General features: G+C 42.5%; 2 protein-coding genes and 1 non-coding gene across 3 annotated transcripts; 2 read left to right on the top strand and 1 right to left on the bottom strand.

The window, feature by feature from the left end:
* Positions 1 to 18983: 18983 nt before the first annotated feature.
* On the top strand, positions 18984 to 25913 carry LOC145403053 (uncharacterized). The gene is made up of 10 exons (XM_080274898.1): positions 18984 to 19040; positions 20597 to 20737; positions 21251 to 21393; positions 21683 to 21856; positions 22108 to 22220; positions 22475 to 22656; positions 22963 to 23076; positions 23379 to 23501; positions 23957 to 24212; positions 25828 to 25913. The coding sequence occupies exons 2-9, from the start codon at positions 20633 to 20635 to the stop codon at positions 24170 to 24172; spliced, it is 1170 nt and encodes a 389-aa protein (XP_080131024.1). The 5' UTR covers positions 18984 to 19040; positions 20597 to 20632; the 3' UTR covers positions 24173 to 24212; positions 25828 to 25913.
* Positions 25914 to 33133: 7220 nt separating this feature from the next.
* On the bottom strand, positions 33134 to 35752 carry LOC145403267 (ubiquitin-like protein NEDD8). The gene is made up of 4 exons (XM_080275083.1): positions 35472 to 35752; positions 35070 to 35175; positions 34226 to 34437; positions 33134 to 33686 (listed from the first exon to the last, which is right to left on the bottom strand). The coding sequence occupies exons 1-4, from the start codon at positions 35517 to 35519 to the stop codon at positions 33609 to 33611; spliced, it is 444 nt and encodes a 147-aa protein (XP_080131209.1). The 5' UTR covers positions 35520 to 35752; the 3' UTR covers positions 33134 to 33608.
* A 35045-nt stretch (positions 35753 to 70797) lies between these two features.
* On the top strand, positions 70798 to 70990 carry LOC145403482 (U2 spliceosomal RNA). Its single transcript, XR_013898003.1, has one exon. It is a non-coding gene; the product is annotated as a U2 spliceosomal RNA (small nuclear RNA).
* The last annotated feature ends 1099 nt before the right edge of the window (positions 70991 to 72089 follow it).

The raw sequence follows: 72089 nt of genomic DNA, 5'->3' as shown, positions 1-72089 counted from the left end.
TGGTGTTGGATGCTGGAGAGAGAGAGAGAGAGAGAGAGAGAGAGAGAGAGAGAGTGAGAGAGAGAGAGAGAGAGAGAGAGAGAGAAACGAACCATCAGATCAACATCTTAAGATAAATGACACTTCAGTCTGTTTTCGTCTGACAGATATCCCTAGCCTCTGTCACCTCAGTTCATGGCCAGGTGTAGGTAGCAGGGGAGGTCGCTTTGATTAGTAACCAAGGAGACTCATCCCTATCTCATAATGACTAAAGCATATCAGATTTCACACAAGCACAGTTTAGGATGCAAATTTAATAGCCCATGTCCGTTAGATGAAGACAAGTCGACTGCAAAGTGATCAGAGCTGAGAGTGGTCACATCATGAGTAACAGAGACAAGACAGAGATCATTCTAATAATTTTCTGTGTCGCGCTGCTTTTCTGGGGCAGCGTGGGAATGTAGCACAGATGCCCAGATGATTGTGTGTATTGTGTTGGCATAGCGGTGTGTGGGCAGTGTGTGTGTATATATATGGGGGGGACAGGGTGTGTATATATGGGCAGAGGAGGTGGGCTAATACAGTGATGAGCGGATGGTGTGTGTGTGTGTGTGTGTGTGTGTGTGTGTGTGTGTGTGTGTGTGTGTCACAGATTGAGTCAGTCTTTCTCTCTCTCACACACACACACACACACACACACACACACACACACACACACACACACACACACACAGAATACCAAGACAAACAGATGGTGACAAAGATGAGACACAGAGAGAGACAAAGACAGTGAGAGGAGTCCACGTGTAAACAGACAAACAAGACCAGAGGAACAAAGGGAGTGAAGGGGACGGTGGGGATAAACTGGAATGAGAGAGAGAGAGAGAGAGAGAGAGAGAGAGAGAGAGAGAGAGAGAGAGAGAGATTTGGAGGTGGCGTTGGTTGGGTTGGGTTGGGTTGAGTCGGGTTGAATAGGTTAAGCTAGATTTGTTTAAACTAAAACTGAATGAAGTTGAGAATTTAACATATGAGGTTCAGTTTACGTTAGTTTATGCTGTTTATATTGTGTGTGTGTGTGTGTGTGTGTGTGTGTGTGTGTGTGTGTGTGTGTGTGTGTGTTTCTTAGGCTAAAATTAGGTTTGAAAGACAATGTGAGTGAATATATTATAGTGAGGTGTAGTGCTCAGATGATGGCCTAGTGCAGTCCAATTTGGGAGGGTCATTTTAACTAGTAACCAAGGAGATTCAGTCCTAATTAGGGTTTATCGAATTCCATGCAACCAGGGCTTAATATTGAAGTGGTTGGAGTGGCCCAGTTCCATCAGGTGAAGTTAGTGTAAAAAAGACAGGAGGGGAGGAACTGAGGGGTGAAGAAGGGGAGAAAGGGGAGGGATGAAGGAAGGGAGAGGAGGAGGAGGACAAGAGGTGGAGGGAGGAAAGAAGAGGGGAAAGGGGATGGAAGGGGGGGTTTGGAGGGGAGAAAGTGAGGGAAGGGGAGGTGAGGGCAGAGGGGAGAGGAAGGGGGAAAGGAGTGGAAGTGTAGACAACATATCTCCTCCTCTTGACTAATGGTAGTACACATGGTGACTCAGGTGTCTGGCTGGTACACACACACACACACACACACACACACACACACACACACACACACACACACACACACACACACACACACACACACACACACACACACACACACACACACACACACACACGTATATGTCTGTGTAAATAGAAAGGTACTGTGTGTAAAAAATGTAGAAGGATAGGTGTGTGTGTGTGTGTGTGTGTGTGTGTGTGTGTGTGTGTGTGTGTGTGTGTGTGTGTGTGTGTGTGTGTGTGTGTGTGTGTGTGTGTGTGTGTGTGTGTGTGTGTGGGTCAGGTTCCTCCTCTAATTACTCTCCACTATGACATATTTGGCTCATCCTCCCTCATAGACATGTGATCACACCATTCATGATCATGTATGTTGGATTGACCCTGTGTGTGTGTGTGTGTGTGTGTCTGTGTGTCTGTGTGTGTGTGAGAGAGAGAGAGAGAGAGAGGATTCAAAGCTTTGATATGAAGGTTTGATTCTAGTGTGGTGATTCTAGTGATGGAGGTGGTGATTCTAATATTTAAGTTATGGTAATGATCCTGAGTCAAGGTGGTGATTCTGAGGTTGGATTGCAAGATGAAGAGTCTAGGGTGGTGATTCTAGCGTTGTGATTGGTGATTCTAGCGTTGTGATTGGTGATTCTAGCGTTGTGATTGGTGATTCTAGCGTTGTGATTGGTGATTCTAGCGTTGTGATTGGTGATTCTAGCGTTGTGATTGGTGATTCTAGCGTTGTGATTGGTGATTCTAGCGTTGTGATTGGTGATTCTAGCGTTGTGATTGGTGATTCTAGGGTTTTGATTGGTGATTCTAGCGTTGTGATTGGTGATTCTAGGGTTTTGATTGGTGATTCTAGCGTTGTGATTGGTGATTCTAGGGTTTTGATTGGTGATTCTGGCCCAACCCAATCCAAACCAAACCAACCCAACCCAACCCACCTCACCCCAGCCCACCTCACCCCAGCCCAACCCAACCCAACCCACCCTAACCCAGCCCAACCCAACCCACCCCACCCCACCCCATCCCACCCCACCCCAACCCACCTCCACCACACTTAGAACTCTCCAATGTTTACACAGATGGCACAGACCCACCCAGTCATCCATCAGCCAGTACCATCATCCTTCACCCAGCAAACATGAGCCCAGATGGATGAACCGCAAAGATGGGGAGGGGAACCAGCTGAGTACGTGGGGAGATTAATGGATTTTATTTTTGGCGACACGGGTGGCTTCGTTGCACCTTTGCCTTACCGATTTATTTTGCTTATGACAGCTAAACATTCCTTTTAAATTATTCTCCCTTAACACTCGCTTGTATGCTATTTATATCGTTTTAATATTAACAGCTTACATCTGTAACATGAAACAGGGAGGTGTTATGTGCAAAATAAATCGCTAAGGCAGAGGTGTTAAGAAATCTCCAGTGCCACTCGGAAGATGGCTATGATGATCCTTGTGCTGGGAGGAGAGGAAGAGGGATACCAAGAACGAGGTGGTGGTGCGTAAAGTGGTTGAATTTAGATACAACCAGAGAGTGTGGGTATGAGAGAAGGATGGATGGGGGAAGATTAGGTATACGAGGACAGACAGACAGAAAAACGGATAGATAGACAGATAGGCAGATAGATACAGAAAGAGGTAGAGACAGAAGTGGGTAGGTAGGCAGGTAGGTATGTAGGTACAGGCAGACGAACACTGACAAACTGATCAACAAAAAGATACTCTACATACCTTGATAGATACATAGATACATAGATAGATATAGATATGTGGGCAGGTTAAACCACATAGTGAGACGAGAACAGACAGACAGATTATAAAGGGACTGCAGGAAGACGTAGAAACAGACAGCAAGCAGGCAGGCAGACAGGCAGGCAGACGGACACGCACATTTTTTCTGATGTCACCTGTCTCACCCCAAATGGTATGTGTTGACTGGGTAAGGCGGCTTTCTAATTCAATTATTCACCTCTTCCTAATATGCCATAAGTGCTGTGTTGACTAAGTGTGTGGGAACAGTGTGAAGTTGGGCTAGGTTGGGTTGGGTTGGGTTGGGTTGGGTTGGGATGGGGTTGGGTTGGGTTGGGTTGAGTTGGGTTGGGTTGGGTTGGGTTGGGTTGGGTTGGGTTAGGTTGGGTTGGGTTGGGTTAGGCTAGGATGGATGAAAGTGGTCTGGATTGAAATAATTACTGTATATTACTTGGATAAACTGGCTTAGTAACGTGGATTGGATTATACTGAGCTTGGTTGGAGAAGATTATGACTCTCTCTCTCTCTCTCTCCAGTAAAAACTCAGGCAGACTACCCTTAGGCTGTAGCAGGTGTGAAATCTGGAGCCTGAGGGGGGGTCAGGTGGAGACAAGAATGGAGGCGGAGGATGGAGAGATGGGGGAGGAGGGGAGGGTGTGGAGGCAGAGAGGTCGGAGGAGAGAGTATGGAGGTGGAGGTGAGGGTACGGAGGGAGAGATGAGGGTGTGGAGGAGGAATGGTGGTATGTGGAGGTGAAGAGGGAGAGGGGGTGAGGAGGCAAAGATGAAGAGGGGGCGTGGAGGTGGAGAGGGAGAGGAGGTGTGGAGGGAGAGGAGGTGTGGAGGGAGAGGAGGCAGAGATGAGCATAAGCAAGTATGGAAAGGGATGGAAGGAAAGAGTATACTGCAACAGGAAGAGGAGAGCTGAGGTGAACGTGGAGGAACAGATGAAGGTGTGGAGGGACGTTGAGAAGAAGAGTTGGAGAGAGAGAGAGAGAGAGAGAGAGAGAGAGAGAGAGAGAGAGAGAGAGACATTCTTCCACCTACTTCTTGCCTTCCTCTTCCATCCAGCCACCTCCTTCTCAAAAATCAATCTCCCCAACATATCAATCACACACCGTCTACCTCTCCCCATATCACCCTATTCATCAATCACCACACACTTCAATCACACACATGCTCAATCACAGCCACACAATCACAAGTAAAGGCACTCATACTCACTCATACTTAATCATACTCAGACTCACACTCAGTCACACTCACACGCTTAATCAAACTCAAACACACTCAGTGACACACACATATACCTATACTCAATCACGCTCACATACTAAATCACCTTCACACACACACACACACACACACACACACACACACACACACACACACACACACTAACAAGCACCCAATTTCTCTGTCTGTCTGTCTGTCTGTCTCTGTCTCTGTCTCTGTCTCTCTCTCTCTCTCTCTCTCTCTCAGGTGTTGACACAGAACTTTCCCCTCTGTACATACACCTGCCCACACTCTCACCTTCATCATTTCACCTCTCTCACACCCTCACCTCACAAGACTCACCTCTCATGCTTAACTCCCTTCACTTTAACCTAGCCCCAAAAATGCCATATCTCTTGAATGCTGAGATGTAACAACAGATTAACACTAGAATATGATGCTAGTCACGAAGAAGTGCCATGAAAAGGATGTAGAACCGCAGGCCAAAATGGAAAGAAAATCTGGGCCAAGTTAAGATGAAAGAACATTATAATTTTCTTTCCCACCTCTCACTACTACAGCTCCACCTTTCACCATCACTCACTCTCATCACTCATTCTCACTATCACATCACAATATTCCAGCCATTCGTTCTAATTCAGTCACTATCACCAATAATACACATTCCTTTCTTCCCTCTCACCTCACCGTCACACCCACACACCTCACCATCACACACACACACACACACACACACACACACACACACACACACACACACACACACACACACACACACTCTTTCTCACCTCTCACTCGGTGTCACAACCCCACCCTTCAATTCACACTTCGCCCATCACCACGCCCAGCCCTATCGTTGGTGGCACTGGAAGCTACGTAACACCTCTTCCTTAGCGATTTATGCATACTAAGCTTGATAGTCTCTTATTTAGTTTGTACATATTATATACAAGAGGATACTCAGGAGTCATGAGCAAATAAATCGCTAAGGAAGAGGAGTTACATCTCTTAAACCATATTAACTGAACCTGTCTATACTCCCTTCCTCTGAACCTATATCTAAACCCCCCCCCCGCCTCACCCCTACCCCACTAGACCTGCCTGAACCTGCCTCCACTCTTCTCTGACCCTGCCTCACCCTGTCCTCCGTCTATCTATCTATCTGTTTGTCTATCTATCTTTGCTATCTGTCTTACCCTGCCTCACCGCTCTCTTTGGCCTATCATAACCCTTCCATATCCTTTTCTTGCCCCACCCCTGCCACCCATCTAACCCTGCCCCATCCCTGCTCTGCCTCTCTCCCCCCCTTTGGCCCTTAGTAACCCTGCCTTACTTTTTCCACGCAATGCAGGGCACCACCACCACCAGCCCACCACCTGTGGTATGGTATGGTATGGTATGGTGATATGCAGTGAAGGCAGGGTAGGATAAGGTAATGTCTGGCAGTGCAGGGTATGGTATGGCAGGGTATGACAGGGCAGAGTATGGCGGGGTAGGGTATGACAGGGCAGGGCAGGGCAGGGCAGGGTATCAGTATGCAAGGCAGGCCACCACCACCACCACCACCTGCCCACCGCTTATGGCTGCCCACCGACACCCTGACGCCACGAGGGGAGAGGGAGGACTGGCCGGGGAAGGACAGGAGGGGGGGGGAGAAAAGTGGGATGGAGAGGGGGTTAGGGGGATGTAGGGGACGGTAAGGGATGGGAGAGGACATGGGAGTGGATGGGAGGGTAGGGGGAGAGAGGGGAGAGGAAAGCAGAGGAGAGGAGAGAACGAGGGCATGGGTGCAGGAAAGTAGGGAGAGGAAAAGGGGAGAGAAAAAGGAAAAGGGTAGAGGAAGGAAAAGGGGAGAGGAGAGGGAAGGGTAGGAAAGACTAGAAACTGAAAGTTGGATGAGAGGAGGGGTCTAGAAGAGGGTGGGAGTGGCAGTGAGAGTGGGGAGGACAGGGGAGAAAGATAATGATGGGAGAGAAGGAGAAAGGATAGAATGGGAGGGGAAAGGAAGAGCAAGAGGAGAAGAGAGAAAGCTGGTGATGAAGGGAGGGGAGAAGTTAAGAAACGAAGGAAGGAAAGAGGTTAAGTGAGGGAGAGAAGAGTTTGGGAGAAGGAGAGGAGAATGAGGTGCTGGGAGAACTGAACACCTTACCAACTCTAAATTATCCAACAGAAGGATCAGAGGTAAGCAACTACACCTGTCCACACCACTCAATGAACAGCCAATAATAATAATAATAATAATAATAATAATAATAATAATAATAATACCTTTACATATCGGGGGGTTTAGAACTTAATAAACCGGGAAAATAAAACTAGGTCTTTTTAACACACACTGAAATAAAGCATTATAAGGTTAAATATACATCCAGCTCTCCTGTACTTTATATATTTATATTGGAACATCAGAAGGTTGCACTGTGATACTCTCTTAAATTTCCCCTAAAAAAAAAAAAAAAAAAAAAAAAAAACTGGCTTGGTGACTCCGATCTTCCTACACTCTTTGATGGTGGCGAGGGGGGGGGGGTCAGCATGGGGGAAGGGGTTAGTGTGGGGGAGGGAGAAAGTGGGGAATGACCGGATGTGTGTGGGAGGGGGGTGAGGGAGGCTCTGTGTAAGGGGGTTAGTTGGGGAGAAAGAGAAGGGGGGGGGGGATGTGGTCAACGTGAGAGAGAGAGAGAGGAGGGGGGATAGGTGGTCAATGGCAGAGGTCAGACAACAGGTGTGTTCAGGAATGTGCAGAATCTCTTTACCAACGAGTGCAACACTTTCTAACAACTTATTATTATGCCTCTAAAAACTGCCAATACTTTCTAACAATACTTTATTAATACTGTTATTGTCATCGTTCATTATCATCACCATCGTTATCTCCATCATCATCATAAACATTACCCATCATCACCATCATAAGCACAACCATCATCACCATCATAAACACTATCATCACCATCTTAAACATTACCATCATCATTAATCATCATCAACACAACTAATATGCATTCAACAATTTACCTTTTCAGCAGAACGGATAACAGAGTAACAGTTGACAATGCAGGGATGGTATTAGAAGAGACAGTCTATACCTGGCAGAATACATAATCACGACATGAAATTCGCACAGGTGTATGCCGGGAACACATCATTCTCACTCACCACGCACCACCACAGAAAACTAAATGGAAGTCACCACACACCTCACCTCACACCAAACACTACACAGACGACCACCACCACCACCACACATACAGTAAACACCATACAGTGATCACCACCACACCAACCATCATCACACACCAGCACCCTACCCCACTCCACCCCACCAGGACACATCACCACACCTCATCACGACTCACCATCACCCCCACCCCACCACACACCCACAAACCACAAGTATGCACACCAGTGGCAACAAGTAATAAGAGAGAGAAAAAATCCGGATCTCGTTGCCAGAGAAGTACTTGCATCAGCTGCATCACAAACACTGAGTAGCAACACAACAGAAAAAGAAAAAGAAAGAAAAAGGAAAACAGTACACCATCTTGTCTCATCTCACGGCTAATACATATAACTCATCCCAATATTGTGTGTTCAGGGGACGGCTGTGTCTGCTGGTGTGGGAAGCATGGACGCACTGGCTGTTTCATGATACTACTATACCCCTTTCACCTTGAGCTGGCCCATATATTCTCTCTTTTGCAGCGTCTTTCACGTAGCTCAGTGTCAGAATTATACGTTTTGGTTTACATACCCTTCGTTGCACTTCTTCCTGCCTAGCACCATAGTGTCAATCTATTTTCAAAGTCGACAGCGAAGATGGAGCGATGGCAATTTTTGGGCCAAGTACGAATAAAGCAAGTCTAAACAATCAATGGATGTAAAAAAGCGACCACTAATAAAGCAAGAAAAGAGTTGTATGGGAAGAAGAAATTCAGATTTGAGAGATGGCGTGATATATGAACCATCCTATATTTTGCACAGCTAGAGAGGAATGTAACAGTGGATCATATACCCGATGCCAAGACAGCAAGGGAGTATCACCAGCATTAGACAGCATCACAGCCACAGAGTCACAGCCCCAACATCACACCACAGCAACAAGACTTCACATTAACAGCACATCGTTGTAATAGTAAAACAGCACACAGCAACACTAGCATCTCAGCAGGCACGTCCTAACAGCACAGCATACTAAACACACACACACACACACACACACACACACACACACACACACACACACACACACACACACACACACACATCACAGCAAGCAAATCCCACACAGCACAGCCCACCAAATACACCCCAAATTATCACAGCATCACAGCCATACCGCCATAACCGTGCAACACAGCAACAAGCCAAGCCAGCGCCTCACACAAAGCCACAGGACTGCCTCAAACCCGCCACTCCCTTGGGCAGGTGACTAGCGCAGGTCCTCTACCCACCACCTGCTGCCCCAAGGCTCCCCACGGCCCTCCCTGCCTGCCTGCCTCACCACGCCACACCTGCCTACACCACGATTGACCACACCTTACCACATCACATCATACCCACCACATATAATTTACCTACTTACTCGAATTATACCACACCCTACCTGCCTCTCTGCCTGCCTCACGACACCACACCTGCCTACACCACACCACACCACACCACACCACACAACACCATAAATGACATGTCGACACCCACACCAGAAAACCTGACCTGCCTACGAGAGAGGGAGAATATTTGGCACCACCACCACTTCCAGGGATGAATGAACGCTGGGGAGGGGAGGGGAGACGGGGAGAGGGGAGAGGGAAGCGGAGGTGGGGGGAGGAGGGGAGAATGGAGGGACAGGGAGCTGAGGGAGGGAATGAGACGGAGGGGAGGGGAGGGGAGGTAAAGGGAGGGTAGGGGAGAGGAGGAAAGGGGAAAGGGACGGGAGGCGGAGGGAGGGAGAGAAGAGAGGTTGAGGGAGGGAGGGGAGGCGGAGACAGGGAGAGGAGATTGCGGGAGGGGGGAAGAGGTGGGGGTAAGGGGGCAAGGGGAGGGAAAAAGAGAGAAAGGGGAGGGGAGGGGAGAAGGAAAAAGGAGGAGGGAGATGAGGAGCGGGTAAGAGGACAGAGATGCAGGTGGGGTAATGGGGAGGGAAGGGAAGGAGGGGGAGGGGAAGGAACGGTTGAAAGATGGAATGCCCCATGCGTTCACACACACACACACACACACACACACACACACGAGACAGCAATTACCGTGATATCGCGGTCCCTATAATCTAGCCTGGATCCGCCGCCTGTGAGGGGACGAGGGGGGGGTAGGTCATACGGGCGTGGTTGTAAGTTTTGACCAATAGGGTGAAAGGTTAGAGGTACTGTGTATGCATGTGTGTATGTATGGGTATGTATATATGTATGTATGTAAGACAGCACATATAGTCATCATCATCATCATCATCGTCGTCATCATCATCATCACGACCACCACCAATACGACTACTACTACTACCATCACCACCACCACCATAGATATAAGAGAGAGAGAGAGAGAGAGAGCAAAACTGGGCCACAGGTCTGCCACGAAATCCCTGTCTTTGTAAGGCTTGACAAATCCTAATTTTGGATCGGATTAATTAAAAAAAAAAATGGTTCGGATTAATAATAATAAAAAAAAAGGTTGGAATGTGTTTTGTGTGTGTGTGTGTGAAGGTGAGCGGGCAGGTGAATGGGCAGGCAGGTGGCACTAATTAGAAAGCCAGGTGAGGCAGGTGGAGGTGGTGCTAGGTAGGTCACGAGGCGGACGGAGGGGGAGGGTGGAGAAAAAGAGGGAGGGAGAGAAAAAGAAGAGGAGGCAAAGAGGAGGAGGAAGAAATGAGGGAGAGAGGGAACGGAGGAAAGAAAGGAGGGAGAGAAAACGATGGAGGGAGAGAAAGAGGGGGATGGGGAGGAGGAGAAATGTGGGAAGGAAAGAGGGCGTGTCAGGAAAGGACGGAGAGAGGGAAGACGAGGAAGGGAGGGAAAAAGAGAGGAAGGGAAGGAAGAGATGGAGAGAAAATGAGTGTGGAAGGGAAAGAGGGAAAGAGGAAAGGAGGGAAAAGAGGCAGGGTAGGCTGGGAGGGGGGTTGGAGAGGGAGGGAGACGGAGGATAGGCAGGATGTGAGGGGGAAAAGATGGGAGGGAAGTGTAGAAGCAAGAGAAGGAATGGGGGGGGGGCAGGAAGGGAGGGAGGTTTCTGAAGGATAGAGAGAGAGGAGATAAAGGGAAGAAGGTAGGGAGGCAGGGAGAGGTAGGCAGGCAGGGAGGTAGGTAGTAGGTAGGAAGGTAGATAGTAGGTAGGAAAATAGGTAGTAGGTAGGAAGATAGGGAGGGAAGGGGGATGGGGGAAGGGAGAAGACAAGGTGTATTAGGAGTGTTGTAGGTGTCAATAGGTAGGCCAAATGGAAGACAGGGGGGAGGAGGGGGGGAGAAGGCAAAGGGAGGGGGAAGAGAGAGGGAGGGGTGAAGTGGAGACAGAGACAGGAGGAAGGGAGGGGGAGGCCGGGAAAAAAAAATAGGAAAGGAAAGGGGGACGGAAGAGGAAGAAGAGGGAAGGAAGGGGTAAGGAAAAGGTACGAAAGGAGGGGAAAGGAGGAGAGGAGAGGGGAGGGGAGGGGAAGAAGAGGAAGAAAATGGGGGGAGGTGGCAACGCGGGTAGAGGGCAAAAGGGGGGAGGGGAGCAGGTGCACACAGAGTTACTGAGATCACACACACACACACACACACACACACACACACACACACACACACACACACACACACACACAAAAGATAATGGGAATGACTGGTGATACGATTGGATCACAAAAATGGGGAGAGTGAGGTGTGGGAAGGAAGAGGTGGAGAGAGGTTGGGGAGGAAGGCGAGGAAGTAGAAGAGGGGAGGAAAGAGGAGGAAGGGTGCAATAGAAGAGTTAGATGGGAAGAGAATGGAAGGGATCATAAGGAACAGAAAAGACGGGGTGGGGTGGTGATGAGAGGGGAGGGGAGGGGAGGGAAGGGGAGAGGAGGGGAGGAGTGGATAAGGTGGGGGGTGGGGAGGGGAGGGGTAAGTGACAGTGAATGAGCATCTAGACTTCTTGAGGGACAGGTTATGTTCTCTCTCTCTCTCTCTCTCTCTCCAGCTTTTCTTTCATCTCGTCGCCATTAACCATCTAACTCCTATTCTGATTTCTATACGTCGTTCATCTTCACGTGACGGAGAAATTCATCCTTATTTTACCTCTTTCTCCTCCCCCCCCTCCCAGAAAAAAGACCACTACGGATCCACACCCTCTCCACAGCACTTCTTCGTGACTAGCACTATATCCTGCTGTTAATCCCCTGCCATAGTTCAGTCATTAAGAGGGGATGATGGATAATTTACGCCTATTAAGCAAAACACTCCTACCATCAGACGAAGAGACGTGTGGAAGTGGCTAAGGTATACACACACACACACACACACACACACACACACACACACACACACACACACAGCTGAATGACCTAAAATCAGCAAGTGCCAACAATTTTATACCCTATCATAATAACAAAATACTTCATAGGACTGAGTAACAGCCCACAACCAGCTCTATTCCAGCTCGGCGGAACCACAGACGATTTCCTTCATCTGAGGGAGTCATAGGAGCCCCAGTGGAAAAAAAATCGCACTATCACCTTAAGACGTCTCTCCTAAGCCTTGTTCCCAACCCCCCTTTCTGGTGTTTCCCTAATGCCGAGTAAAATCGTCTGGCGGTGGCAAAGGTAATCTCAAAGACGTATTAAATGGCCTATTTACGAAAGGGTTAATGGATTTTCTAACCCTTTCACTAACAGACGCCTCTCAGTCAGAATAAATCCGTCTAATGGTGATAAAATACAGGGAATACATTAGGGTACTGAAGGAGGTAAAGATTGGAGGGACGCCTTCACGTGGTAGCACTGTAATCTTCGGCTCGACTGCCTGGGTATACAAACATCCCTCAACCACTCCCCTTTTCCCTACAAAGGAGGACAGTGGAGTACAGAAGAAGGGCAAACTTAATCCTGCAGTCCACCGGGGTCACATTTCAGAATAAACTAGAGCCACAACCACAAATAAGGTCGCCCCCAGGTAGGCAGGTAAATAAAACCGTGTGGTGGCAATGATAATGGTCTAAAAACGTCATTATGTTGTTAGGGTTAGTTAGAGATTGGCTTTACTGGAAGTTGCTTTTATTACTCCTTTACTTAGCACTCCCCAGCTAAATAAAATAAAAAAACATGGGAGCAGAATATGACGTGAGTACCTGACTTTATTCTTCCTTAGATAATAAACTAAGTTAACAGAGTGGCTGGCCAGAGATGGAGTGAGAGGAAGAGGTAAGCAGAAAACCTGATGGAAGGATGAAAAGCGAAAATGTAGTGCTGGATTGGCCTGCAGTAAGCTGACGGCAAACAGGTCAGAGTGGAGAAAGTTGGGGGAGATTCTTATTTGTCCTGCAGTGGGTTATTAAAAACTGATGATGATGGTCTCTATTCTCCTTTCACACTTTCCTGTAAAATGTCCACGCCAGTTTTTCTATACGGCGTGGTGTTCTTTCTGACTTTTTCCTGCCGGCTTCGGCTGGAGGGTTTGGAGGGCGGGGGAGAGCCTTCTTCTTTGCTGTCCTTATCTCATTCTAGTAGTTCAGTTACTCTTCTAGGAGCTGCCTAGCATGGGCCAACCGGCCTACTGCAGTTATCCTCTCTTCTTATGTTCTTATGATATTTTTTTTCGCTCTTTAATTTCCATTCAACTCTCCACCCACCACCTGATTCCCCCCCCCCCTCTCTCTCTGCATTCATCATTCCCTTCTTCCACTGCCCAGACCACTCCCCCCCCCCCTTAAATGGGTCAAAAGGCCAGACAAACATCAGAGCCAGTATATTAGCTATTTTTCTCTCCATCCCTCCCTCCACTTACCTACCTGTTTCTCTTAATCCATCCAACTCTCTCTCCATTCATCCACCCTCCTCCACTTCCCCCATCCACCTCCTCACAGCCCCCAAAATGCCACACAAACACCAGAACCAGTCTCTTACCTGTTCTGGTGTGACCTGTATTGTTATCTAGGTGCCACGACCACCTCCACACGTGAAGCTCATCACTAACTTTCTCTGCCTCACAAGCTAATCTAATCAAGACTAACAAACGACTTCCAGCATCTTAATTTCTGCTTATCCACCAAACTACTGATTAAAGAAAAGTGACATGGCTTTCCTGCAACGTAACCCGACCCAGCTTCAATCCTGACCTTACGTGGCCTTACATACAATTCTGGCAACCTACCTTAACCTAACCTCATCCTGATCTAGTCTCACATAACCAAATCTAACCCAGCTTAATTAATAAAACTACACTAATTTAACCTAATGCAACCTACTAAACATCTAACATCTCAACCTAATTCACTTCAACCAAATCTTACCAAACACAACCAAGCCCAAATCCATGAATCTCTCTCTCTCTCTCTCTCTCTCTCTCTCTCTCTCATCTCAAAGTCAACCCTAGCCGGAACCTGCCCATAATAGGCAAACAGGTGTGTAAAGAATAAGAGATGCTAACCACACCACCATCACCACCACCACCACCCACCTCACACCACACATGTCTAACACTCCATCTGTTGTGCTGTCCTTAGGCTATATATATTCTCGTAGGCTTAGAAGGACCCCTGGAAGCCCTACCTTTGTTGTTTTATATATTACACCTCATTTACGGTAAGTCACCTGGATGACGTGTGAGTTTAGATTAATTCTGTTGCTGGTTCTGATGTCTCCAAACGATGTAATTCAGTTTAGAAGAAAAAATAATATTAAAGGAGGCAGTGGAATTCGTTTATATTTCCTTTACTAACAGCCATATCTTCTAAGCTAAATGAAATAATCTAATGGTAGCAGGAACTATATATAAAACGTCATCATAGTGAGCAGGTTCCTCCCTTTAGCATACTGTAAGAATTTCTCTGAGTCAAAGTACTTCGGAGTGGACAAACTTCACACACACACACACACACACACACACACACACACACACACACACACACACACACACACACACACACACACACACACACACACACACACACACACAATAGCATCACCGTACTGAATTACCTCTGTACAGTCGCACCAAGAAGGGATTTCACAAAGTCCACTGATTTTCTAGACTTCAGGCTTTGTGACATCACTTAACAATGCGGCCGTGCGTGGTAAGCTACAGGTATGTACTTTATGGCCGGTCTAGTCACCTTAGTTAGCTCCTTCGCACCTGTTATTAGTTTAATTCAATGAGTGGATGGCTAATATTCTCTTGTATAACTTAGCAGGCTCCCTAACGCTACTTCCTTATGTTGGTGTGGGGAGCGGCGGGGAAAAGGGTGACAGGTGGAGAAAAGGGGGAGGAGATAGGGAGGAGTGGTGGGGAAAGGGGGCGAGATAGGGGGGAGAGGTGGTTAAAGGGGGAGGGGATGGGGGGAAATGCTACAGTGGGAAGATGAGGACGTGGGGGCAGGGGTGGGGGTTAACCTGCACCTGTCAGAGAAGTCCCCTCAGCATAAAAGTGGTCTCATGTCAGCTTGGGAGGAGGGGGGAAGAGGAGCACTACTGGAGGGAGAGGGGCATTGCTAAGGGGTGACGGTTGTGAGGGAAACGGCACTGCTAGGGGGGGAAAGAAGCACTACTGGGGGGATGTGTGGAGGAAGGGCACTGCCGCAGGGGTTGTGGAGATTGTGTGGAGAGCGAGGTACTGCTAGGGAGGGAAGGGATGTTGTGGGTGGGGTGGGGGTATGTGAGAGGAATATGGTATATAGGCCTACTATCATGCCACGAAAAATAATAACCACGAAAGTAAAACGTGATAAACAGTAACATCCAGTCCTAAACAGATCATACGTTTGATTGTGATTTCCCTCCCCGGTCAACAGCCTATTTCCTTCACACCTCTGGGCCAATACTAATATAGCCAGTATTCCATCCCACTTATAATCGTTCATTAGTTTCGTAAGGTATCATTGGGCATTGACACGGTTTCGAGACGACCGACTACTAATGTACAGTAGGCATCAAAAACTGTCGCCTCTCCTGCTTTTCTCTCCATACACTTTGAAAATCAGTCTATGCAGCAACCGACGCTGATGACTTCATATGGCCAGATACATATATATATATATATATATATATATATATATATATATATATATATATATATATATATATATAATATCGCCTGGCAAAGAAAAGAATGAGGCAGGTGGGCAGGGTGAGGCAAGCAGACAGATAGTTAAAACTTAAGCAGGGTAAGGCAAGTAGACAGGTAGTTATAGGTGAGGCAGGGTAAGGCAGGTAGGCAAGGTGAAGTAAGCAGGCACGTAGTTAAAGGTGAGGCAGGGTAAGGCAGGTAGGCAAGGTGAAGTAAGCAGGCACGTAGTTAAAGGTGAGGCAGGTAGGCAGGATGAGGCAAGCAGACAGGTAGAGGTGAGGCAGGTAGGCAGGGTGAGGCAAGCAGACAGGTAGTTAAAGGTGAGGCAGGTAGGCAGGCAGGTGTGATGGGCAGGACTCACCCAGACACCACACCCACACTGGCGCCATACCCTCCTACCCCCTGCCCATCCCCCTGTCTCCCTCGTCCCTTCCTTCTTCCCTACCCTCCCCCCTCCCATCCCTCGGCCACTCCCTTCTTCCTACTACCTTATCTCTCTCTCTCTCTCTCTCTCTGCCTCACCCCCCGTCACACAAGCAGCCTCCTCCTCTTCCTTCTTCCTCTCCTCCTCCCATTCATTCCTTAACATCCTTCTCTCCTATTCAACCTTTCTCCTTCCCTTCCTCCCCCTTATATCTCCCTGTAATTCTTTTCCTACTCTTTCTCTCTTCCTTTCTCTTAGTATATCCTCTTCCTTATATCCTCTTTCTCCCTTGTTTCCTTCTCTTAACGTTGCTACACAACACGTTTCGCGCGCACGCACACACACACACACACACACACACACACACACACACACACACACACACACACACACACACACACACACACACACACACACACACACACACACACACACACACACACACACACACACACACAAAACCACAGCTAACACGTGGTAACTCCTTTTAATTTTTTGCTTTTTTTTTTTTTTTTTTTAGCCCACCTGAGTAGCGGCAACCAGGTGACTTGCTTCTCCTACCCCCCCCAGGGCTGCCTCACCTACTCCCCCTTCCCTATCCTCTCCCTGCCCATCCCAGTCCTCACCGCAACTTTATTACACCACCCTCCCCTCCCCTTCCTCACTCTCACTATGTCAACCTAACTATCCATCTCCCTATCAATCTGTTTACGAGTACCTGCCCAGCTATAGTATCTGCTGCCACCCTCTCCTCGGCCCTTCCCATCCTATCTGTCTATCTACCTGTCTATCTGTCTGTCAATATATGTAATATGGTGGGTATATCGACCAATGCAGATCCAGAAAGTGTGAAACTTTTTATTTAAAAAAATCAGTGTGTGGAGCTCATACATTATTAGAACTTGAAATTTTGTTGATACACTACCAAATTATTATAATTGTAATGAATGTCAATTTTTGGCATATCTCAAGTAGTTTCTGAGATATAAGGTGTATTATCAAGTGCGTCTCCTTTCAAAAAGCACTAATTAGACGCCCCCTGTCCAGAGCACACACACTTTGTGTGTGTGTGTGTGTGTGTGTGTGTGTGTGTGTGTGTGTGTGTGTGTGTGTTAGTAAATGAGTAATTTGATTATTTAGCAGATAATATTGTAGCACTTATGCTTAGTTTATGCAATTCTGAGCTGTTTCTTTTCTATACTTGTAAATATGTCACAACTGAAAATATGGTACACACACACACACACACACACACACATATATATATATATATATATATATATATATATATATATATATTGTAAGAAAGTACGCACAACCATCCGGAAATATAATGAACTTTATTAAAATGCTAATTGTGGTGTTGCTCTTCAATTAACTACCATTTTGTTAGGGGTAAGAAGGATGTAGGATGGTATCCAACCCTTAGCTCTTGTCTATTTACACTAGTATTTAGTTTGTTGGAAGTTACATTAGGCTGAGTTAGGTTAGGTTAGTCTATTTTAACAATGATGGATAAACAGATTAGAAACTGAAGAATCTCCTCCTCAGTCATTAACCTAAGTAGCCTACATAAAAAAAAAAAAAAAATACTACAGATGTTTATAGAGAAGAAACTGGTTGGAACTGCACAGCATAAATTAAGTGACCAGCACTGAAGCGCTTTTAGTTCTAGGTCCATTGGCTGAGTGTTCTTCCTAAACATTACCAAATGAATTATGGTACACAGTGATCAAAATTAATCCTTGTCATAAACTTCTCAGCTGCTGTGAATGTGATCTTTCCTAGATTTACTCCAACATTAGCGTTTGTGATGTTTGGACATCAAGAAGATCGCTCAATGTCGTGTAAGCATAAAATGCGATTCAGTTCAGTGTCAAGCCTTCCCACTGTATACTGCTACTAGTTACTCCCTCTTTGCTTCTTTGATCGTTGGTTATGTAGCCTACAGTCAGTAACATATTCAGGTCAAGTGGTATTAGTTGTATGAATAATGAACACAAATACTTTATCTCAGCTTGCACTAATAAGAATTATAACTCGCCCGGTCGTCTGCTCGCCTGTTTGTTTATATTTTGGCCGTAGGGATACCTGCCTACAACAAACTTAGCTGTCATTTCCTCACATCAGAACAACTATTAAAAAGCAACCCGAATGGAATATTCTTAAAATAATTTGTTAATACTTCTGAAGCAAGTAGTACCTGTCTTCAACTAACTTGAACATAATTTCGGTAAGAGCCACAGTTTTCATTGCATGGTAAAATGGCTTATATTAAAGAGCAGCACCAACAGACTGCTTATGCAACTATTCTCTTATTTACATACTGTGGGGGAATTTAAAAAAAAAAAAGTACAGTAGCTTCTTCTTTCTACCCAGCGTAATCCAAAGGTCTTGACAAATTATTTGACTTAAAAGCATAAATTGTTACAGGAAACTAGTGTCTTGTGATTAAATGCGGTTGTAAATATTACTCCAGCATTATCTTTGAATATTTATCTCATCATATCTTTGATACTAAAAGTTTTGAAACGTTTACCCTAAAATATAATTTTCTATGATTCCTGTAACAAAGCACGATCATAATCAAAATGTTTATTTTCTTGCTAACAAGTATGTACGTACATATCTAATATCAATTTACCACTCAGTAAATGTTCATTGAGTTGTGGATCACTGGCTCATCAAATATACGATCCAACACCAAGAGCTTCAGTGAGTTTTCCATCGCCGCTCTCACCTACACAAACACATCCTCGCCATCTTTGTTGTCAAGGCGTCCTCGCTCCTCACGGGATTTTGCGAGATTTCAAGATACAGTAACGCCAAGGTGGGATTTTTGACCGTCACATGTGTTACATGTGCTGGTCATTATGTACTAATGGTGCCGGGTGGCTGACTAGCGGATGTGGCAAGGGTGAGGGCATTTTTATGAGGGTCAGATTCGTCTAATCAAAATCAATGGTCGAGTATCACAGCCGTGACATCATTAGCGGCTTGGGTGTATTAAGACAGGGACTTGTGTCTGAGATTTTGCAGTTTAAGTAACGCTTCTAATGAGCATGGGTTACATCATGAGTTTTTAACGTAAGATAATAAATAGAATGCTCTAAAATGCCTTAAGCATTAATCAAATGGAAATAAAGGCAGACATTTCTCAATAGATTTTCATAAATTACCATTATTTTGTTATGGTCCACATATTACTATAAATTTTGGTCTATCCATTACTCAGATTACCATAAATAATATACCTACTGCTTAACTTCACACTTTCATAATGTCCCTACTGCTGGCTATTATCAGATTATACAGCATTATTCACCATTGGGATCCAGCTATATTTTAGTTGTTAAATAATTATATTAGAGGGATTTTACTATGGCTGATATCAAATGATACCATACAGCAGTTAAAAACTTCTTACATTCAAAGAAAATAATTTTGTCAGGTTATGGAACTGTATGCTATGAGGCATAAGAGGCTTTGAGGCACCTCTTCCTTGTGATTTATTTTGCTTATTACATCTTAACATTATCTTGTATGTTTACTTATATTATTTTAATGTTATTGGGTAAAATAGGGACAAGAGGGACTCACTAGAGAGACTGCCAGAGATCAAGCAGCATGGACAGCTGCCATTCGGTGGCCAAGACTGATGCATGCAAGTATGTTGGAGCCTGTATAAAAGATACAACTTAAAGTCTATATGATTTGTAGTGATGAAATACAAGAGGATACTGGGGGGTAATGTGCAGAGTAAAAAAGGGGGTGTTACAAAATCTTCAGAATTACAGTCCTTATATTGTATACAGCTGTGGTTAGGTTAAGTCATGTGAGGTTTACTGGCTACCACAAACATTCATGAAGCTCAAAATTACACTAAATATGATGTCTTTTGGCCACAGGAGTTGCCTAGTGAAGGCAGTTTGATATTCTAACCCAAACAGATGTGGCACAAAGTTCATATGTAATAACCCTGAAAAAGACAAATGGCAAGATGAACAAAAGAAATAAAATAAAGCATCTTATAACAGATTAATAAACACACACACACACACACACATACACAAAGCATCTTATAAGACAGGTAACTAATAAAATGAACACACACAAACAAAAATAGGCAGATTTATAGCAAGAACATACCATACCTTCTTCCCCCAAAACATAATACCCCACCTTGAGTATTATTAATATTCCTGAGTCAGTGACCATCAGCCTGGAGTGCAAGTTATGGGACATACAGGATCTAGAACAGGTGCCAGAAAGCAGAAACTAACTACCTAACTAACTACCTAACTGAGCTTTACCTCCTTTATTGTTCACGGTCCTTATTCACAGATCTAATAAAACATTACTTTTACTACTGTCCATATTTCTCAGCCTGTGACCCTCAGACTGGAGCGTAAGTTAACCGTGATGGGCGAGGAGAGTGAGGAGGAGTGTGACTATGCCTCGGCCCTCCCTAGAGTCAAACAGGTCCGCCTAACTTCACAGGACCTGCTTCATCACCTGGTCACAGAGGTACCTGCAAAAATAATCCAAATACATGTATCATCATTATTATTATTTTCGTTATTTTCATCATCACTGTCATTATCACCATGTCAGTACCTGCCCAATCACCTTGTCACTATGGTAGTTACCTAGATAAGAAAAAAAAAAAATCATTCATTTATTCAAACATCATCTAATCCTGTGTTGCCCCATGAGGACCTTAGGGACCCAGGGCAAGGCAAGTTGGTCTTGACATTTAAGATGAGAGTGACTAGTCTCACTCATCCCAGAGCGGTGTTACATGAGCGTTAAACCCCAGCCACCCAACGGATAGAAACCTGCACAGCTCAGTCTGATAAATTCAAATACAGTATCATCATCATCATCATCATCTCAGTTTTAATTCCCTTCTTAGATCTCTATTATTTATGTAACATCGCCAGTATCACCAGTTGATACAGAATCAGCACTATCTTATCAGCTATGTTATGTATTCCAGTTCATAGTTATTACAGTATTATTATTATCATCAACTACCAGGTGTCCGAGATCCGCACATGCATGAACACAAGACTGACATCCCTGGAGACCAAGGTGTCGGTGTTGGTTCAGACCTGCAACAGAATATCATCAAAGCTAGACGCACTTGAGAGGCAGGCAGGGAAGCAGCCAGATCAGAATGTGTAAGGATCATTTGACTTGTGTTGTTATATGACTGGTTGTAATGCATGATTCCCATATTCTGTTCATAACTATGATTATGACCAGGTGCTGGAGAGGGACACCATGTAGCAGAAACCACCATTCCCAGTTATATAAATGCCCCAAAGTCCCTCCCTAACCCTTGAAAGAAAACTGGGTTGTTAGGAGAAATGTTGGTTCATCCTGGTGATTCCCAGAACCCAAAGGATTACATTTAAGATAGGTATCAAATCCTGGGTGCACAGTCCATCAAAGTATGATAATTTTCAGGCCAATGGAGATGGCGATAGAGATGCCGAGTGCACCTATCATTGTGCAGGACTCTGAGAGCAGCCACCACATGAACATCATCTCGCTCAACTCAGAGGAGGAGTTCCCCCATGGGTCCTGGTTGGGGGACCCCACACACCCTACACTGAGGGTCCGCTGCCCCATCACACCACAGTTAGTACAAGTACCACTTCCCTACAGTCAGTCTGTTTTCACCTGATAGAAATGAGCCGCTCCCACAGCTTGAATTTTGTACAAAGATGTGGCTGCATGAAATATGATAAATCTTAGTTATGAAGCAGAAATAAGTCTGCTTGCTCAACTTTGCTTACTAGACCCATCCTAATCCCATCCTTTGGTAGGAAGAAGGGGTCAGGATGATGGAAATGTTGATGATAAGTAATTTATCTTACTGTTGTCCTCAGGAACCTTCTACACATCAACTCAACCTGCATCACAGCTGAGAAGATGGCACTCACTCTCCTGGACTACCTCTTTACTAAGGAGGAGCTGGCCACATCAAATCTCTCAGGCAGAAGTTAGTACAGCATTGACAGTCCTCACTGGAAGTTTGTGATGTGGTCCAGTAAATTAGATTTTTTTTTTTTTTTTTTACATAAAACAGGAGCTGCATTACCAATATGTAACATCATGAGTTAGTAAGGCACACACAGGGAAATGACATTGGAACTATAACAGGCATTTTTTCTGTAATATACTATGGACCTAACAGCAAAAAAGTGCCCCCCAAAAAGGTAACTTATAATGACAACTTACCATATTGTAACTCAGGTCGGTGGAACAAACGTCAGCTGGACCCTTTGATGATCTTTGGTATCCGGTGCCACCTCCAGTACAAATTCAACATCACGTCCAAACTGTGGCACAAGATCTGCCAGAACATGGACTCCAAGTGTCGCTCGGCCTGGAAGAGGCGCATTAGAGGCATGGTCACACAGCCCAAGAACACCAGGGTGGGTGGGGGTGCTTTGTTTTGTTGGTGGGGGACAATATGACCCAAAAGCGATGTAGTGTTTACAATTAGGGTTTGTATATACAGTAAGTGGATAGCTGGAGATATAGGTAGATAAGCTGATAGACTGAGTGACTGATAGACAAATGGATAGATACAGTACTGCATGTATGCTTTGTGGTATACGGAAAATAACTAAACTCCATCCTTCCCTTACTAAAAGGGTTAACAGTTCATGCAACTCTCTCTCTCTCTCTCTCTCTCTCTCAGTATGACTACTAACTGCTAAACACATTTCTTTAAACAGGCACCTCAGATTGGTCACACTTCATCTGTGCGTAAGGACCCAGCAGTCACCGAGGACATCTCCTTTGACTTTGACTCACTTCAGAACTCAAACTTGGATCTCAGTGATGTCAAGGTTGGATATTACACAGCTAATATCCGTACAGCTGTTTATGATGCTGATCATTTAATAGTACATTGCTGAAGCAGATTCATACCCCAGCTTATGACAGTTAAGCCTCAATTACTTCAAAAATCAAGTAAGGCAGTTTTATTTTTTGTATGGAAAGGAGGTTAATAAATTCAAAAACAGAAGCAGGAAAGCAGGAAGGGTGATTGCAAAGCTAATTAAAATCATCTGGAGCATGTATGCATAAACTAAAAAAAAGAGGGGTAATAGTACTGAAAAAATCTATATCCTGTACGTTTTGCCACCAGGTAATCACCCAGTCCCCTACATGCGAGCTTCGTATCCTAAATGCCACATCGGAACAAATCTCACAGTTACAAGATACACAGGAGATCATACTGTCAGAGGAACAGATTCTCTCACAGCCATCGGTAGGTGATGCTTAACTCTCAAGAATATAGAGACAGTATATTGAGTCATCATTTATAAGCAGCCTCTTTTGACAATTTTTAATTAAAGTTTGTTGTAAATTGCAGGAATATATGCTTAATAAAGTTTCATCGCTACCCATAAAGTTGCATTGTTTATTTTCCAAATTTCATAGTACCAGTTGCAGTATATTGCCAAAACTGATCTTTTGAAACACATCCATGGCATATAATAAGAAATGCATGTAGTTATAGTAGAAGTATTATGGTACAGGCAGTCCTTAATACAGTATATGTCTTTTAGTGACAGGACTCCTACAATAACCAGCGTAGATTTGCAACTAATTCAGTTATATGTATAGTTGTCAACTCCTCCTCAGTGCTGGAGAGTAGGGCCATAAATCCTACAATAACCCTAAGAAACTAAGCCAGCCTTGCTTTACCTCATCTTTTGGCAGAGTGAGAAAAGCATCCTGATCAGCAATTCTTCCTCGGTTCCAATGAGTGCGGAGGTCCTGAGTGGTGAGGAGCTGGACCCCCTGACTTCCCAACCCTCTGCCCTCACTGCCATCGACCACACCGACCACCGCATCACCCTCAAGACCGAGCCCGAACTGGCCATCCTCGACCAGCATGGAATTCTGGCCACACGAGACTCTGAGACGGATGACTGAGGGGCCGCCTGGGACTCTGGGGCTGGATTCACAAACACATGTACGATCGGTGCTCTGTTGTAACTGTTAAAGTCCTCTCATTCGGCATCTTCGGGACCAAGCAGGTGCCGAAAGAGCAGAAACTGCCAGGTGACTGGGAAAACCTGCCAAAAAGTTTCTAGCAATCATGGTCGGCCACCCCAATGCAGTCACATTGTCTAGCAAGTATTATTTGTCAACCCTAAGCCCTGAATATTTAATAAGCAACTTACAGTACAGTATATTTAATGTATTTAATGGTACAATTCACATGAACTTTCCTAAACCTAGGTGTATTTACATACGTACACCGTAAAATAGCATGACAAAGTTTCCAAACTTCAAAAGGACCTGCTCACAAAGCCAGACACTCACGAATCATGAGGGCCAATGGTGCATGCATTGTTGGCAAGCAGAAATCTTCAAAAGTGCTAAGTTCGTCTTTAAAATGCACTAAGCCATAGGTGAACGGTTCAAATTTTTGTGTTTAATTGGACTTAAAAATGCACTGGATATAGGCAAAAATCTAATATTATTGGTGCTAAATTAAGAAAAGTGTCATCTCTAGCACCAGCAGTGCCATATGGGCAACTATGGGTGCATGGGTACCAGTGGCAAGCTGGCCACCCCATCGCTGGTGCAGATCGGCTCAGTATATGTGCCAGAAGAGCAGAGAACTTTTGTAATGGGACTATTTATGACAACCGCCGAAAGACCGGAAACCCGTAAGACCAGATGCGAAATGAGAGGACTTTTACTGCACTTGTTTTCCCAGGAAGGACGAGGAAACGAGAGTCCAAAGTCTTCCTATGTCTCTTATTCCTCCTACAAAAAACAACTATATATTGGTTATAACGTGAAATTATTGCTGGCATTTATATTTGCTTTTAGCAAAAGGAGCAAAGGCAGAGATAGTGTAAAATTTCCCATGTCTCTAGTTGTTCTTGCAAGGAATCTGTTATGACAGAGAATCAATTGTATATATGTTTAAGAATCCCACCCCAGGCCCAGATTTTCAGTCACAGATTTTATAAAGCCTCTTCCTCAGCAGTTTATTCTGTCCACCCATCATTCACTCATTCATTGTAGTGCAACCTTGAGGTGACTGTACACTGAGAGACATGCCAATCTGTTTCCTGTACTATATTCCAGGAAGCCATTTACTACATTGTGCAGTAGCCTTATAACACAATGATGCCCAGTGGTCTAAATAATTAAGGCATTCCACCTACATGGGGTCTGTAAGGGTTTTCATCCAAGGGGTGGTTACTTTTGACATATTGCCATTCAGGTGAGCAAGGCTTGTCACTCATGCCTTAATTGTCAGGACTGAGTAGCCAAACCCCTGGCCCATGTGCACCTGATGAGGAAAGAAGGAACTGGATGACAGATACAGTACATCACTGACAAAGGACCAGGTGCTGACAAGTTCAAATGCTTTACTGTGGAGTCCCATTTAGTTGTCAAAGCAAAATATGATATATAACTTGCATACCCATCAGATTTAACATTCTGGAAGGACACTGACCCTTCCATTACAGGAATATGATAAGCTTCTCTAACATCATTCTTATCTCCAGATTATTTTTCTTAGCTTCAGGGAGACTTTGTACTGATGGCTTTCATTAACTTTATAGTGGCACCACATGACAGCATCCCTCTCCAGCACCGCTCCTGCAGAGAAGGGGATGATGAAGGACTTAACAAAACTTTTCCTGTTTGGAAATCCTCTCCTACAGTGAATAAAAACCATGTGTGTGTGTAGCAAAACTAAAGTGGAGTAAAGCATCACCAGATTGTAGGGGTGAAGGCAATTTTTACTGAACATTTATATTAAGAATTCAGAATACAGTATGATTGATAATATTCAGAATTCAGATTACAAGATTAATATACCTGACTTATGGCCAAGCACTGACTGATTAGTTCAAAGGCTGAACCCTGTAGTTCTGTTTAGTCTACACATGGAAAAGAGTATCGATGTATATACAGTACCTTTTAATTATTGTTGTGGAAATACAGTATTTTTAGATATTGTAGTCAGGGACCTAAGTTTGCGTATTTCACCTCCTCTTTTCAAGTTCCACTGTTGGCTAATATTCCTAAGCTGAGAATGGCTTTGTATGTTTCTGTGTAATATTTCACCTCTTCTACCTGCCACTTTCCTCTGCTGCCCAATATTCTTAAGCCATTAAAGGGTCAGTATGTTTCTCTGTAATATTTCACTTTTTTCTGCTAGTTTTTATTCTCCAGTCTGAAAGTTTTGATATAATTCTCTGCCCATACATGATTCTTTTTTATGTAATGCATCAGGAAGGAATATGATGGACATGCCTCAAGTGTGAAGTAGATGCAGTCCAACAGTAAGACAGCTTTTGTCTCTGGTTGTATGACACCCTACTTTTAATAATGATGTTTTTTACCAAGTGTCCCTTTTCAGTTATATCGTTTTTTATGATAATTTACGTTTATAAATACAGTACTGTAAGTCAGCACAACCCTGTAACCTCATGAACCTTGCCATGTATTATTAAGGTTAATCTCTTACATTGTTAATAAACTGAGAATGAAATAAATTTAAAAAAGGGATTAATCCCCTGAGCAGACCTAGATAGATCATATAACCCTGTGAGGTTTACTGGGGAGCGCTACCTCTTCCAGCAAAGGAAGCTACCCAGGCGCGGTGCAAACTCTCAACCTTGCGATCTCGAGTCACACTATCACTGAGCCACCCCGCTCCCCACTGAGACTGAAAGTGTGTTAGAAAATTATCTAGTGGTAGTCAGAACATGGTAAACAAAAATATCCTCTTCCTTGCTTAGTTACCAAGATAAATACTATGCCCCTACCTACATAAACTAATACCATTCAGTCACCACACATGGATTCAAGCTTTTACCTCTTAAGGGAATAAATTGGTATCATCAAAACCACCATCACTATCTTCATCTAAGCCCAAATTCCCACCTAAGAGATGGGGTGAGGCAGTATCCAGAAACAAAGCAAGAAATACCAAATGTATGAGAACTTTCACAACAACAGATCATCACTATGGTGATCTTTTTTTCTCGTCTAAGGATGGGGTGAAGTAGGGTCCATAAATCAAGGAAGTGAATAACCATGAAAGAGAGAACCATCAACAACATGTCCAGCAAAATGAACAGGAGATCCATTCAGACTCCCTGAATCCTGATTACAGTACAATATATAGGTCTAACCACCTGTTTATATCTTTTATGTGATATTATCTGATTTACAGATACACTTCACAGACCAAATTAATCCATCATCCAATCCTGTGTTGCCCCATAAGGAGCGTAGGAGCGCGGGGCTAGGTAAGATGGTCCTGACATTTAAGATGAGAGCAATTAAAAAAAAAAAAAAAAAAAAACCAAACCCATCATGTGCTCCCTCATACCTGCATATAATTCAGTCAGTCAACTCAGTCTTGTGAGATCCCTAGCCTCATCAATGCCCATATCTTGCCCTCATACACTGTTTCACCATATCCAGCCAGCTTCTTGGCCTATTAATACAGAGGTCTCGGCTCCACAGCCACCCTGTATAGTATATCAGTATCTGATTCAGAAAATTGCTGACACATGTGTCTGTCTATCTACCTACAACGTAGTCAGACAGAGGGGAAAGCCATACATAAAACACCATAGCACCTTGTCCTGTGCCACCAAGCTGCCTTCCCTTCGACTCACACCACACTCAGTCAGATCTCTCTCCCTCTTCCTCCACCTTACTCATATACATGCTCCTAATCAATCTCCCTCATTCTCTCCACATGGCCAAACTATCTCAGGGCATTTCTAACACTTTTTAGCACACCCACATCAACCCCACAGTGCTCCCAAACTTCTTACTGTCAAATCTACCAATTATCAAATTGACAAGCACTGAGCACAGACAAAAAACTTACAATCAGTTCCCAGTTGTGACTAAATTTTTTTTCACTGGTATGACAAAGACAAGTGAGTGCAGAGTCTTACCATGTGCCTTCATCCTGAAAAAACAGACCTCAATGTTAAGAAAAATTCCCCAAGATAGTCTGGCCTTATGGAGAGAAAGGAGAGATTAACCGGGCAAATGTACGTGAGGTGTGGAGGGAGAGGGGGGAAGGGGAGACCAAGGATGAGATGAAGAGCTATATGAATGAGAATGGTGTAAGTTAAAGGAAGGGAACCCTGATGGCAGAGGAAGCAACGCTGTGGCGGTGACCCGTCTATGGCCACCCCCTCTGAGGTGAAGGTATCTATACTTTATGCATCATCATTTAAATTCAGTTTCTCATCATTTACATTTTAGGTAGGTGGCCAATTGCTGACCCCTCAGTGGAATTATGAGATCAAGGAAACCCAGCCATTCTTAAGAATTAGACCCTGTTTTAGCACATTAACAATCTAGATCACCAGGTATCAAAAAAATTATCTAAGGGCAACAAGTCTAACTGGTGGCAGGTGGTGGCAGCCATCATCCACTCACTTTATGTAATGCTGCCTGCATCTTCCTTCACCTTTATCATTGTTTTTCTGTGTCTGCCCTCCTCCCTTCCTATTTCTCCCATCTTTCCTGTCATTTTTAATTACCCTTCTTTCTGTTTCAGATGGCTTTACATTGAGTGATAAGCCAAATGGTTTCCTGTGAGTCAGGAAACCATTTACAATGCTGGGTGGTAACCATATAACCATCCCACACATTCCCTATGTTCCAGCAAGTAGGTTGGCAGAGGGTTAGTGCCCCTCCCCATAAAACCACTAAGTCAAAGACAACAGCCACCCCTTACAGGATTATGGCAAGTGGTTATGGATAGATAGATAGAATAAGGCTAATGCACTATGTCAGTCAACTGAGTGAAGGCCTGTCCTTGCTCTCCAAGCATCTTAGAACTGTCCCATAAATGGGAAAGTAACTAGGTGTGACAAGTTTTACAATGTATACATATCTGTAACAATACAGAAGCACATTGTTGCAACAGAAACAATTAGGAAATAACTATAGTTCATTCATTTCAATTAGGCAGAGATTTTTGTACTTATGCAGGTTATCTCCTCGGGCCAAAGGGCAGAATAAGAAAGTTACTACAGCTCCACGCCATTTCCACAGAACTTCATTATGACCAGCAGCATAGTCTAGATTTTTATCTACTATTATAACTCAATACTCAAGATGGAGAGATGGCAATTTTACATCTAGTCAAAGTGAACAGTGTATACAGTCATTAGTGACGTGATTTTGGCTAATTCTCATTGCCTTCAGATAATTCATTAGGAAAGTTTGCTCATACTGAAGGGATTAATGAAATAATGAAGACTATGTCTAACCCCTAAACTTAAACATATCACTCCTAAGCCTATGTAAATCATCTGCTACACATTCAAGAACTCTTCATCCCAACCCTAAGTGCCACCTATGAAATAGAATGAGGCAGGTTCCAGAAAAAATGAATGAGCATAAATGCAGAACTATCAACAGCCTGCCCAGTAAATGGACAACACAATCATTCATACATCATTCAAGTCTTCTAGACCCTAGCCTCACCAAACAAGTGAAACCAACTGCACCTTTTTAGTTTACTTTTTAACAGATGCACATAACATACACATCACACTGTCATTCCAACAACTTGAAAAAAAAGTAAAGTAGTTGTCTGTAGACCTCAAGGAGAGGGATGCCTTCAAGTGGTGATGCATATGATGTGACAGGTCCCCTGCCCAATTATAGAAGTGCCACTTAACTCCCTATCCCCCTGTCCCATGAGAGGAGGATGGTGGACTGCAGGAAAGGGATAACTTCAGGCTACAGTCCACCAGACTCACATCCAGATAAGCCTGGGGCTCCAACAACAGGAATAATAAAACAGTGTAGCTTCATATGGATTTTATTCCTTGACATCCATATCCATGGGTCTGGAGTACTAGTATTAATCAATAGCAAAAGCCACAGCCAGAGTAAACTTCAAAGATTGGGAAGAAGAGTCGAACTGTTTAAATGTAGTCAGCTGAAGTTAGTGAAGTCAGGGTGGCCATGCATGTAAGCTTTTACTTCATTTTCTCCAAATTTCCCTATTAAATAACATATACTCTACTGTGTATGCTTATTTTCAGGCTTCCATGACACCCTTGACTGAATAAAATCATGCTGTGTTTGACCATAGGAATTTTTACCTCATTTCATTCATCTTTCCTTACCAGGTAAAATACATTGCTCTATTAACATATAAATATTGGCAATATACTACTTAGAACTGTTACTCTACTAAAAAACCAAACTGTCATACTCTTCCTGGAGACACATAGCAAGACAGTCTGCCAGAAGAAAACATCAGTACACTGTAGAGGATGACCCTGCAGGGGTGGCTGCTTGCCTGAGGTTACCAGGTCTACTTAGCCAAAAAGACTGGGGTTACTCAACAGGTCTACTGCATTCCACTGAAACTCTATTGTTCATATGTTGATCGTATCATTGACATATGTACCCTCTATTTTTATGGTTGTTTCATGCAATGCAAGAAAATCCATATGTGACTGCAGCATGCTTAACCTGACAAAGACCCTTAACTCCTTTCACAGTGGTTGACTGGCCAAGTGTAGTCAAACTGGTGTGGCAATTTGATATGACAGAAAGGAGATTCATTTATTCATCACATCAGACCTAATGGTCACTACATTTCATGCTATCATGACACAGTATTCACGTTGTGAGAGTGGCCCTAGTCTGGTGGGTAAAAACAAACCCAATGTTATACATAACTGAAATCTTTGATGCTTCCATGACTGTGACAAACGCAAATGTAGAGAATCCACTACAAATGACTAATAAAAAACAAACATGGTGATACGGTAACAAAGGAGTGACAATTGAAATATGCTTCACTTAACAAGCATCTAAGATACAGGACCATATTTTAAGCAGCATTGAAGGCTTTGTAGCATATTTATCTTAGCAATTTTTTATGCACATCACACATTAACTTCTCTCATATGCTATTTATATTGGTTTCATATCTAATGATGAGCTGTGAGGAAGGATTGGACTTGAATGTATTAATGTTGTGATAAGAAGGGGTTGACTTAGATGGTTTGGGCATGTGGTGAGAATGGAGGAAGGCAATTGGGTGCGAAGGGTGAGAGGCGTAAACGTGGAGGGTACAGTCGTGAGAGGTAGACCGAAAAAGGCTTGGGATGAGTCAGAACGTGTGACCTCAGGGATGTAGGATTGAACAGACAGGCTGGCAGAGATTGTGCAACACGAGGTCACCATCGGGTGATCAAGACTGATGCATGCCTCCATGTTGGAGTCACTATAAACAAACGAATTGTCTGCATCAATAATATACATCAGAATATGAATATGCAATGTGTTGAACAAACTGCTAATGATAAAGCCTTACGATATCTCCGATGCCACTTAGATTATGACCCATTATCCAAGCTCCTAGTCTAATGATTTATTTCTCTACTTAATTCTTGTTGCTATCACATTACCTCACTCAACTTCTCTTAAGGTGAATGAGTACATGAAAGCCGTACAGTAGTATCTAACTCCTCCAGTTAGAAAAGTCTCTCCTAAGCTTAATGAATCTGAAGATTCATGTCATGTGTGCATAAAAGAAATATATAAACTGGCCTGGTGTGGGGACCAGGATAAAGCCTTATACTACTCTATAACTCAACATCATAATCTATCTTAACTGTAGCATCTCTCTCCCTCTATGTACCTGAGCTTCTTTGCCTTACCAGCTATGCCTTACCAGCTAAGTTTAACCACTGGCTCCTTCAAACAGCCTTCTCACTGTCTGATGTTGCCAAGAATGGCCACTGTGAATATGCTTGAATGATATGAATACAAGAAAATGCCAACAATCCACCCCTGAATCATCATCTGCCCTACCCTGTTTCCCACTGGACAGGTAGGATCAACACTTTTAAAACTGTTAATGAAACGGATTAAACGTTAAGGTAAACCCTAATTAACAAGGGCCCCCAGAGGGCACATACCTCTACCAAAACAAGAGCACTTACAGAGCACACACCTCTGCCAAAACAAGACCACATAACTCTGCCAAGATAGCACCATCCCTTCCTGTTGACAATGACCTTTTTCATAAAATTTTTAATCAGCAGTTCTGGTAATAGTCCTCAATATTATTTCAAATTCAGCACAGTTCCATCTGATGGTTAAACAATAATGACTATGACATTTAATAAATCAAAAGCATTCACCAGCTACAGCTTCCCACTTTGAACTCAGCAGAGACTTTTGTCATTTTGAATATAGGCTATTTCCCATAGTTCAATGGCAGAACAAACTGAAAACTACAGCTTCACATTCCTTCCACAACATTCTTCATGACTAGAACCATATTCTGGTGATAACCTCTTGTTACAACTTAATGGCAGAACAAGACAATACTGTACTAAGGCTCTACATCTTTCCATAACACATCTTTGTAATTAGCACCATATACCAGTGTTATCTCTTGCTACAGCTCTACATTCAAGGAGTGATGGCAAATTTAGGCCAACTGGTCAGAATATAGCAGGGAAAAACAAAATCCAAGATTCTATGAGAAAGGTACTTGAAGAAGCTGTGATATTTAACAGTCAGGCTTTCCAACCCATGACATGAGCAAACTCCTTTACACATACCTGTATACCACATTTACAATTACACATATGGTATACACTACACATCTATGCACTCATATATACATATTCCATACAAACACACACACACACCCATATCTATAAACACACAAACTTACATTACACATGAATAACTATATGATAACACCCCCACCCACACCTACACCCCCACCCACACACATAGAGTGTGCTTATAAAAACACAAACAACGTACAGTACGCCAGTAAACACACACAAACATACATAATGTGGCTACTCACACAAATCATACACTAAAGCAAAGCACAAAACACACACACACACACACACACACTGAAACTACACTACTGTACTTAAAACATACAACCCACTTCAAACACAAGCCCTCTTGGCTGGGTTGACAAGGGACAATGATCTAAAAGTACTCTTGCATTATGAAGGGGGTGGGAATACACTTTTTACACAACTAATCAGTTCATGATAGCACAATTAAACTGGGGCAGAGCGCTAAATCTTTCCTAAACCAGATGCCACAATGAAACAGAAAATTCTATTCTACCATTTGGATTCATACAAAAGCCATCATCATCATCATCATCATCACTGTAACTATACTGTATTTTTGGGTAAGCTACCTTTCCATTTCTGATGCCACACCACTGATCAGTGAGATAGGGATGATAAGATACCGGGCCTTGAAATTTATGCCTTCAACTCAATATTTTCCCTATCCTCATCATTCTTATATCTAGCATATACTAACTACAATACAATTAAGAGGCACCTTAGAATTCTGTACAGTTACTTGCAGCAAATCTTTCTATATCTTCAAAGTTCATACTATCCACCATCAACTGGCAGTTCTGAAAAGACAAAATTAATTATTTCATGTGAATTTGTGGGAATATAGGGAACAATTATACACTTGCTCCAAAACTCTCTTCAGAGTGAAGGTTTTGCAGTAAGTGTTTTTGCTGGTTTGTGTGTATTTCTGACTGGATTGTGTACCTCATATGTTGTTTAAAGTTCCTTCTTTTGCTGTAGTGAGTTGTGGTGTTGATGTGGATAGGTGTTTGTATATTATGCTAATAGCACCATGAAGGCAACTCTCCCCAACATCTACTAAAGGCAATAAAAATAATCCATCTATTCATCCATCCATCATCCAATCCTATGTTGCCTCATGAGGAACGTAGAAGCCCAGGACTAGGCAAGTTGGTCCAGACATTTAAGATGAGAGTGACCAGCCTCACTCATCCTTGAGTGGCATTATGTGAGCAATAAACCCCAACCACCCCTTGGATATAAACCTACACAGGCTCAATCCACTTGGAGCACCTTAAGTACCCAATAAACCAAGCAAAGTATAAACAGAACTTGGTAAAAATGCAATTCTTCTCACCTTTCTGAACTCATTGACAACTAGTGATGTCTGTTCCTGCGTAAGGTGCTTTCTGAGGAATATGTCCAGTTGAACAAAGAAGTCAACTTGGGGCGGAGGCATGGTTTTAGAGGATCCTGCTGTGCTGACCCCCAGCCCGGCCTCACCCTTCCTCTGCATCAGGTGGATCTTAGCACCATCAGGAATACCCGCGTCTTGCAATGTCATATCATCTGATAATTGTACATACAGTCATTTATCAATACAATATTAAAGTCTAGGATGTGTGCACTGAAGATGCTACTTTTAAGTGGAACAATCTTATATAAAAAATGCAAAAATACATGTGAATATCAAATGAGTATCTCTTATATCTAATAAGCTTATAGTACGGTACATTAATCAGAGATAATCTTAAGCTAAACTGCTTTGATTAACCTCTATGTACAAAGGTGTTCCTTTTTTCTGTATACTCTTACTACTGGGTACCACCATATTATTCTATTTACAATATGACTGACACCCTACTGTTTGAAATGCCTCTCCTTAGCAAGAGGAAAGTTTCCGAAGGTAGCAATAAGAAAATCATACTGAAGGGGTTGATGAAGGCTGTTCTAGTTATGGGCAAGGCACTGGAGAGGGATGCCATGTGGTGGCATCGATGCAACATTGCAGTTTCTCCGTTGCCTAGTTCTACAAACTTCCCTCAGCTCCCTTCCTACCCCCCCCCCCCAAGTTGAGGATGGTGCATGGCCGCAGAGGGACAACTTCAGCCTTCAGTCTACCTGGTTCAAGTCCAGGAGAACCTAAGGCCACTACATCAAAACACCCTCTACTGAAGCAATTAATGAGGCAACTAGCATACCTGAAAGTGTTTTGCCTTTGTATACGAGACGCTGGGCTGCTGTTGAGATGGACAACAGTTTCTCCACTGATCCCTTCAACTCATGAACCTTGGTTGTTTCTGATACCTGTCAACAATTGCAAAATGCTAAAAATACTTAACATTTCGATATACTAGCAACTGAATTATTTCACCCCTGATTCCTACCTAACAGATCAGATGAGGTTGGATCATGAAAAAACAATCATAAAGTGCATACACTATTGTAAGGGAACAAACAAACAGCCTAAAATTGTCAAACTATTTCTCACTTTACGAAACATGTCTACTAGAATGACAATTCAACAAAGTGACAGCAACAATACCATACACACCCTTTCCACACCCCTTAACTCAAATTACTTCAACAGTATCGTCACTCACATCTACTGAACACTCTCTGCCTTGTAATATTTTGACGGTAACCTTCATCCTGGACGTTTAATGTGGCTACACTCAACAGGGTATCGTCAGTTACACCAAGAAGACGACCAGGTAGAAGTATCACTCTCCTCTTGCTCGTCGAAAAGGCTATTTAGATTGGAAACTATGGAGGTAAATATATCCAAGGTTAATCTTCTTGAATGTGATGAAATGTGATGGTTTGCCAGTGTCTGAATGGGTCGAGAAAATGTGATAAAATTAGGTCCCTTTTACTCCACTTCTAGGGCGTCTGCATGTGTTGTGACAAGCTCGGCCAGTCCTAGACTGCGAAAAAAAAATGTTTCATATTCTTCCTGTCTGTGTAGGCCTTAAAATGGTTTTTAGGGCATGTCACTCAATTAATTGTGTCCACAGTACTCATGACTTGTAATATTATTTGGAAATTATTAACATGAACTTGTATAACAAAAACGAGAATGTTCCAGAATAGTATTTTGTTCCTTACCCATTACTTCCCCGTCAACACTGTAGCTACCCAGTAATACTCCCAGCAGATCATTCTCGCCTGGAGGTTTTGCTGCCTAACCTTGCATGTACTGCATTCAGTTCTCCGGCGATTATCGTGAGTCTCCTAGGTGTAGCTGATCAATCTCGAGCTTGTTATGTTAACACACACACACATACACACACATTGTGCAACTTAAGAGATGGCATTCATTTTAAAGGCAACAAGTACATCTTGTTGCTAAATCTATAAGATTTCTGATAAGCACTGCACTTGTTTACATTCGTGCAGCATCGTAACATTTCGAAGGTGCAAAAAATAAGTGTTCAAAGACTAGAGAGAGACAGTGTTGTAATATAGTTATAGAGCTCAGTGCTTCGATGTCGCTGATTTCTCATAAATTTATTATATAGATATACAGATCTATCTGTTTATATGTGCTCTTTTCATCAACGTAAATTTTATCTTTATTATCATTATTAAAGACATTAGATTAAGGAGCTCATAAAGAAAAACGTAAAAGAAAAAAAGGTATGTTCTACATTGCAGCAGCGTATGGCGTTTTATTCATACTCTTGGCTAAATGTACCCTATATAATTCGTGGAGCTAGGCAGGAAAAATCATAATTAATATATATTTTTGTATTATGATATATATGTATACACAGAAGCAGCCCTGAGACAAGGCAAGAACTATGGTGGAGGTGACGAGTGCTAGTGTTTCAATATGGTGACCGTAAATTTCACGCTCGCTGCGGAAACAGCCCCTCCATGTTATAGAGCTCAGTGGTCAGCTACCCGTTCATTATATCATTAAAATGTTGCATAAAGAATTAGCCGAACAGATGACAGAATTTTCCGAATATTTGCAGTAATACAGCGATATTATTAAGTTAAAATTAAGTGACTGAAGATTTTATTTAACTCGTTTTATTTTTCTTCGCCTTACCCAAGTTTCGTCCTCAGCGCCATATTTAGGCTACTGGTGAAAATGTTGCTCGTACTTACGGACTCCTTTCCCTGTTTTTGTTCATCTAAAGCTGGGGTGAGTGCTTATACCTGTTATAAAAGTTCTGGTGACTAAATAAGTGTTATTTTATTGATGTTCGTGATGTAAGAATAGATGATACAAATGCTAGGCTTATACTAGGCAGGTATGCATACGTCCCTGTCAGGTTGTTGTTACATTTTTGATGCTGGAGAGGGACTCCTTCATATGGTAACATTGATATTACCGCCAAATGGCTCTACCTGATTATGCAAACGTTCTACAGTCCCCTCTCTGACCCCTAAAAGGAGGATGGTGGACGGCAGAAGGACAACTTTGGCCGACAAATTATAGCATTCTTTATGACAAGTATATGTTCTCAGTCAATCAGTCAGTCATTTCCTGTGGCACCGTACAGGATGCATAGGGCCTCGATGAACTCTCTTCACCAGTATGTTTCTCTTGCCATCTCCTTCAGGTCCCACCAACACTCCTCTCCTGCTTCTCTTTTCATTGTCCTCAACCTTGAGGTTGAGTAAATGTTCTACCAAGTTATTATTCTTACTGTGCCTGGAAGGGATGCTGTTCAAGTACACTTACTGTGCCAGGAAGGGATGCTGTTGTCACCTTGGGCTGAGTCCCAAACTTCCCCCTTATTTAGCTACCTTTGTTTGCAAAAGCCAGAGGAAATTCGGTCGTAGTTTGCCCGTTTGTTATATCTGAAATTTGCAATACCGGGGTTTGTTATATTGAGGGTTTACTATATTTACAATTTGTGTTGGATGTGTGCTTTGTGCCAGCATACTGTATATTAATGTCCAATCCAGATGAAGACTTCGATACGGTACTGTAGATGCCATGTACTCTGTAGCCTTCTCTTTGCATCACACTTGTTAACTAAGCATTTTATTTGTAACCTGTGTATGCATTGTACTGAGGTGAGTGTTTCGGCTAACATTGCAAGAGGCAGGCTGAGAAAGACTTGGTCATTGAGTGTGGCCTCACAGATAAGGGACTGATTAGAGAGGCTATTGGATATTGAGCAGTGGGGAGAGAGCAAGGAGAATTTAAGTATTATTCTGCATTACCACTTAAGTATTTATAAGTGCCTTATTTCAAAAGCCTTATTTCATATTTGCTAGTAGCATGTGATAATGCCTTTTTATTCCAGCCGTAATATTCTTACTGTCACCAGAGAATGTAATGGAGCTTAATCGGTGTTCTGGGACTGAACAGATTAATACTTAATGTTATTTTTCAGGTGAGAGTTGACTCAGCCGTGGAAGCTGCCTGAAGTGTGTGTGAAAAAAGAAGAAGAAACCCTGTCAGCTTTCTCAACTGTCTAGTAAGTACTGTAGATATCTGAATATGGTTGCATTTTGTTCTTGTGGTTCCAGGTCCATCTAGACTAAATCTGATGGTTTGCAGGCTGACGTTGGCCATCTCCTGCCGTCCACCATCCTCTTTTTGGGGTATAGGAAGTTGAGAATCTCTTTGCAGTACCTGTACCAGATTGTTTTTTATACACTACTCCATATCACTGGCTATGGTGCTCATTAGTACACTTACCATATTTTTCTGTTTTCTTGCATTCTGAATCCTACCTTACCCTATCTTTGAAAGGGAAAAAGAGGTTGGGATGACATGGATGTCCGAAGGGGGGGGGACAAGCAGGGGCAGTTGCCCCCCCTTGGAATTCCAAAGTGCTTTAATTCATGTTCAAGGATGATCGAGTGATCTGAGTCGATTCATGCATTCTGTCACGTTATGCATTTGATGTAAGTCATGTAACTCATCTTAAGTATATGCCTCTGCCTGTTTGGAGTGTGTACTGTATTTTGATTTATTATAACCACACATATATGTATAATTTATTTGTCCCCCCTTACAAAAAATCCTGCAGATGCCCCTGTGGGATGATGATTTTTCTTGCAGTTAATACCTGCCAAAAAAATCTTGTCATCAATTGTTGTTAGAGGGGATTCCAAACCTTTATCATGTATTTTTCTGTATAATGTAAGATACCATTTTCACCCATCATTTCCTACCCTCGTCATCTTTCATACCTTGCTTTGTTACATGACCATTTACCATATATGTTCATCTTCTTATTCTACCATGCCTCCTTCCATCTTTAAACTTAGTATGTTCTTTTCACCACCATATCAGGATCCATTCTCTTCATATGATCATTTCTATATGATAACATACTCTTCAACACATACCAAATTTCATCACTCTGTATATAAATTTTACCTCATTTGTTGGCCACTCGAAGAAATACTGTCTCAGCCCTTTGGATTTTTTAAAACTGATATTTTGTCACCATAAGAGTTTGTAGCAGCCACAGACTTGATAGTGTGTACTGTAGCACTGTGCTTAGAAAGAGAATTGGTAGATAGCTTAAGAGTAGATAAAAACTGAAGTCAGATGATTTTTGTCTCTCTCAGGAGAAGGAAGAGGAAGTTGGCCAAGGATGTGAAAGTTACAGTTGGTGAGCAGTTTGTGTCATAGGATAGACTACAAGACTCTGACATCAAGTTTAGGAAACCTTCAGGAAGTAAAGAAATCCTGAAGGCATGAAGCTTTGAATGATGAAAGGAGTAGGGGGGGGGGTAGACAAAATAAACTTGGGCTGAGTCATTGAAGATGGCTAAGTATGCTGATGAGAACTTACCTGATTCTATAGATATACCTAGTATACTTGAATTTGCCCTGCTTAGGGATGCATTAATAGAATAAGAAAAAGGAAAGAGCGGTAGTAAATTTAAGAACTACCAGCAGCATGCCTAGTTAAATGGGCCATATAGTCATTCACACACTTTCAGTAATATGAGAGAGGGGGTGTGAGCTGGGAGCAGGGCAGTGAAATGGCGGAGGACAGGGTGACATGGAGGCAATTTGTTTCTGGCCACCCCTTCTTCCCAGTTCTATTGCCCCATCTGGCAATAGATAGATGGATAGATAGATAGATAACCCATCCATCACCCAGTTCTATTGCCCCATCAGGAGAGTAGAGGTCCAGGGTTAGGCTGTTCAAGTTTATACAAGAAAGGTGACAGTGGTCAGTTGTTCACCCATTGGTGTGAGAGGATAAGGTAGCCTGGAGGCACTTCTGTGATGACTCTACCCTGTCTAATGGTTCAGAGATGATGATAATGATGAACCCCAGCCAACCCTGGGAAGTAGACCATTGTGTGCTACAACCATATCCAGCACTTAAACTCACTAGATCACCAAGAGTCTTAAAAATTATAAAGAAGCAACAGGTCTAATGTACTACATCAGTACACAGTTTGAAGCATCCCCCCCCCCTTTCTTGATCTCCCTTTGGCTAGCAGAGACAGTAAAGACACAAGTAAGTGTGTGTTCTTGATAACATTTTTTCTTTTGGTGTGGACATAGTACACAAATAGCACAAGCAGATAATGATGCTCTGTGTACTGAAATAGGCTGTTTGCCAGAACCTATCTTAGTAGTTATAGTACTAGTCGTAGACCCAGGTTCTTTAGAAATGTGCACCCAGTTGATTACCGGCTGAAGCAGCTGTCCTGTCAGGGAAATAGGTAGAGAGTTGAGGGAAGTCTGTATTGCCAGGCAGTGGAGTTGACAGGTGGAGTGCCATCTCAAGAAGGCATCCCTCTAGTCTTTTAAATGCAGTGTGTCCAGGCGCCTTGAAATGAATGGATCTTGAATTTGCCTTTCTTCTGTCATGGCTTGGAAGGAAGGGGACAGACTAGGAGAGAAGAAAATATCTGACAATATTGATCATGGAGGAAGAAAGAAAGATAATAAAAGTAAGTTAATTGGTGTGGAAAGAAGAATTAAGGTAATAAAAGTGACAAAGCATGCAACAAGGGAAAATCAGCAAATGGTCAGTGAAAGTCTAGTCAGGAATAATGCAAGAATGCTGGCTGTTGCAAAGGAAGACTTATCACTTTTTTTTTCTGAAAATGAATAAAGGATGGAAAAACAAATATAGGAAAAAAAAATCCCTGCTCAAGGTTACAGGTGTCTCCATTTCTAAAAAATCTGTAACAATTGGTTCTGAACTGCTGTGGGTGAAGTTTGGGGTGCGTAGGGGGGGGGGGCACTAATCTGGGGAGTAGAGTTCCAGAGAAGCTGAATGAGGGATTTGACTGGGACAGGGAGGAGCTTAGCAATGTTGAGCCAGTACAAGGCCCAGTTGCACTGAATAGGGAGAGAGTTTGATTGTACACATGATTAAAAATTATCCTTACATTTTCCTGTCTTTGCATGTTGAAATAGTGGATGAGCTATTTAAAAATGTTCTTTAATAACTTTTCATTTATCTGTATACCTGCTATATCATCAGCACCCCAGAAAGCTTGAGGTTTATGCAACTTGTGATATAAACCTTCATTCAGAACTGCTTGACTTGGGAAGAGAATGTGAACAGCTGCAACACTCACTGTGAAACTGTCAATCACCTGTGTAATGATGCTTTTTTGATCGTGTGTACTTAAGTGTTAAAGCCATTAGATCAGTTGCTTGATATTATGGAATGTGTCATTGAGAAAATGGTAAGGGAAAAAGTGAGTACTGGATAAAGGAATATTCATTGCCCAGCAGCTGCAAGAGAAATACCTCAACAGATTAAAAACTAATTGTTGATCATCTCCAGACATTGAGAAGACCCATCAACAGCAGGCTAGCAGCCACCCCTGCAGGGCCATCCTGTGCAATGAAGTGATGTTCTCTTGCAAATGACAGCACCTCACCACAAGGAGGCACAGGGAATACTGTGGAGGGTTGGTTCGTGGATGGACTCTGGATTCGTGTCAGTCCACCCAGTTAACGGGCACGATAGCACACTCCACTTCACCCCATTATCTGGTTATATGGTTGCCACCCAACATTGTAAATGATTTCCTAAGTTACATTAAACCAATAAGCTTGTCACTCAGTGTAGAGCCACCTGGAGTGGAAGAGTAATAAACAGTGACTGGAAGGAAAGGCAGAATTAAGAAGAGAGGACACACAGAGATAGAATGAGAAAGGGGAAGGAAGAAGTAGGCAGGACTACATCATGTGTGAATGATGGTTGTGGATTTGGAGAAGGCATTTGGTACAGTTCCATGGTTGATAGTAAAAATAGGCTCTGAGAAAGCTGTCGTAATGAAGATTGTCAAGTTGGTGATTCAGTTTTATGAATTGGCATGAGTTGTACATCTTTGAGAGTAAATGGAGAGTTAAGTGAGGAATTATCAGTAAGCTTGTCCAGGAGTTTGCATAGAGCAAGAATAACAGAGGATTATTGCCACATAATAAGGTTGTCTTTTGAGAAAACGAAAGGGGGAGGGATGTGTGGCTAAAAGATCTAACAAACATGTGAGAAAAGGATAGACAAGGGGAAGGCTCTTGCCCACTCTCTGCACCATCCACCAAAGCAGGGAGGAGGGAGACAGGAAGAAAGATAGGGAAATGTTTTTAAACCAAACATTAAACTCTTGCTAGGAAAGGGAGAAGCTGTTCAGTAAATAATCACTAATACACTCCTCCAAAAAACAGAATATAAGGATACACAGTTGCATTTATTTTTTATTTTTTTATTTATTTATTTTTTTGTAACCAAGATGTCATTGAGGCCATGGTGACAGACATTTACAGGAAGTCATGCAGCACCAACAGATATCTTTTGACTTTTTCTTTTTATCTGTTGCCGGACACCTTAATCCCTCAAGGGGTTGGCACAGACAAATCACTTCCATGTCTATCTGTCCTCATCCATTTGGCTGACCTACCTCCAGTTCACAACTCCCCCTCAAATCTCTCTTTCCACTCCATCCCACCAATATATCCTTAGCTTCCCTTTCCACCTCACTCACATACACTCTCCTAGTCAGTCTCATTCTCCTTCCTCTCCATATGGTCAAACCATCTCAAAGTATATCTCAGCACTTCCAAGCACATCCTTATCAGTACTACAGTGCTACTTTACTTCCTTAATTGCCATTCTGGTTTTCCATGTAAGTCCACATGCATCTTCTCAAAGAACTCTTCCCCTCCCCCCCCCCCACTGCTCTCACCATTCACTTGTGTCCTTCCACCAGGTGTGAGACTGGCACGTAAACCCTGTGGAGTCTGGTACTACCCAAGCTTGAATAAAAGTTCCATAACAAGAGGGAAAGATCCTGCAACATCAAAGGATCCAAAACAAATTTCCAAAGGATCAGGATCCTAGGGACAAACAGCGTCACTATAACAGGGCCTAAGCTATTCAACACGCTACCTAGATATCACAGGAACATTTTAACCTGCATTTTAGAAACCATCAGGATGAATTTGGATGCCTTCCTACAGAAAATAGACACCACCATTTCCTGCAGAATATTGAAGACACACCATCACTTCCTGCATACTACACCTAGCCTCCCTACAACAGGCTAAAGTATTAAATATGAGGGATGCTGTGGCACTATGTGTAGCTGAGGCAGAGTGGCCAAGATCTCTGCAGGGTGTCACAAGGTAAGGTCAGACTTCATTTCCATTTGTTACTGTGGGGATTATAGTACTCTCATGCAATACATTTTTTCTCTCTCCACTCCCAAGCTCACTTTTCTATTCCTTTTGACCTTTTGTCTATCTGTCTATAGCAAGAAGCCATATTCCCATAAAGGGTGGCTGTTTGTCTTTGATTTAGCTGTTTTACGGGAGAGCCACTAACCCTCCACCAACCCACTTGTTGACACAGAAGGAACACATATGGGTTGATCATATGATTACCACCCACCATCATAAATGGGGTCATGCTTACAGGAAACCATTAGGCTTGTCAGTCAATGTAAAGCCACCCAAAAAGGAAGAAAGAGTAATGAAGAGTGACAGGGAAGATGGGAGAAAAAAGACAGGGAGAGAAAGTCAAACAGAAAAAGAATGATAAAGGTGAAGGAAGTTATAGGCAGCAGTACATCATGTGCCACCGCCTACTTTCTGCTTCCTCAAATTCTTCATCAGCTTTGCATAAACAGTGTCACTGAGTGAAACTCCATGTTGTGTAATTTCCTTGGGTCTGTTGTGTGGCAGATCATCTGTGCTGCAGAATACTGTCACATACAAAGAATAAGACTGTCAGAATTTTAAAATGAAGCAGGAAAACTTATATTTATGCAGAAGTAACCAGCACCCATAAAAGCCAAACTGTTGGTAAAGTTACCTGGCAGAAAAATGTAGTCAGTACCTGGTGTGACTCATTTGGAATAATCTTGATTGTGTTTAAAAGTGTTAAGAGAAATATTTGAGATGGTATGGCCAAGTGGAAAGGATGGAGAATGAGGAACTGGCTAGAGTGCTTTAGTCAGTTGGAGGGGGAGAAAACATATGAAGAGAGGATAATTGCAGTAGGCCCTTGCAAGGCAGCTACTACAAGAGTAACTAAACTTACTAGAATGAGAGAAGAGAAGAAGGCGCTAAGACCAGAGCTGAGATTGAGGGATGGATTTGAGTGAGTTGGAGGGATCAAATAACAGAGGACAGGGTAACATGGAGATTTGTTTGTGGTCACCCATTAAGGGATTAAGGTGTCTTGCAGTGTATAGATAGACAGACATCAGATGAGCTAAAGCTAGGGACAGCTGTAACCCTCCAGTGTGCCACAATTGAACTTTTTTTTTTTTTTTTCCAGGGTATAAAAACCTTGGAAAACAAAAACTTTTGATGTATAAACACACCAGCAGTAGTTGTCTAAGTAATACCTTAGAAATATCAAAATAGATGGCCGGTTCTGTATTAAGCAAGGTAAAAATATGAAAATTTCTCAGTCTTTGTGTGTTCATTTTGTCATATATAATTTTGTATTGTTCTTGCTGCCACCAGATACTTTTATTACCAAGAAACTTAAATAAGGTTCAGCAGGAAAAGGTAAATATGTAATATATTTTTCAGGCACTTGAGTTGGTTGTCAGCTGTGGAAACTGCCTACAGAGAGAGGGAAGAGGAAGAAAAAAGCCAAATTAATACCATATTCAAGGTAACGTTCGTCATACCATCTCCTCCACTCTGGTAAGTAAGGGTCTGCTTCAGAGGGGTGATTGGAGTTTATTTTTTTTATTTTATTTTTATTTTTTTTTTGTTAAGCACCCTCTCCTCATTCATATCATTTGTTCATAAAGTTTATAAAGGCTTCATCTCTCCTGTACCTTAAAGATGATACAAATACAGTAATATGCAAGAGAATGCTGTGCTGTAATGCACAAAATAAGTTGCCTGGGGAGAGGTGCTAAGAGGTCTCGTCAGCCCCAGATAATGGCCCAAGGTTTTCTTCATGCTAATTTTTATCCTCTTTATGTATGGTGTGAATTTGAGGGAGGGCAAGATGGTGGCAGAGGATAGGGCAACATTGAAACCATATGTCCATAGCATCCCCCTCCTCCCTGCAGGATTAAGACTATCAGGGTTTAGGCAGATTATTATTAGTTTTGTCATTACAGTATTATTATTATTGTCATTACAGTCTTATCAGTATGTATCATTATTATTATTATTATTATTATTATTGTAGATAAATCAATAGATGGAAGCCCATTAAAGTTCCTTTTCTCACTTAAATAGATTTGCTACTTTTCCCCAAGCTGTAGGAGTTGTTGTGGCCCCAGACTCATCTGAAATGGGAACTCAGTGGACTGCAGGCATGAAGTTATAGCTCAGCAATCCACCATCCTCCATTCTGGGAAGAGGGAGGTTCTTGAGGGGCCATAACCAGGAGAGTGAGGCAGACATACCATATGTCGTTAAATGGGTCGGCTCGTCTTAGGTCTCGTGTACTAGTAGGTGTAGAGGTTGCAACCCCAGTCTCATCAAAACGTGAACCTGGTGGACCGCTGGCTGAGTTACCCATCTGTAGTCCACCGTTTTCCTGTTGGGGGATAGGGATGGGATTGAGAAATGCTAATATAATAAGGCAGCCTCCCCCTCCCCCCATCCTGTTAGTGCCACTCCAATGCCAATACTGTAAGGAATAATTAAGAGCTGCATTGCACTCCTCCACAGACAGAGGGTTAAATTATCAACAGACCTGAGATCTCCTAAAAACTTGCCATATTTTCAGGGGCCTCCTGTGCAACTTGTGCCGCTGCTCCTGCTACAGCTGTGTTGGTTTTCCTAGTGCTGCTGTGGTTGGTGATGCTGCAGTTGATGCTGATGCTGTGATTGGTGCCAGTGCTGCCATTGATGTGGATGCTGCCACTCTGGTTGGTGCCGATGCTGCGATTGATGCTGATGCTGTGATTGGTGTCAGTGCTGCAATTGATGTGGATGCTACCACTCTGGTTGGTGCCGATGCTGTGATTGATGCTGCTGTGGCTGATGCCAAAGCTGTGATTGGTGTTGCCACTGATGCTGAGACTGGTGGTGGTTCTGCTGCATGAGTTGGTGGTGCTGGCTCAGTCCTTTCCCGTATTACACAGTGGCGTATAACCTCTGGGGAAATACCTCTAACTGCGTTAAGAGGTTTCCCTAGGCCATCAGTCTTCATATCTTATTTACACCTCTACAACCACTACTAGTACGGTACAACTACTACAGCTACTAGCACCCTCCTGAAATGTGAGTTACACATTTTTGGTTTGTCCACCCTGACTTGGGGAAGATTTTTGTCTTTGGCAGCCTAATCACCAAAGCTCAGAAGCAGAGTAAGACAAGGATAGCAATACTGTGGCTCTGCCGCCTTTCCCTATTACGGTACTTCTAAGCCAAGTTGAGGTGGACAGAGTATTTTAACAGTTGCTCCCCTACTTAAGAAATTTTTATTGAGAATTCCTCACCCCATCCTTGGTTAGAGAAAAGAATTAGGGCTGATGATGATAATGCCTAATGTTGATAATTGTGCTTAGTGACAATGCTAATCTCCATAAGTAGATCATTTCACCACAGGCTATACAAGGCCAGTAACTTAATCTAGGTATTGATTTTACTTGCTAATCAACAACAATGACAACGACAATGATGATGATAGGATGGGATGATGCAGTGCCAGAAGTCAATCCCTGGCACTGTCAGGCTGGTAACCACAAATCCTAATGAACTTTCAAGCTGTTAAGTTTTTAATCTCAACAACAGTAGTTCATAGCTCAGATGTTCATAAGTGAGAGAGCAACTGTCTTTATTCCAACTAACACCAGATGGTTTTATTCAACTGAGAGTGATGCATTGGGGTCTAAGGATAGTAATGAGCATTATTTTTCCAACATATCTGTTTATTTATATTAGTCTGTGCTCAATTATCATAGTATTTGCACCTTAACTTGGCTCAGGATTTGTCCATTCACCAGTTTTTTTTTATATATCTCAGTGGTAGAATAACACAGTACTACAGGTCTACATCCATCCCATTGCAGTTCTTCAAGACTAGCATTCTACTTGATAAATTATTGCTGAAATGCTTATTTTATGCCACATTAAAGTAACAAGAGTACAGAAGGTAGATTTCCCGGGTTTACCTGCGGCAGATAGTTTTGAAACCTTGCCATTTCACCTCTTCATGATTAGCATGTGTCCTTGCTAAGCTATTGCCTCAGCTGAGCATTATTTCAAGTTGATAGATAGTTAGGCAAGTACACAGATAGATAAACATTACACAGATACACATAGTAGGGAGATTGCAATAAGTGTTTGCTAGATAGTTATACTGCAAGAATTTTGTGATAGACAGGTTCCACATGTTATTATTGATGCCTTTGACTGCTAGTACAGTATTTCTCTCAGTTGAACAATGTCTGGTGTTAGTTCAGTGAAAGTGGCTTGTTTTCTTTGTGGCTGTGGTGATTTTTTAAAGTGATTTCTTAGCAAGCCTCCTGAGCCACTTAAAAACACCTCAGTGAATTATGCATATGGTTTGTTTGTATTGTAATTGATTATAGCCTGTAGTTTGGCCAGTTGTTGCAGGTGCTCATGTATATTGTTGCTATGGTTTCAGTTTCAATCACCCACACTAATCGATTCCCCTGTGTGGAAGTTAGAACGCTAAGTACCGGTACGCATGTATAAAAAAAAAAATAAGCGCCAAATCAGACTGAGAAGATTAAAGTATTACACCAGCAGTAGATGAACGGAAAGTCTGCATTGTAAAAATAAACTTTAAAAATTTTGTGCTAAATTAGTTGCTGTTTTACTGTCATGTAGCGTGGCCTCAGGTACCTTTGCTACTATTGGGGTTTTGGGGAATTAGGGATGACTGGGTGGTTGGGTAATTCACTTTTACAGCACACACAACCCTCCATTGTGTGCCATGATATATATTGGTTCTGGCATCGGTAATGGGGGTTTCAGAGTTCAAAGAGAAGGGGTCCTCCTTGCATATGTTAGAAGGATAAGTGGCACACATGTGGATGACTATATAAGTAAACATGCACGCAGCCCTTGCTTGCAATAACCACGTTGTGGCCGTACAGTAAGGGGATGGAATGCTTTATGAGGGGGTTGTGAGCACGGTTGTTTTGTTTTTTATTTTTTATGGCCCAGGCAATGCTTCAAGGATTGGGCATACGCTCTTAAGTGGATATTGCAAGCCGGACGTTGCACACTTTGTTCACATCTATGAGATGCTGGACCAAAAATTCACAGCTGCCCATTCATTCACTAATTTTTTGTTTCCCTTTTTTGCAAGAGACCTGGGACTAGCTACTGACTGATGTAATACTTTATGGGAGTGCCGTAACTACTTACACCACCATGAGTCTGTCTAGTTGTGTGTTACCGCCAAGTGTAGTAACTTATATCCTGGGTAGCAAGAAGCCATTTGGCTTGTCACTCCTCATAGTCATTTGCCAGATTCGAGTAAAGCGACTAAGATTATAAACAACTGGCCAACCATACGCAGCCATAGGCTATGAAATGTTTAGCAAGACTCCTGTCCTGAGCATGAGGAAAAGTATGTAGACACTTCTCTGCTGGCTGTAGGAATGGAAGGTGTTTGAAATATTTTATGTGGTAAGGACTGCATTCTTTCATAGTCCACCATTCTCCTTTAGGGGGATTGTAAAGGAACTGAAGGCTGTTAGTATAACGTGACAGCTTCAATATCTGATCATTACCATATGCAGGTGTCTGTTCCAAGCATCAGTAAACCGAAGAAGAGAAGGAATTTTACTCTCTAGTCATTTGGGGAAGAGTGATGAGTATGACATACAAGTTAGTGCTGGCAGAGTATTGTTGGCATACTTTTGCACATGCCTGTACATCACAAACAGATGCAGAAAGTCCTGGTTATATGCCACAGATGCTAAAAAATACAGGGTGGTTCATATATAACATGACTGATCCCATGTGTTTTGTTTTTGCAAACTGTAAACACTTCCTTCCATCCTTACTCAAAACAGTACTTAAGTACTTGGATGCTCTCTCATTATCTACTTTCTGACCATCCAGTCTCACTGTGTATGGTGTGATTTCTCTTCCCACAAGACTATAACATGGCTCATATATACATTCTCTTTTAGATTCCATTTCCTACAAACACCTCTGGACTCATTCACCAAGCCTTGCAGTTCACATTCATCCTCACTATATAGTATCATCAGCAAGCAACAGTTCAGGAAATTTCCACACCTTACCCTTTCTCAACAGACACTCCAATATATTCACATCCCTGCCTATTATCTGTCTTATAGTTCCATCCATATACAAATTGAACTACCACAGAGACATGACACACAGAAACATGACACGGAGACATGACACACACAGAGGAGACAGACAGAGACATGCCACACAAAAGCATGGCACAAAGTATGACACAGGCATGACACAAACATGACACAAGGAGACAGGAGATTTTTGTCCTTATGTAGATTCATTTTACATACCTCAGTGGCAGAATAAGATAGCACTGTGGCCCAACATCCTTTCCATAGCACTTCTTCATGACTCGTACCATATTAGTCTTATCTCAACCATCATTTACAAAGGAAAGATGGTAATTTAATCCCCAGTTAAACAGAGCATACTTGAATAAAGTCATCAAAATACATGCATCCCCCATACCCGCAGGCAGAGCCGACAACATACCAGATATATATGGACAGCCTTGTATTGTGGTTTAGTAAATTGTGGGCTGCTGTTGCTGTGGTCCTGTATTCCTCAGTAGTGATGCTGTAACCAAACCACTTCTCTGAATCAATGTAGCGTCAATTTCATCATTTTTGTCGATACAGTATTTGCTCTCAGACTAAATAAAACAGTGTCAGTTGTTTGTAGCGTGTCTGTGTGTGCTGATCAACTAACTTCTTGATTGAGGTGTTGCTAAATGAGCTGAGAAATTTTGCTAAGGATGTATGCCTGTCATTTTCCAAAGAGACTGCCGAAAGATTATTAGAGGATGTCTTAACTCATCCAAAAGCTCATATTGCCTCTTTTCTTTAAATAAAATCCAGTTTTTAGTTTCTCCAGCATTGACTCTGATTCTTAGTAGTTAAAATGAGCCTGGGACCACCACAACAGCAGGTATTATCAGCCCAAAAGATCGTAAATAAATGTGGCATATAAAAGGACTTCGCAGAAAGCCATAGTGCTTTTTTACCATACAATAAAAATAGGTGTTTTGCATATACTGTATTACCATTCCTGAAGTATTATATGTTGGTTGTTATATTTGTATGCCTATTTTCTTGTAATAATGTGTTATTTTTGATTTATTATTATTATTATTGCCTTGTCATAGTGATTTTCTACACAGTCTGCCACAGGAAAAAATATGCTGAAAAAAATGTGTGCTCTTGTCCTTCTTTAGTTGATTTTAATAGGCAACAGGTCAGCCATGAAATTGTCATCCTCAGTCTGCTTTTCCCCCTGCCCATGACCTCCAGTCTTTTAAACACAATGTGTACAGGAATTTCAGAATTAACGGATCTTGAAATTGGCTCTCTTTGTGTATTATTTCTTGCAGCCTTCATTTTCTCCTTTCCTGTATTAAAAAGAAAAATGTATTGCCCTAAATAGCACTGAGAATTTAAAACTAACAAGCATCCTTAGTTATCCAAGAATAACAGTTATTCTGAGTTGATTATCTTCATTAAACATCCCTAGTTGGTTCCCTTCATTTAGGTCAGAGATTAATGAGTTGAGATTTTTCTCTGCATTTATACGAACATGTGTTGTTAATACAGTTTATGTTTTTAAGATTTTTTTTTTTTCCTGCGGCTGACTGTACTGTATGTTTATATATTCATGTGGGTATGTTTTTTTGGTGCCTGTTTATTTATGTTGATTTATTCTGTAGTGAGTTTGCTTTCATCTGACAGAGATTCATAACCTCCTAGCTTGGATTATGGCCAGGTGTAGTCAGATTTTAGAGTTAATTTGAATAGTAACCAAGGAGTCTCATCCCTACTTCATCACTAAGGCTTATCAGATTTTACGTGGCCACAGAGATTCATAACCTCTTAGCTTGGATTTTGGCCAAGTGTTTTGTCAGACTTGAGAGTTAATTTGAATAGTAACCAAGGAGGCTCACCCTACCTAATTATTAAGGCCTGTAGAATTTTATACACCAGTGATTTAGTACTGAAGTTACAAAAGTTGCCTCGTTTTGTCAGATGAAAACAGACTGACTATAGGAATGTATGTGTTGAATTGTAATATCTTATCTTTATATATCTATTCTTAATTGTGATGTGTGCGAAAATGTGTCCTTATAATGTCATCTTCAGGTGTTTGAAATTTTATAACTACTGTATATGGGAAGATCATGAGATGCCTGATGGACTGAACTCTTTTGATATAGTTTCAAGTCACATAGTTATTTGCCATATTCTCCTAAGCATGTGCAAGAACTAATTTACCTGTCCGGTCCCCATCGTCTGTTAACCCATGGCATCTCAGAAATCAGCAGTATTATGTGTTGAGCCGGTTATTTTGTGCAGTATGCAGTATTTAAGCAGACAATGTTGTATAAAGTTGCAAGGTCTCCAACATCACAACCAATTGATTATACATTTTAGAACCATCATAATGCTTATTCTTAGGCTATGCTGTCGATATTTCTCCTACATTGTTGTGTTTTCTTTGTCTGTGTATCGTTTGGGTGTTTGTGATGGCATTGGTGTCTGTTAGGTTGGGTTGTGGTTGTTTTTGATCAGAGAGAGAGAGAGGAATATGTAAATAACAGTGGTTAAGATCAAGTGTTGGAGTGAGTAAGGATGTGTGATGTCCCCATTGTTGCGTGTGTGTGCGTGTGTGTTTGTGTGTGTGTATGTGAAGATACTGGGATTTAAATGGTGAGTGAATAAGTGTATGGGCCATTTCATTGAGAAAGATGATTGTGTTGAAGTCTGGGTATACTCGTTTCACTCTAACTTGGCACAAATTTTTATTTTTTTTGCAGCTTTTTTTTAACACTTCCCACTGGCAGAAACAAAATATTACAGACCTACATTCTTTCCATAGCTTTTCATTGTGACAGGCATCATATTTTAATGCTTGTTTACCGTATTCTTACAACTCAGCATTCATGAGAGAGCATAAGCCATTTTTAACCCAAGTTAGAGTAGAGAACGAGAGTATAGGCTGTGTTTCTTTGAGTGTGGTTGTGTCTGAAGGGTGGGTGCCTTGTGATGGTTTTTGAAGGTTTCTGTTGTATATCTAGGTAGTAGCTATGTACCCTCCGAAGTAGTAGAAATAAAGTTAGAAAAGGAAAAAAAAAGTGGATGACGGCCACAGCCACTGGGCGGACTGCATGTAGGCTACCAGTATTGCAGATGGTCGGAGCTGGTGACCCGTACTGTGAAATTCCATATGCTTTTCACAACACAGTTCCTTTGGAATGGGGGCCGTTTTAGGAGGGAGAGAAAATATATATCCTTGTGAAATTTGGTGTTGGGTATAGGATGAGCATAGATTTTTTTTAAAAAGTACTCTTTGTAATGTAAGTTTTGAATACATGCTTTCCATAGCTGTTCTTCATAACCAGCATCATATTTTAGTGCTTATATATTATGCTTACAACTCAGCATCCATGAGAGAGCACAAGGCATTTTTAGAACAAGTTATAGTAAAGAGAGGGAGAGAGAGAGAATAGGTGTATTCGTGTTTCTCTGGGTATTTTTTTTTTTTTTTTCAACTCTGGGCATAGGCTTCACAGCCTGTCCCCAAGGCCCAGTAGTCCTACATATCATACACCTCTACATGTCGCCACTTTGGCGCTAACATCCACCGTCTATATTGAATACATGCTAGTGCTGTCTCATACAGGACTGGTGCACTGGTGATGGTTTTTGAAGGTTCCTGATTGGCTGGAGATTTTTGGATGGCTGTAGTGGCCTTGTGCGTATAGGTAGTAGCTATGTACAGTCTGAAATAATAATGTATATGGGGGGAAAAAAGGGGGAGGGGGAAGAAGGTTGATGGCCACAGCCATCGGCAGACTGCGACAGTTGCAGGTGGTCGGAGCTGGTGACCTGTACTCTGAAATTCAACGTATTTTCACAGCACAGTTCCTTCTGAATGAGGGCCGTTTTAGGGGGGAGAAGAAAAAAATATATCAAATATATCTGTGTGAAATTTAGTGCTGGGTGTAGGATGAGAACAGATGTTTTTGAAGCAATAGTGTAGGTGTTGAATGGGTGTAAGTGGTGGGTAGTGAGTGTATACAGTAGCTTAAACAAGTGTCTGTGCAGGAGGGGGTCAGTGTTGCCAAAATTCTGAATGTAATGAGTGATAGATATCTAAGGAGGGTTGATATATATGTCACCCACCTCTCTCTAGTGGTACCGTACAAGAATAGATTACATTGATTACTGTCTCAGTATAGGGAGACAGTTCTTACCACAGCTGATATTTGCCTTATACTGTATAGTCAATCTGTCTATAGCCAGATCCCATGATCCCATAAGTGGTGGTCATTTGTCTTTGAGTTGGTTGTTATATGGTTACCACCCAGTGTTGTATATAAATGGTTTCTTGGCTTACAAGAAACCTTTAGGCTTGTCACTTAATGTAATGGCTCTTTTTTTTCTCTCTCTCAGAGGGAACAGTCATGCAGGTTTCTGTTCTTCCTTTGCATTAAAAAAAAAATAATGTAGTATGCACAGATACTTGTTTTAGCCACTCAACAGTATGAAAAAAAAACAAAAATTCTGAACACAATCCCTGTAGGATGGAGGTCGTTTAGGTAGGGGAAAAAATTGTGTGAGGTCTTAGGTAGAGGAAGAAGAGCGAAGTGTAGTGCTGGGTACAGGAAGAAGAGGGAAGTGTAGTGCTGGGTACAGGAAGAAGAGCGAAGTGTAGTGCTGGGTACAGGAAGAAGAGGGAGGTGCAGTGTTGATTAGAGGAAGAAGAGGGAAGCGTAGTGTTGGGTATAGGAAGAAGAGGAAAGTGTAGTGCTGAATAGAGGAGGAAGAAGGATGTTGTTAAGGCAGTGTATGTAATGTTAGAGGCTTTGAATGGCTGTACTGGCTAGGTAGGCAGTATGTACAGGATAAATTATTAACAGGAAAAAAGGAAATAAGAAGAAAAGGGAGAAAAAATAAAACAAATATGGTTGGACATTTTATTTGGATTTAGGTCACTGTAATTTGGGGCAGTGGTCAAGTGATAGGTCTAGTACAACTTCCTTGGTGGTTTGAATGGCCTTAATACTTTTATGTTCCTCTGACAAAGTGGGGCCAGACTGGAGGGTCAGTTAAACTAGTAATCAAGGAGACTCATTCCTGTCTCAGTACTAAATTTCACTGTTTCATGAGATTGGTTATTATGAAGAGGTACATAGTAAGGTTGGGGGGAGGAGGCAGCCTTATAACTCTGCATGGAGGTCTTGTTGGGTTATGGTGGTGGTTTACGTGTTCGTGTTTTTCTGGATTGAGAGTTCCTGGGTTGTCCTGTGTCTGTGTGTTTAGCCACGAGGGATTTTGAGCACTGAGAACACCAGCTGGCATTGTAGTGGTGTTGGTCTGGAATAGGAAAGTCATGGAGTTGATAATTTTGAAGCACTTATGTAGGGAGAAATATGTGAGGTAGTCAGGATTCCAGGTGCTTAAATGGTCAGTGAGTGAGCATTTGGCCCTTTTCACTGGACATGGCCTGGTTATATCAGTGCCACGACATGAAGGTGTCTGCCCAGCACCACATTTTTATAACAATTGGGTGCAGAAGGTGAGAAGTGTGAATTTCGGGGGTAAGGTTGGGAGAGGTAGACTGGGGGAAAAAAAATATGAGATGAGGTTATAGGGTGGCTGCCAGAGATTGAGCAGCATAGACAGCCACCATTAGGTGACTATTGGCTGATGAATGCATGTTGGAGCCTTCATGAACAATACGATATGAATGATATAAAAATACTGAACTGTTTCTATAGGCCTGTCATGTACATGTCAGTGTATGTATATATGCATAGCTTTGAAATATCTATAAACACATCATCTGAGATCTAATGACACATTTTCCACACTGTTACAAACTGGATATGTTTAAATTGTGAGTTTTGTTTGTGTATAATGCCAGGAAAAAGTAATTCCTCATTTAATAATTGATATATATTCCTGTAAATTGCTGATTGCGTGAAGTTAGGGTCGGGTCCCAGCAAGAGGGACTTTTTCTCCAGCATCTAAGGATCATGTGCAAGACAGAACTAAGGATCGAATATGTATTTGTGTTAAATTTAAATTAATAATATTTTTAGATGAAGTAACATTGATCTTTCACAGCACACCTTTGAGATTAAGTAAGAAGCATATGTGAAAAGTGTTTGTATTTTTGAGTGACAGATTAAGAGAGAGACTGTGCTTAGTGAAAGTATCTTAAATGAGGAATTACTGATATGGGTTTGCCAGTAAATTATTATTATTATTATTATTTGACTAACAAGCAGTTTTTGAAGCTTAAACTAATGATATTCCTTGTTGGCATTAATACTACAAAGGAAAACAAAGTTAAGTGTTTATTCTCTGTGTGTTTTAAGCTTCCTCTTCTTCCTTCCACTTCCCCTCCTCATTCTTCTCTTCCTTCTTCCTCCTCCTCCTCATTCTTCTCTTCCTTCTTCCTCCTCCTCCTCATTCTTCTCTTCCTTCTTCCTCCTCCTCCTCATTCTTCTCTTCCTTCTTCCTCCTCCTCCTCATTCTTCTCTTCCTTCTTCCTCCTCCTTCTCATTCTTCTCTTCCTTCTTCCTCCTCCTCCTCATTCTTCTCTTCCTTCTTCCTCCTCCTCCTCATTCTTCTCTTCCTTCTTCCTCCTCCTCCTCATTCTTCTCTTCCTTCTTCCTCCTCCTCCTCATTCTTCTCTTCCTTCTTCCTCCTCCTCCTCATTCTTCTCTTCCTTCTTCCTCCTCCTCCTCATTCTTCTCTTCCTTCTTCCTCCTCCTCCTCATTCTTCTCTTCCTTCTTCCTCCTCCTCCTCATTCTTCTCTTCCTTCTTCCTCCTCCTCCTCATTCTTCTCTTCCTTCTTCCTCCTCCTCCTCATTCTTCTCTTCCTTCTTCCTCCTCCTCCTCATTCTTCTCTTCCTTCTTCCTCCTCCTCCTCATTCTTCTCTTCCTTCTTCCTCCTCCTCCTCATTCTTCTCTTCCTTCTTCCTCCTCCTCCTCATTCTTCTCTTCCTTCTTCCTCCTCCTCCTCATTCTTCTCTTCCTTCTTCCTCCTCCTCCTCATTCTTCTCTTCCTTCCTCCTCCTCCTCCTCCTCATTCTTCTCTTCCTTCCTCCTCCTCCTCCTCCTCATTCTTCTCTTCCTTCCTCATCCTCCTCATTCTTCTCTTCCTTCCTCATCCTCCTCATTCTTCTCTTCCTTCCTCATCCTCCTCATTCTTCTCTTCCTTCTCCTCCTCCTCATTCTTCTCTTCCTTCTCCTCCTCCTCATTCTTCTCTTCCTTCTCTTCCTCCTCCTCCTCCTCCTCATTCTTCTCTTCCTTCTTCCTCCTCCTCCTCATTCTTCTCTTCCTTCTTCCTCCTCCTCCTCATTCTTCTCTTCCTTCTTCCTCCTCCTCCTCATTCTTCTCTTCCTTCTTCCTCCTCCTCCTCATTCTTCTCTTCCTTCTTCCTCCTCCTCCTCATTCTTCTCTTCCTTCTTCCTCCTCCTCCTCATTCTTCTCTTCCTCTTCCTCCCCTCTTGTTTCCTCCTCTTCTTCCTAATCTTACCACCCTGCAACCCACCCTACCACCTCCACCCTTGCTATGCCCTGCCAGGTGTCCCTAGCTATTCCTGTCATCCTTGTCCTGTTCTGCCATCACTTACCTGCCTGTACCCTTGCACTTTCCTCCCCTTCCCTACACTTGCAATATACAGCCATGCCCTCCCCTACACCCTTGCATTATACAGCCATGCCCTTCCCTACACCTAGCTATTCCCTGCCCTGCCCTGCCCTGTCCTGTCCTGCCCTGCCCTGTCCTGTCCTGTCCTGCTACCCTTGTCCTGTTCTGCCACCCTTGTCCTGTTCTGCCACCCCTGCCTTGCCCTGCACCCATCCACTGTCATCTGCACTCTTGCTGTGCCCTGCCCTTCCATATCTGCTATTTTTTCCTTTGTGTGTCCTGCCCTTCCATCTCTTATGTCCTGCTAGTCTTGTCTTGCTATGACCTGCCCTCTTGTGTCCTTCCATCATCTGTGCTTGTCCTGTTGTGCCCTGCCCTGTCATCCTTGTTATGTCCTGCTTGTCTTGACTTGCTGTGTCCTGTCCTGCCATCTGTGTCCTGCTGTTCTTGCCCTGCCCCGTCATCTATGCCATGTCATCTGTGCCCTTCCCTGTCATCTGTGCTATGTCCTGTTGTGTCCTGCCTTGTCATCTCTTGCTGTTCTTCCCCTGCTGTGTCCTGCCTTGCCATCTCTGTGTTATGTCTTGTGTCCTGCCTGTCATACCTCTACCTGTCCTGCTGTCCTTCCTATGTCCTGCTCCATGTCTCTTGTTTTGCTTGTTTATATATATTTCTTGTCTTAATATATGTTCTTCAACAGCTGTTGTATATTAAGTCCTTTTTGTTATAAGTTCATAATTTGTTCTAAGTGCAAAATTTTGAATGTTATAAGTTATTTATATATGTATAGTACTTTGAAAAATATCAGAAAAAGAATACCAATAGACATGAATAGTACGAAGTGATGTCTCCTTCGTACTATTCATGTCTATTGGTATTCTCTCTAATATTTTTCAAAGTACTATACATATATAAGTACTATACATATATAAGTACTATACATATATAAGTACTATACATATATAAGTACTATACATATATAAGTACTATGCAAAAAAGGTATATGTATATAATAAAGACATGGTAATAATACATTGGTTTTATTTCCACTAAGATACATTTAAGTGAAGAAGGTGAAAAAAAAAACTATCTCGATAAATCGGCCAGAGAAATAAGGACTGGGAACCCCAAGGGAGGGTTGCCAGTCCGTATTTTCGTGGCCGATTTATCGAGATAGGTTCTGCGCCCTACCCCAAGATGCTTCCAAGACCGTGCCCTTCAAATCACTGTGTAGATGCCATGTCTTGTATTGCTCTGCCCAGCTAATGCCAGGCAGAGCTATACAAGAACACATGGCATACAACAGAGTGATCAAAAGGGCTACTTAACATGCATTGCTAAACACGGTGTGCACCACGCAACGTGTGTTTGCTAAGGCATGTTAAAGCGGAAGCAATCCACCATTAATCAACATGGCATAATACAGTATAACAAAGACATGAGCCAATTAACCCCTTCAGTATGAGGACATTTTATTCCTGCTGATGCCACACGATTTTACTCAGCTTGGAGTGCGATCTCATACTGGAGGAGACATAGCCTCCCTTCAGTATGAGACCCCCTTCCTAAGCTGAGTAAAATCGTCTGGCAGCAGCAAGAAAAAAATCATCTGGGACACAGCAACAATACACTGAGAAAAGATGTAACAGTACTGAAGAGGTTCAAAAATACCAACATGGACTGGTTGTGATGCATGTTAAATGACAAAATCACATTCCACTGAACAATATTTACTCTTCACTAACTTGGCCTAATTTTTTTTTCTTTCTTTTCCAGCTGTGTCACAGAGTAACACGAGGCAGAAAGGCAATGCTATTACTCTTAATTCTTTTCATACTGTGCCTACCATCCTGTTTTAAGAATTATAACTCGTAATTCTGGCTGGAAAGATTAAAATTTTTAGCCCAAGCTAAAGTTCAGAGTATAATCTCAACCAAACAAATAAAACTAAAAAAATATAGGGTAACTCAAGGCCATATTACTATAACAATGTGAAGGTGTGGACATGCTAGATCTACCTATAGCCAAATGCCTTAATCCTGTGAGGGTACATATCGCTCCCCTGTCCACTGCCATCTACCTGCCCTCCCCCCTCCATATCACTCTCATACACTCCTAGTTAGTCTTTCACACATCCCCTCTCAAATACCTTTCCATCTCTCATCCTCAGCCCTCCCCCCCACTGCCTCTACCCCCACCTCACTCACATACACTCCTAATTATGTCTCCTACTCTACATTCCCCCAACTTACACCCTCCTCTCATACATCTCTCCACTCCAAACCTCCATCTCATCCTCGGTCTCCACCTCACTCGCATGCACACTCGTAGTTAATCTTCCTACACCCCCCAACTTACATCCTCCTCTCTCATGTACCTATCCTTCCACCTCACTCACATACACTCTAGTCTCCTACTCCACTCCCCCCAGCTTCCAAACCCTCTCTCATATGCTGTACTTCACTCCATCCCTCCATCTCATCCTCTGTCTCCCCCTGCCACTTCCCCCACCTCCACCTCACTCACACAAACCTCTACTTAGTCTCACTCTCCACCCCCAACTTACACCATCCTCTCCTATATACCTCCACTCATCCCTCCATCTCATCCTCAGTTTCCCCCTCCCTCGTCTCCCACATCCACCATACTCACATACACTCTTAGTTAGTCTCCTTTTCCATCCCTCTTCGATTTACATCATCCTCTACTCCATCCCTCAGTTTCCTTCTCCCCCCCCTCCACCTCACACACATTAGGGCCGATTCGCACTACAAGGTTTGTCTCCGTACGGCTTTCGTACGTTATTTTTACGTTGAAATCAATGGGGCTGTTCACACTATACTGTACTTTCCATTTATCGTTTTTGTCTTTCATGCGGCTTTCACTCATACGTATTGGCTACGTTTGGAACAAATCTCTGACGAATGAAACGTATACGTATGGAAACGTTCCGTACCTCCGCCGGTCAAAGCGAACACAGATACGTATCAGTCACGGTGTGTTTACGGACAAGAAAGGAATCATCTGAACTTCAGCCTGTCACAGCTTTTGGCCGTGAACAGCACTAAAAGCAGTCATGAGTGACAAGTTACTAGAGGCTACGAGGAACTATATGACATGAGCAACAGAAAATACTTTAACCATGTGAAAAAAATATGGTAATTCATAGGCGGGATTGCAAAAATCGGGTTAGATTTTTAACTTTCACTATTCTAATATAACAGTGTGACAAATAGCATTTTTATCCTTCATCCTATTCATTACCATTCATAGGGTATTTCTTAACACCCTATCCATTACCATTCACTGGCTCTGTCAGTAGCCTATCGATTACCTTCACTAGTTCTCTCAACATCCTGTTCATAACCATTGGTAGGTTCTCTCTCAACCCTCTTTACGCCCATGGAAGAGAACCAGCGGGACTGTTCAAGAATCCTTTATATTTTTCTCTCAAGGAATGCACCTTGTGAAGCATTTCCTCCCTGTCTAGCTATGTCTACAAAGAGCTTGCATTGTTCGTGATATTCATGGTTGTAACATCAGTGGCATTGTCACGTAAGTAGCTGTGCAAAAATGCAAGTTGCAGCAAGCTGCTTTACACTAAATTTCTGAGGCTCCTTGTCGGAGCCACAGCTGCACACAGACTGACAGCATCATGGACATATAGTGTGAACAGTGACATAGCAAATGAACCATAACCCTACGAAGACGAACTGCGTAGTGTGAATTGGCCCCTAGTCTCACTCCATCCCTCCATCTCATCCCTGGTCTCCCCTCCCACCTCACATACACTCCTAGGTAATTCTCTCCCTCTCCACTCCATCCCTCAATCTTTCAATTCTACTTGATGTAGCAAAGACAATTAATGATGTATGATTTCTAACTAAACTCGTGGAATGTTGCCATAACCTATCTACCAGTGACAGATCTTCGTAAAAATGAAAAAAATCACCATTGATATGGCCACAAGTTATATACCGGTACTTATTTTAAAAGTTATGAAGTAACATTTCTCGCTTTTAAGACTTCGTTCCCTTAAAAAACCTTGGAATAGCACTTTAAAAAATTACAGGGGTACTTATAAACTGGTTGCTACAGTTTATATACCCCTTGTTAATTTCTTGGTCATAAACAAACACACAACTGAGACAGGCTGAAGTTTAATTTTATTGCTTATGGTCTGGTGCAAACAGGCAACTAATAAAGTACTGTATGTATAAAATCAGTAGGCTGTTCATGGCCTACCCAGCCATTCATACCCAGGCAACTGGTCTAAGTCCAACATGACAGATGAACACTACAGCAGGTAATTTTTAGACACCATTGTTCCCACAACTATTTAAATCAATATTTTATGCAAGGAAGAAGGAACCAAATGCAAGAAAACCTGAAAGACTGTTCCCTCCAACAAAACACTAAGAACCAATTTCCAAGAACTGTTCATTCTGAGATGCCTGGACACAGCATTGAAAAGACTGGAGGGTCATTGGCAGTACGAAATGTGGAGGGCAGTTCCAGAGTTGACCTGTTGCATACATAAAGGAATGGGAGTACCGTAATGGTTAACTCCGGCATTTGAGAGCTGGACAGAAAAGGGACGAGAGTTTGCTGCTAGACAGGTGCTAAGCTCCCGCCAGAGTGGAGGAGGGATGCAAGCAGACGTTTCAGAGGGGCAGTGACCATTGACATGGCAACAGAGATGAGATAAACATGAAACAGTTGTAGTCAGATGGAATAAAAATTGGCACGCTGCATCACTATGTGCCACTGATGCAATATGTCGAGAAGTTTCAAATAGTATTTTGTCTGCACCAGAAGCATGGCTTTATTTTCTTTTTTTAGCTGCAGTTCTTTAGTTGTGTGTTTAGTATTTTGATTAAAAGATGCCGCAATACTTCATGCACTGGCAAAACAACTGATAGATTTTAAAAACCACAATTAATTTTACTATCTCCCAAAGTATCGGAAATTCTACGACTGCCTTGTCAAAATCAAGCAGTTTTTCATTTAAAAAAAACAAGTCTTAAAGGGCGATAAAATGTACTCCACTAGACAGAATATTACAACATATTAAAGACACATTTATATTAAAGATTCATTGATTGGATTAAAGAAAATATTTTATGGTCAGCACATATAAATATATAAGTAACGGATGTGGGATCATGAGGGCTGCAATATATTAAAATCTACACAAGAACTGAAAAATCAAATGGTCTGACTGACTGGCCAAGAGATGCTCCCACATCCACAAATACAGTGCATATACAGATGTCCTCGTTTAACCACAGGTATGGCCTAAACTAACAATGCTCCCACCATACAACTGGTAATGGAAAATTTTGTACCCTGACTAAGCTTTATAGGAATACTATCAACTGACAGAATTGGAAAAAAAAAAAAAAATGAAGAAGACACGGGAGGGAGCGGGGTTGCATTAAAAAAAAAAAAAAAAAGAGGGGGGGAGAGAAGTTACACTGATAAAAAGTAAATAAAAAATGAAGAGGGGGGGATAGGGGTTACACGGTTTGAAAAAATAAATAAATAAAATGGAGAGGGAGGAGAGGGGTTGCACTGATTTAAAAAAAATTGGACAAGGAGGGGAGAGGGGTTGCATTGTTTGATGGTCCTTAATTATGAGGTACGACAGTCTCCTTGGTTACTTCGTTTACTTTCCTATCGCTTATAAAGGCTTCAACATGCTTGCATAAGTCGGCCTTGGTCACCTAATGGCAACTCTCCATACTACTTGATCTCTGGCAGTCTCCCTGTTCAGTCCCTTATCCCTGATGTCTCACTCTGACTTCATCCCAGGTCTTTTTTTAGTCTGCCTCTCAACTTGATCCTAAACAATCACAGTTCTCACCCTCCATCCTCTCCACATGTCCAAACCATCTCAACCTACCCCTCCTCATCACTACATCAATACATTCAAGTCCCATTCTTCTTCTTAACTCTACAACTGCAGTCCTAACACCCCTCCCAAGGCCTGTCATTCAAAGATGCACTACAAACAAATCTAATTGTTGTCATTACTGTATGTTTAAGCCTATGAACATCCTCATCCTTCACTACCCAGGTCTCACCACCATACAGCATTACACTCCTAACACATGCCACATACAAAGATCCCTTACCACTGAGGGAGAGCCCTCTCAAAGTCAGGAGGCAACAGCTCTCTGAACTTCCTCCAACCACTCCTTACCCTAGCCACACAACAAACACCAGCTCCACCTCCAGCACATAGCATGTCCTCAAAATAAAAATAAAAAAATCCTCCACACACTCAACAGCAACACTAATCCTTTCATGCATGAATCTCCATATGCTCCCCACCATACACTACACACACCATATCAGCATTTTTCACAGTCTACCGGTACCTCTAACACCATATACACAACCTCTCACCAAACACTGAAAAAGTTGCAATTCCTTCCCACACCCTTGTGGTAATCCACACATGGCCACACTCCCTCAGCTTTGACAGTACTGCCACCAGCCCTAGATACCATCACCCTTGGTTACTAGTCATATCATCCCTCCCATCTGGCTACACACTGCCATCAACTGAGGCAAAGGGGAATAGGGATCTATCAGGTTTGAAAACATGATATAACAATTAAATTTAACAGGCAATGGGGAAGATTGCCTTCATGAGGTGGCACAGTCTCCTCGGTTAGGGTTACTATAGTTGCGGCGCACGACAGATTATTGTGCCCTGGCAACCTATCCCTCAACAGTGAGTCCGATTTCATCATATTGTACTGTACACTGGGTGAAATGCCTAACTGTTTCCTGCAACTCAGGAAACCATTTACAATGCTGAGTGGTAACCATATAACCAGATAACGGGGTATGTGGAGCCTACTATGGTGCCCATTTAACTGGGTGGAGATGCAAATGCAGCATCCATCCAGAAACCAAACCTCCATATTATTCCCTACACCTCGCTTCTGCAGGGCACTGCTTGACCGTAAGGGAACATCAGCTCACCCCATTGGGTGACCGAGCAAGGGGCTGTTGCCTGTGGTTGATGAGTCTGATTGGCCATACAGACTGGATCTGAACAACAACAACTAGTCTCAGTTCACAATCACATTAAACAAAACATTTCTCAATTCCCTCCCTATCCTCCCCAACGATGGTGGACTACAGGTGCCTCTTGGTTACTAGTTATTAACTCAACAGGCACAGAAGAGGGTTGCCTTCGTGAGTCTCCTTGGTTACTAGTCATAAACCTCCCTATCCTCCCATAAAAGATAATGGTGGACTACAGGTTAAGGGCAAATGCAGCCTGCAGACCACCATGTTCATTTTCAGATAAGCCTGGAGACAAAATTTAGCACTTCATAACTAGCATATTAAAGAGCCTGGGGACAAAATGAGTAAACTACTTTGATTAAAAACAAAATAAATGAACACTGTCAAGAGCACTTACAAACTAGCACATAAACGAGGACTTTGTATACACAATTACAGTTCTTTCACCTTAACTTGGCCAAGATTTATCTTTCAGCAGCTTACATTACTGGTACTTAGTAGCAAAAACACAACTGGCTCTACATCCTTTCCACACCACTTCTTCATGACTAGCATTATTAATTTTAATCTAGTATAGCTAAACACTTAAGATTCCAATGGTAATTTTGGGCCACAGTTAAATCCTTCCCATAGTACTTCATGACTACCATGATAATTTTAGGGCCAAGTTGAGGCAAAATGGGAGAGGCAGTTTCAACACATTACCAATCTTCTTGGAACATAAGACACTTTACACAGCTGGCTTGATCTTGCTGTCGATATCTTCCACCGTCTTGTTAGAAGCCAACTTACCTCCTGCAAATATAGAAAGATATTAGCTGGTCTGCTTTCATTTGATGGAACTGAACCACTCCCAGACCTGAAATACTATGCTGTGTTTGCCGAGGCACCAGGCACCCAAACAGTAGATTACCAAACACCCAGACCCACTGGACCATTAGGCACAACCCACTGGACCACCAGGCACCTAAACACTAGACCACTATACACCCAAACCCACTGGAACACTGGGCACCTAAACACACTAACCTACCGTAATTTAAACAAACACACAAACACAATGTTAACTGGATCTAAAGAACAGACGTTCAAATTCCAGACCTAAACAAGAAGAGACTATCTGCACTGATCTGCAGCAAAACTACTGCAGCTAATTTTTAAGTTTATTTGAAACTCAGAATGTGAAACTTATTAATGTGGATGGCTAAAACTGAAAAATGCTAAACAATCAGCTGATACAACAGCTAACATAACTCAAAATTTCAGGATGAACAAGTTACTGCCTCCTAGCTGAAACTGAAAATTGCCTAACGGTCTCCTGAGTGCTGACGCATCAGCTGAGATTTTAAAACAAAATTACATGCTGAGCAACTTTGTATTTCATAAGAAAATTGTTCAAAGCTCTCCAGGAGTGCACATTTAAACCTTCCTTGGAGGGGAAAAAAAAAAGGGGAGGGGGGGACCACTTCTAGGCCTGTCAGCTTAGCCACAGGTGAAAAAAACTAATATTCCAAAGCATATGTAGCAACACCACCTTAACCCACTAGACCACCAGGCATCTACAGTAAATAATAGACAATAGCAAACACCCACTTAAACTCCAAACATCTGCCAAAGGGTGTACCTAAACCTGCTAAACTGATGATGGCCAAATTTTTAAGGAAGGCAAACTAACAGACCTACATATAATTCACCATACTCCCTGTGTTTTATATCTATCCTTACTGAAGCAATCTTAGAAACTATTTTAAAAGTTGGACCCTGCTATCCTCCATTCTCACCACATTCCCAAACCATCTCAATCTACGCCTTCCTCTCAACTCTACCCTCAACATTCATACTTCTCACCCTCTGTACATCTTCCATCTGCTCCATATTCCCAAACCATTTCAAATCTACCCCTCATCACACCAATGCTGTCCCATCCTTCCTCTCAACTCTACCCTCAACATTCACATCTCACCCTCTGCACCCGGTCTCATCCTCCATCCACTCCACATTCCCAAACCATCTCAGTCTAACCTTTCCTCTCAACTCCATCCTCAACATTCACACCTTACCCTCGGCACCCAGTTGTCAACCTCCGTCCTCTTCAAATGCCCAGTAAAATGGACCTCACTAAATTTCTATGACTGCACCTAGACCTCTGCCTTCAATACTGGATAAAACTCACGTGTCGAAGTATCAGTCACAATATTCCCTAATATTTTTGCACAATCTGTATATTCTGTTAACTTTAACATCAGTATCTAAACGAGATTAACAAATATGCTATTCAAAGAAGTGCTACAGCAAAGGTGTATAGGCGAGGCAATATGATTCTGGCATTAAGCTACATAAACTACAAAAGGGCAAATCGATACCAATTTAAGGCTAAAAGCAACCTCCATCTCATTTCATTTTCTTAACTGAGAAAAATTATTTTACCACTTGGTCTGTGCTGCACCTGATGGAACTGGTATATTCTTAACTTTAATTATTGACAAAAAATCTAAATAACTTTAGTTATGGAGGAAGGGATGAGTCTCCATGGTTACTATAAATTTTTCATTGGACAGAACTAACTCCCACATCAATACTGTGTGCATGCTTGAACTTCAGTTCTCTATCACCAGACACCTTAATCCCACAGGGGTGGCTACAGACAAATTGCCTCCACACTGCCCTGTCCTGTCTTTTGGCTGTCCTCCCTACAACCCCCTTCCCCTTATATCTCTAATCCATCCCTCCAACTCACACTTCTCCCCGTATCTATTTACACTCCATCCCTCCAACTCACACCCCCCTCTCCTCCATATTTCTCTCCACTCCATTCCTCCAACTCACCCTCCCTCTCCCCCATATTTTTCTCCATTCCTCCAACTCACCCCCCCCCTCCCCCATATTTCTCTCCACTCCATCCCTGCAACTCATCCTTGGTTACAATGTAGGAATGTGTCCTTGCTCAATTCAACCTTCCATAATTACCGACCTACACTAACAGACAGGAGACAAACAGACGAGAGAGAGAGAGAGAGAGAGAGAGAGAGAGAGAGAGAGAGAGAGAGAGAGAGAGAGAGAGATTACTATACTTATCTGGACAGACTTCAACTAGTCTATATACTCCTCCAAGCAGTCAAGGCCCCTCCGCTACCTGAGTTTTTCCTGCAGCCTCCCATCATACCTCGAACCAGTATTGGGCTGTCCTCTCTCTGGAATGTGGCTGATACCTCGTTCACATCCACACGAACCCAAGGCCACCAAAGGAACACCGCTGCAATGATTGTAAAAATATATTAATTCAAGATGCTGAGAATTTAAACCCCCAAAAGCATAGCACCCATTAATAGACCTATGTTTCAGCTTAGTTTTCAAGATGGAGAACTATCATTTTGATCAAATTAAACGAAAGGAGTATTCCATTACATTCTCGTGTTAATTTACCCTTTCTATTCCACTTTAAGACAGAGGACATTTTAGGCCAAGAAAAGAGTATGGGTGCTTGGTTTGAAGGAAGACAAAAAATCCTACTTCAACCTGGCCTAAATTTTTCTTCTGTATTTTCCTTCATGTAGCTCAATGGCAGATGGGCAATAATACAGCTCTATAGTCTATCCATAGCACTTCATGACTAGCATCAGCGTTAATTTGTTCCAGCTCAGCAATAAAGATGGGGACAGCAAGTTTCGGCAAGTTAGGGTAGAACAGGTGTAATGCAATTTCTAAGCAATCGTCACCTTGGTTACTAGTAAAAGTGAAAATGGGCTAGGGATCTTTGTCAAAGGAGAAACATTTTTTTTTTTTTATAATTTAGCTGTGAAAGTTAATATGCCTAACCCCTCCAAAAACGCCATGAAGAAGTTACAAGCATATAATAATGATAGTGATTGCTGTAATATGAAAAGGCTTTTTGGCATACTCACCAAACTAGTATCCAATTAAATGCCCCTCCAAATGATGGATGTGGTTGTGGTAGCTGTGGTAGTGAATATAGCCCTCTACAGCTAAATGCCTTAATGAGGGAAGAGATGCCTGGAAATTACTTCGCCTCCATGAGATGCCTTGTTCTTTGCCATCACGCAGCCCTCTCTTCCCCAACTCACACGCCTGAAAAAGAACATTCTTGTTAGCCATCACACTAAACACTCCATAAAAAACAACTATAAAATATCGATAAGCAAATCTATACCCAAAACCCGAGACCCAAATTCCACACATCCCACCCCAAAGTCCACACACAGCTCTGTTATCCTATTTTACTGCGATTTCAATTGTCTGAGTAAGCTTAAGAAATACCCTGTAGTGTTTACAATACTAACTAAAATCATTATCATCACCTAAAAGCAATTAGTGGGAAGGAAAAGGGAAAAATAGCTTACCAAAATCGTGGTGCCTTTCACCAACCACATCTGAAGCCAGACTGTGAGCGACCAAAAGCCGGCAAATTCCACCAACTTCCACCCCTCCCTCTCCCCACTAGTTCTCCCTCCCCCTCCCTTCCTTCACATCCCGTCTTTCTTCCATATCTCTCTTTCATTCCTTCCTTCTTTTTCCTCCTTTCTTTTCTTTCCTTTCCCCTCCTCCACTTAATGTCATCTTTCTTCTCTCCGCCTCTTCCTCCTCCTCAAAAAAAGCACGCTTCCTCCATTCCCCCTTCACTCCCTCCCCCCCTCTAGCCTCTAGCTCTCCCCTCCTCCACTAGTTCTCCTCCCCCCTCAACCTCCCTCCCTTCACACCCCGTCTTTCCTCCACCTGTCTTTCTTTCGCTCCTTCCTTCCTTCCCTCCTTTTCACTTCTTGTCTTTCTACTTCATGTCATCCTTATTCCCTCTACCTCTTCCTCCTCCCTGGAAGGCACACTTCCTTCATTCCCCCCTCCCTCCCCTACTCCCCCTTCCCCTCTGCCCCCGTCTCTCCTTTTTCCTCCCGGCTCTCGTTCGTCCAATCTCTCTCTCTCTCTCTCTCTCTCTGGCTTTCTAGAACTTTCGATATTTAGTGACACACACACACACACACACACACACACACACACACACACACACACACACACACTATAATCCCAGTCGTCCTCTCTGAACACCTTTAACAGCAAGGAAATGGGGAAGCAAGGATTACCAAGCTTAACCCCCTCCTGTTCCATAAAATGACTCTCTCTCTCTCTCTCTCTCTCTCTCTCTCTCTCTCTCTCTCTCTCACTCTCTCTCTCTCAACATTCCTGTATTATGGCTAGTTCTCAATGCAAGTTCAATGTGACACAATATACGTAAATTTTTGCCAAACCATATATAACCCAGCAACACAGCACGCTCTACCGCACACACACATTACCTCTCATATGATTTCTTAGTCTTTTAACAATCTATAACTCGTTGAAGGGGGTTATGGCATGTAAAACTCAGCCATAAATATCCGTATACGATATATCAGCATCCGGAACAGGTATCGATGTATTGGGGTCGAGGTGGAGGCGAAAGGGGGCCAAGCTCAATTTTTTGGGGGGGCGAAGATGGGGCCAAACTTTTTTTTTTTTTACACATTATCCACCCGTTAAAATATTCGTAATTTCAAATGTGGGGGATCAATGGGGGAAGGGTCTGACTGGAGGGGCCCCGCACCCCCAAACCCCCCCCCCCGAAGGATACGTCAATGGCCCGGATATAATATTATGCTTGATTTGGTATTGTGAACTTCTGGGGTCTAGTTATGTCGATTTCTGATGTATTTTAAAGCAAGTGATCGTCTCTCTCTCTCTCTCTCTCTCTCTCTCTCTCTCTCACACACACACACACACACACACAACGACCACCAAACGATTTCATCTCTCTCTCTCTCTCTCTCTCTCTCTCTCTCTCTCATACGCCACTACCACTTCTCAACACCCCAGTGAATGGCTGGAGCGATACGTTACGATTCGCTGCGTTTCACATTTAACACCTGAGTTTTATTGCGAAGGCAATCCTTATGGGTAGCCATTTATACTGAATGCGAAGGTTTACGTGAAACTGGATTACTGGTACTAAGAATGTTATGACTCTACTATTACTACTACTACTACTACTAAGAGATATACCTTAAAATTCCACTTTCTTTCTGTAATTTCTATATGTATGTAATTATATTTGCTTAAGAGGGTGTGTGACAAGACACACCGCTTTCTTTTATTGTTTATGTACTTTGCATATTTTTACAACAATAAATATTACAATCACTCAAAGGCAAATATATATACAAACATTACAAACATTTTCATCAAAGGTAAGTATATACACAGACAATCCTAAACACAAATTTTGCTTAGGCGGGTTTATAATTACTGGATCTGAGACAGGAAATGTGGCGCGATTTGGCTCATGAGCTAGAGGGGTACAACTCACTCCTGAAAAACTCCCTTCAAAGGTTAATTAACCTTTATTTATATCTCGATATCGGACAACATATAAGCATTATTCACACAACACTCAATAATAAAGTACAATACGCATAACAAATCGCTAAGATACAGGTGCTATGGAGCCTGCAATGTAAACGTTTGTCTGGCTCATGTGTCCCTCTTCGCCTCAGTAAGCATCGCGCGATCACATACAACATTCTTAATGACTTGCAACGGTTGCAGTTGCTCGACATCGCTTCTCGGCCTTTTGGCTAAGATCAAAGTGTAGTATCTGTTCTTATCAGCTTAATATCTGATACGATCCCCATGTGGGATCTACGATATTAATCTGATTTTTGGACCATGGCGAAGTGCTAGGGGCTTGCTCCACCTTTGCCGCGGATCGGCCCGGTATTGCAGTACCTCCGGGATCGGTCCACTCCCTCACGGGAGAAAAATCTATCATTAAAATGGTGTATACATAACCAGATAAGGTTATACAACAATTTACGTTCGGCTTAGACCCTATCCAGGAGTACAAGCAGCTCCGCCTTTGCCGCGGATCGGCCTGGTATAGCCTACCACAACGTTCTTTCACTTCTTCATTCGTCAACCTGCCCCTCCATGTCACTCCACATAAAACTATAAGTACAATGGTAAACAACTCACACCCTACCCACCGTCATGGGGTAGTGAAGTGTCCTAGTGAGCCTGGGTACAAGTTGGCCCGAAACGATTGTCCCCAATAGGCTATACAGGGGCGCACCCGGAGGGCCCCCCCCCTTAGCTCTCTGGGTCCTTTAAAAATTTATATATATTTATTTCGATAACAGCAAAACATGAAAAACTGGCAAGTACAAACAAAGAGTAACACATGAGCCAGCAGCTCTCTGACTCTAAACCTGCATATGACCTCCCAGTAATTATCGGATTACCTGATCTCACCTATCACTACGGGCCCCCCCTTAGAAAATTCCTGGGTGCGCCCCTGCCAATACTGTATACGGTATATAACTTCTCATGATCCTCTCAACTACACCCACGTAGGATTAGGCTGTTCATGGAAAAAATATCAGTGTAAAGGGACGCAAAATATAGTTACTGCCAGGGAAATTAATGTATAAACAAATAAAATATGAATGGTCGCCTCACTAACCCTCTACTCTCGCTGTTTTTCATATTTTCACACCTTTTCCCCTGCTCTGCGCCGTCTAATCTGTCGTCTCTTTTCTGCCTAAGACAATGTTATCTCTGAGATCGGTCCTCCTCAGGGGCGGATAAAGCTCTACAGTACATTGTGAAAATCCTATTACTTTTACACATTAATATACAGAACACAGTTTCTCCTCTACTACTACAACTACATCTACTACTACTGTTACTACTAAGTACTACTATTATTGTTATTACTACTGTTATATGGGGCAACAGAAAAAGACTTTTCCAATAAGCTAACCTGCCCAATTAAATCTGTAGTAGTCTGTCCTAAACCCTCTTATCAATATCCGGAACTATTTTTAAATACTCAAACCAATTTGCAGGAT

Source organism: Coenobita brevimanus, chromosome 60, assembly GCF_032717465.1.
Source record: "Coenobita brevimanus isolate Jiangsu-jjx chromosome 60, ASM3271746v2, whole genome shotgun sequence".
NCBI lineage: Eukaryota > Metazoa > Arthropoda > Malacostraca > Decapoda > Coenobitidae > Coenobita > Coenobita brevimanus.
Note: the sequence above shows the minus strand (reverse complement) of the source record. Positions and strands in the feature narration are given on the sequence as shown.

Excerpts from the sequence above, each read along its gene's own strand:
- LOC145403053 (XM_080274898.1), top strand. The coding sequence starts at position 20,633 with ATGGGCGAGGAGAGTGAGGAGGAGTGTGACTATGCCTCGGCCCTCCCT. Across the intron at positions 21,857-22,107 it reads CGCTGCCCCATCACACCACA|GAACCTTCTACACATCAACT; the intron begins GTTAGTACAAGT and ends TGTTGTCCTCAG. Across the intron at positions 22,221-22,474 it reads ATCAAATCTCTCAGGCAGAA|GTCGGTGGAACAAACGTCAG; the intron begins GTTAGTACAGCA and ends ATTGTAACTCAG.
- LOC145403267 (XM_080275083.1), bottom strand. The coding sequence starts at position 35,519 with ATGAAGGTTACCGTCAAAATATTACAAGGCAGAGAGTGTTCAGTAGAT. Across the intron at positions 35,176-35,471 it reads GCAGAGAGTGTTCAGTAGAT|GTATCAGAAACAACCAAGGT; the intron begins GTGAGTGACGAT and ends AATTGTTGACAG. Across the intron at positions 34,438-35,069 it reads CAAAGGCAAAACACTTTCAG|ATGATATGACATTGCAAGAC; the intron begins GTATGCTAGTTG and ends TACAATTATCAG.